This window comes from Eptesicus fuscus, chromosome 10 (assembly GCF_027574615.1).
Source record: "Eptesicus fuscus isolate TK198812 chromosome 10, DD_ASM_mEF_20220401, whole genome shotgun sequence".
Classification (NCBI taxonomy): domain Eukaryota; kingdom Metazoa; phylum Chordata; class Mammalia; order Chiroptera; family Vespertilionidae; genus Eptesicus; species Eptesicus fuscus.
In genome coordinates, this window is record NC_072482.1 from 20,601,815 (window position 1) to 20,663,343 (window position 61,529).

The window sequence follows — 61,529 nt, forward strand, 5'->3', positions numbered from 1 at the left end:
GGACAAAAAAACACAAAAGAAAGATTGAAAGGAACCTGTAAACCCATTGTCACTTAAATAGGGAATATAGTCAGTAGTGTTGTAATGATGGTATGATGCCAGGTGGGTACTAGAAATATCGGGGAACACTTTGTAAAGTATATGATTGTCTAACCACTATTCTGTAACTAATATAAAACCTGAAACCAATACAAAATAATGTTGAATGTAAAGAAATGAAAATTGGAGTGAAATTTTTATGAATTTCAAAGATTAAATAAAAGCTGTAAAGGAAGGAAGGGGAGAATAAAAAGTGTTTTTCATTTTGCCACTTCATTAAAAAGACAGTTGTCTTTATGTGGTGCTTTTATGCTTTTCTAAGTCATTATCTCATTTTAATTTCCGGGCAACTTAAATACAAGATAAGTATTCCCTCCACTATTTAAAGAAAGGAAATCTTGGTGTCTGGTCCTAATGATTCAATCGTCAAGCCCTTATTGTAAAGCAGGGTTAGTAAAATTTTCGGTGCAGGGTCATATCTATACTAGTAAAAGCCTTGGGGGTGATCAGGCCAGCAGGGGAGGGTATTTGGGGGCAATAGGCCTGCAGAGGAGCAGTTAGGGGTAATCAGGCCAGCAAGGAAGCAGTAGGGGGCAATCAGGCAGGTAGGTGAGCGGTGAGGAGCCAGCAGTCCCGGATTGTGAGAAGAATGTCCAACTGCAGGATTAGGCCCGATTCCACGAATCGGGCCTAATCCTGCAGTTGGACATCCCCCGAGGGGTCACATATTAGAGAGGGTGCAAGCTGGGCTGAGGGACACCCTCCCCAGTGCACGAATTTCGTGCACCGGGCCTCTAGTTTGAAAATAATAATAAATAATTGAGATTATAAATGACTTGCTTTTAGTAAACTAAAACAGGTACATTTTTGTACCTTCATATAATAGAGCTCTGAGCCACTTGCTTTTAAAATGTTATTTTGGAATCATCACCAGAGCTGCAGGAATAGCATGCATAACTTGCATCCCTGCTTATCTTTGTTCCTGCTGTTAGAGATGCACCTGACATAACCTCTCATACCAGTGGAGATTGAAATATTGTGTTCACTTATAGTTTTGTATTTATTTCCACTTTCTTTATTTTTTCTAATGATTACATTTTTATTTTAAAAAGGAGAGAAAATATAAATGAATAAAACATGCATAGAGCATCAATATCGTTAAATGGATACTTATACACACATCTACACTAATAAAAGAGAAAGATGCAAATTGACCGTACCTTTGCGACACCCACCAGCCAATCAGGAGTGAGTATGCAAATTAACCCAACAAAGATGGTGGGTTAATTTGCATACACAGGCGCTGAGCAGCTGGGGGCAGGATGGACACTTGCATTGGACCGCCCCAGCTGTTCAGGGCCTCTGGGAAGCTTGGGAAGGCAGGGCCAGAGCAGAAAGAGTGGAAAGGCGGTGCCGGCAGCCAGGGAAAGGAAGGCCCATTCTTGCACGAATCTTTGTGCATCAGGCTTCTAGTTTATAATATGCTTTTATGAGTATAATGGTCCTTCCCAAGTAGTCTGTGGTCTATCTGCTCTACTTTCCAGCTCAGTTTGCATTAGAATGTAGATAAACTCGAGGGAGTAGGTAATGTATGTGAAAGTCATTGGTTATGATATACTGCAACATGAAAAAAGTTTTTTAATCCAGGCAATGCTGGGGTAGTGAAAAGAACACACATTTTGCTGACAGATCTGAGTTCAAATCCCAATTCTGTTAGTCAGCAGACATGTAACATAGGGCAAGATATATCACCTCTCTAAATCAGTTCCCTCTGTGTAAAATGGAGCTAATAATTATTCCCTTGCAGGATTGCTGTGATAAGAGAAAGAACGTGTATTTAGTGCTGGTATAGGTGTTTAAAAATGGGTGGTCAGTAGTAGAACAGTTACCGAGAAGGGGATGTGGACGTGGACTCTGAAGCTGGGTTGCTGACCAAGACGAGATGTAGAAGACAGTTCAGGAGACCTAAACTAAGGCATGTGCAAAGAGGAGAAAGAATAACTTTTAGAAATATTCAAAACTTGATTATCACATTAAGGTAGGCTCACTACTGGAACTACAACAAATCTCTATGGTGTAATATATTAAACATATATTTCTCCCCCTGTGTTAGTTGAGTCTTTTGAAAAGCAGATACCAGGATGAGATTAGACATGCAAGAGCTTTATTGGGGGAAATACCTGTGGAAGACAAGTAGGAGGATGCTAAGGGAGGTGAGGAGAGCTTTCAGACCACAGGACAGGTCTGACTCCTGTGAAGGTGAGGAACAGGGAAGGAGGATTGGGTAGAAAGAGTCCTGGTCTTCACTGTAATTCCCAGAAAAGTTCAGCCACACCATTGGAGAACCCATGAGTCAAAGTCACCTGCTGGCAGCATCCAGTGTCTTGCAGGAATGGGTTCGAATTTGTATGCCCTGCATGCTCTGTCATTGGGAGCAGCCCCTGGGAAGTATAGCCAATTGATATATCCAACGGGGCAGTGACTGGGGCACTAGTACATCGTGTTCCCTCCAGTAGGAGATCTGAAGGGCAACTTTTGTGACCCCCACACCCTCACTTCACAGTACAATGCAGATCAATTCTGAGAGCTGCAGGCTCCATAGAGTCACTCAGGGAACCAGGCTCCTGCCATCTATGGCTCTGCCCTCCTCTAGGTCCCTGAAGTGCTCTCCCTTCAGTTGGTAGATGGGGAAAGAGTGCGGATAATGTGTGCAAGGTTACTACTTCCATGGGTTTCACCCGAACTTGCTCATGTTACCTATGTTCAAATTACATTGACCAGGAGGTATTCGGATGCCCCCAGCTAATTGCAAAAGGACTGGGAAATATAGACCAACTGTATACCACAACCATTTATATGAGCATACGGGAGACAGAGCACTGTCCCCAGTTTCTGACTTGAGTTACTAGATAGATGGTGGTGCCATTCACTGATACAAAAAAATACAGGAGGATGCTGACTTCAGAGGAAGTAGAGCTACCTAGCAGCCAGCTAGACATTCAGGTCTAGGGTTCAAGGTTAGAGGTAACCCACATAGTGACTGAAGCCACGAGGTTGATAGTCTTAGTGCCAGGAAAGAAAAAGAGCTGAGAACATAACTCTGAAGAGCACCAAAATTTCAAGGGACTGTGTGACTCAGTATCTATTTCAATCACCTTTTAGTAAGACTTCCCATACTTCAAAGCTTAAAAGGACATCTCCCAGATTCCTTGTAGCTAGGGTTTCTGAGGGTGTGACTTAGGTTCTGTGCATTAGACCCACTCACATGAGACTCCAACCTCAGAGCTGAGGAAGGGGAGAAAGGTGGGGGGGGGGGGGCAGGCCTAGCAGGCGGCAGCCACTGAGCTGGTGTGGAGGGCAGCAATGCTAGATCTCAGGATGGCAGCTGTAGCGCCGTTTCCCAGTGCAGCAAGCACTTCACAATCATGGCAGAAGCAGCAACTCCCCTGGCAGTTCACTCCTGAGAGTGGCTTGGTTCCTGGTAACTCCGCCCAGGGTCTGCTTCTTCAGGAATCCCCTGGATACTATAACCCAATCAATACCTGTAATTATGCCTTTCTGCTTACCCTCGCCAGGCTGGATTCTGCCTTTTGCATGACTGATATAGTCAGAGAAGCCCGAGCCTTTGAAAGAGGCTGAGAAGGAAAGGCCAAAGAAATAGCACCAGGACAAGGACAGGCTGCTGCCTCGAAGTCAAGGGAAGGAGGGTTTCAAAAAGTGGTCAGCAATTAAATGCTGCTGCAGAGGGGCCAAGACAGGTGCAAATGTAAAGTAAAATAGCTCAGCCAGGTATGACCTCGACAGGAACAATTTCAGTGCAATGGAAGGGGAGGAAACCAGGCTGCAGGGGGTTAGGACATTCTTCCATTTCATTTGGACTCAACTAATGAAGTAAGAGTCAGCTGTTAGAGTCGGGTACAGGAATCCCCCGCTTTTCAAAAACTTGTGTTTCGCCACTTGGCTTCCACAAAAGACTAACATTTTTTTTAAAAAAAGACCTGTTTTTGCCAATCAAAAGAAATCTGAAGAGGATTTTCACTGTTATGAAAAAAAGGTGCAAACCCAAAAATAGCTGTTAGAGAGGCAGCAGGCACCCGAGCAGCGGGAGTGGCTGTTCCAGGCTCCTTCCTGGGAACCACACACGGCATCCCAGCATCAAGCCACCAGCGCTTTGCTCTGTGTCTGTGAGCATCTGTGTGTGTCTCAGTTCGCTTTGTGCATCTGTTAGCAAGATGTGTCCGGAGGCAGCAGAGGAGACTAAGAGAGCTCATAGGGGTGTTATGCTTAGTGTAAAACTGGACAAAATTAGCATGTTTGGTATGATTTGGTAGGTTACTCTTTGGGTCTGGGAATGCTCAAAAATTTTTCCATATAAATTAATAGTAGTTGCTTCTTCACTTTAGGCCATTTCAGCTTACTAAAGGTTTCATAAGACCATTTGCTTTAGGATAGCAAAACCTGTGTTATTATGCGGTTTGAGAGGTACAAAGGAGATTGTTACATGCTTATTACTATGCCTAAAACTGCGGCCTGGCGGTTCAGTCCCTCCAGATGCAGGAATTTGTCTTCTGGCATCATTTATTCCATGGGCCTTTAGCCTTAACTCTGTTAGTTCTATAAAATACTTCTCTGAACTGCCCTTTTTAAAACAGGAAAAGCCCGTTAGAGAATGGCACACAGGTGTAGCCTGCCTTTGGCACAGGCAGAAGGGTGAAGGAGGTAAAGCCCAGGGCTTAATCCTGGCTTGCCACTTGGCTGAATGGCCTTTGTAAAGTTATTGAGACCTAGCTCCTCCTCTGTAAGATGGGGATGATACACCCAAACCTCAGGAGCGGTTATCATGATTAATTGAGGTATGTAAGGCATTGCCATGCACAGCGGCCGGCATGTAAAATACTCAGTAAATGATAGTTCATTTTATAAGTGCTCAAAAATATCTTTTGGGAAATATGACTATCACTGCTTTCCTCACAGGGTTGCTGGCCAAAGGAGATGATGTACAGGAAATCAAAATATAAGGCCTATTATTAGAATAAAAATACACCAGGAGAAGGTCATCCCTTCATCCAGAAATTGATGGATTTCCTTGACAACTAGATTGTGCTATGGAGTTGGTGGAGGTGGGAACAAGAGAAAGGAGCTGGAGATTCATTTCAGTTGTTGCGTAGTTTTTCCAGGGCTGGCCCTTGTTGCTGTGATAGACACTCCACTGTAAAGGGGCAGTTGGAAAGCATATATCTCTTGGTAAAGATGGAAACTCTGTGCCTGTAGAGCTGGGTGAGTGGAAGGAGTAAAGAGAGCAGATCTATTTGCTTGAAATTAGGTAAAAGATTCATATATCCAGAGCTTCATTCTGGCTGGCTCCAATGCCCAACTTCCCTCCCCTCCCTTTTGGGTCTCGGCAGAAAGCACACACCAACTCCGTGCAAAGTAAGAATCCAACATAGCTTACACAGAGATAAACCACCTGCGTGTACAAATAGGAAGACCAGAAATCCCTGGAGGTAAGCAGTGAGCTCTGCTTCCCTGCCTAACCCGGCCTGCCCTTGGCCCTGCACTACCACAAAGAGGGAATTAAACTCCTTTCTCTCCAGTGCCCTTCCTTTGTTCCTCCTCAGCGGAACACACCCAAAGAGGGGCCTGCTGATGCCACCACCTCACCCCACCACTTACTTTATCCTTATTCCTGTTAGACAGACAAGGGAGGGAGCTTTTCACTGTGGATTATTTTATTTCTTCAGTTCACCTTTGTTCTAATTAGTAGCCATCCATCTTCCCTGTTACCTCATTCTAGGAGGTGAATAATTTAAAGTCAGGTTAGAGTTCAAGGTTGGGCTACCTTCTGCAGCTGGAGGCACTCCATGCAGCCCTAGGATTTACTCTTCTGGCTACTGTCGGGGACCTGTAGGGAGTAGGCATGTGGTCCGGGTGGTGCAATCAGTTTTGCTACCTGCTGAGCTGGGTCAATGCTGGCTGAGTCAGGCCCACTGAGGGAGAGCCCAGGCCCTGACCCACAGGCACCTTAGTAAATCACTATTGATTGCTAATCTCTGAGACCTCACAGTCTAACATTTCCCAAGACAGACCTGTGATTACCATCGCTCAACCTAATAATCACCACCCAAGCCCAGGTGTTCTGAAGGAGTGGGGTGTCAGCCTATATTAGAAAAGTAAACGATAAGGAGCTATTTGCTCAGCAAAGATTCTGTAGAGCAGATCACAAGTACACATTGTTCTGCCCTCCTCCATCTTCTCACAGCACCCTACAAGCCCAAATTAGAATTATATTATAGCAGTCCTTTCTGCAGGCTGTGCTCTGATTTTTATAAAAGACTAGAGGCCTGATGCACGAAATTCATGCAAGGGTAGGCCTTCGCAGCCCCAAGCTGTCTCACGGCCCCATGGCCCCATCCCCTGCCTACTGGTTGTTCCGGAAGGTCATTCTGCCATCTGGTCTAATTAGCATATTAGCTCTTTATTATATAGGATAATTTAATTTTATTCTACTCAACCCATTGAGTTTATACAATTATCTTAGCATCTATTCTGTCTTGGGACTATGGGGGTGAGAAGGCATGGATGAAATATTGGACCTGCCTCAAAAGTACATGCAGCTAAGTTAGAGAAATGAGCAACTTTACTATTTCACAGTGACAACTGAGGGCTATAGATAAAAGTGCTCTTGATTTTTTTCCCCTTCACTGCAGATGTTCTAAAGATCACAACCCGTCCTTTCCTCCCTCCCCCTTGCTTTGGGGGAGGAAAAAATTGAAATCTTATCTAAGGCTTATTCCTCCATGGGATTTGAGCCTCACAGGGGACTTTGCTTCATTCATCAACTTTTTCTTTCATTGTCAACCTCTTTGTACGTGCCCTAGAAATATGTTTAAATTAACCTATCTTTACATTTCTTTCTCTGTCTTCCTTTCCTTTTGGGATATAGTTTTTCTTCTTTCATTCATCCAATCCATGATTTACTTATTCATTGAACAAATGCTTAGTGATAGGCATTATGCGCAAGACCTCTCTTAGGCTGGAGGCATAAAAATGGATAAGGTCCTTGCCTTTGAGGAGACCACTTTTTGCCTGGGGAGACACACTGAAGCAGGTATTTATTGCCACCACCTTTCTCATTCTTTTCATTGTCAAGCTTTCTGGGAGCGTAACCACCTGCTCATTGCTTAGTCCCCGAGGCCCTCATAGCATTTCTGAAATAGCCATCATGACAGTCAGCTGGGACCTCCTGTTTCCAAATGGCCAGTCCTCATTTTAGCACTGACTCATCTCAGCACTCTTGCCAGGTTAGACATCTTGCTGAACTCTTGTCACAACACGGTTCTTTGAAGGCAGAAAACTCCTGTTCCAGCTGCACTGCTTACTAGCTGTGTGGCCCGGGGGAGTCACATATCCTCTCTGAGACTCAGTTTACCCTGAGATACTGTCAACTAGGGATTTAAAAAGTCTGTGTATTGGGGCTATTGTGAGGATTAAATAAGATAATGTATGAAAAGTTCCTGTCACATGGTAGATGCTAAACAAATATTAGTATTCTTTCCTGGATGACACTATGCATTTTTTTCTTTTTTTAGTTCTTTGCTTTATCTGTTTTTCTTTGTTTAGTTCTTTGCTTTATCTCATTTAGAATTTTTGCTTGATCTTTGTCCTCCTTATCTCCCTGTTTAGTCATTGCTTAAGGGAAATTTGCTTTTGGGGAGTGCCCTCACCAAAATTCCAGGAAAAGTCCAAGATTTCTGTCTAGAGAGCCTACTCCTTCCCAACCTCCATCTTCATCCTCTGCCCGCATTCTGAGTGGCTTTGATGGAGCAGATCTGGGCATGGCATGTGACCCAAGCCTAACCAATCAGAGTCCTGCATGCTCCTGGGCATACAGTGACTGGTTCAGGAATGGGCAGGGACTCCTCTTAGAATCACTGAGACTCCAAGAGACTTCTACACAGTTTCTAGGAGTGAGGCACTTTTTCCACTGAGAATGAAGTATAAATATGTAAGACCAGGTGCAAATGCAGCCATCCTACTATGATGAGGGAGACCCAGTCCATGAATGAAAGTAAGCTAGAGGAGGCAAAGCCAAAGGAACCTGATGACATCATTTGGAATTTGCATTAAATCACACTCAAAAGTAGCATAACTTCTGGACTTCTTTGCTCACATGAGCCATTAGATCTCCTTTCTGCTTAAGCATTAATTCCTTTTTTGATTGAGTTTTCTAATAGTTGTAAGCAAATAAATTTAAACAAGATAGAAATAGGTTAGCATTCACTCATTCATCCAACAAGTGCTTATTAAGCATCTTCTGTGTGCTGAGGACTATGCTAGGGTCTGGACATCCAATTGTGGGCTAGACCCCTTGCCTACCTTCAAGAAGCTTGTCATCTAGAAGAGACAAGTAACTAGGTAATGACAATATAGTGATATAGAACTACAGAAAGGGTTATACAGCATGCTCTGGAAGCACAAAGAGGGAATACCTAAGTTATTTCATGGAATCATTGGAGTCTTTCCAAAGGGCATAATCTACATGCAGATTCAAAGGATACGTAGCCAGGCAATGATGGGGAGAGAGATGAAGTGTTTCATGCAATGGAAAATGGTCGCAAAGGCTTGGAGAAAACAGAACGCAGGACATTTTGGAGACCTGTAGGGAGTATAATAGAGTTCTAGGGAGGGAGTCTATAAGAGTGTAGAGAGGCCCTGGTCAGTGTGGCTCATTGGTTGAGCATCATCCCATGAACAGAAAGGTTGCCAGTTAGATTCCCGATCAGGGCACATATCCAGGTTACGGGTTCAATCCCTGGTCAGGGTGTGTACCAGAGGCAATTGATCATGTTTCTTTCTCATATCCATGTTTCTCTCCCTGTTCCTTCCTCTCTCTCTAAAATAAAAAAATAAAAATAAAACATTAAAAAAAAAAGAATATAGAGAAGTGAGCAAGAGCTAAACCATGAAGGATCTTGCAGGCTTAAGGAGTATGAGTGGAAATATGAAAGACTTTTAGCAGGAGAATGTGTAACATGGTTTCCTGCTGCTACATATACAAATGTACCATCCATTCCCACACCTGTAAATTTCATCTACTTCTAGGTTGATGCTGTCCAAATCTGTGCCCCAGGCCTCTATCCTTATCTCCAGATCCACAACTCCAGGTGGACATCCCATGGGAACTTGAAATGAATCTCTTCAGATTCCTCCTTTCTCACTCATTCTGTTCGAGTGCCCAGATTTAGTGATAGTGTTGTCCTCTTTCCAGTCACTGGCTCTAAGCCCCGAGTCACCTTTCTCTTCCATTTCCTATACCAACTCAATAGTTGCCAAATTTCAGCAATTCTATTTTCATAATGTCTCTTTCACTTTCATGTGAATTGAAGGAGCTTATATTTTTAATTTCCCAGAAAACTTTGCCATCACCCTTCTTCTGATAAATGAGTTGGGTATATGCAGGCCTGGCTATGTATGGTGTCTGTGGCAGACTGATACTAGGTCTGTGGCCCCTCAGGATCCTCACTTCCTGGTTCATCCATCCCTTCTTAGGATGAGTGGGATCTTTGACCTATGAACTGCTTTTACCCAGTAGACTATGGCAAAGGTAAAGGTTGTCATTCCTGTGTTTATGTAAGACCTGTTTTTGCTAGACTGCTCTAGAGATTCTTCTTGCTGGTTTGATGAAGTTAAGTGTCCATGTTGGGGAAGCTCACTTGGCAAGGAACTGTGGGTGGACTCTAGAAATTGAGGGCAGCCAGCAATAAGTCAGGGATTTCAGTTCTAAAACAGCAAGAGAACAAATTCTACCAAGAAGAATGAGCTTAGAGATAGACTATGTCCCAGTGTAGCCTATAGATGAAAACCTAGAGCTGTCTGACCCCTCAATTGCAGCTTTGCAGAAAACCCTATTATGTTGTGACCAAACTCTTGACCTATAGAAACTGTGATATTAAAAAAAAAAAAAGCTTTTTTTTAAGCCACTAATTTGGCAGTAAGTTTGTGTGCAGCCATAGTCAAAATCTCCTAGCCATTTAATAAGAATAGATTCAAAGTGGCCACAGACCCTCCCTAAAATACAGTTATATTCTCCTTATGAGTGACAATGATCATGGTAAATAGTGCAAGCACTAATTAATATTTCTCCTGCCATTAAATAATGCATCCATATTTGCATGATGAGAGGGTTGTGGACTGAGGCAAGAATGTTGAAGGGGAAAGACACTTGAAGTGAATGCAAGGGGACCACAGTCTCCATATGACACATCTGTGTGATATCAGACCAGTTTCCTTTGCTTTCAGTATCTCCGTTTTCACATCTGTCAGATGATGGAGTGATTTCTAAAGTCTCTTCCAACTCCAGTAAAAAAAATTAAGGTCTCTACTAAAATCATTCTGAGTTAGAACTCTTCGTTATCAATAACAGAATTTCGCTTGAGATAGCAAAGATAAAAGTAATCTATATTAATAATAGAGGGATATGCAAATTGTCTGGGACAACATCACAGTAACAGTAATGACCAAACAGCAGGCTGGCAGACTGCATGAGGCAACAAGGCCAGCAGGGGGGTCAGTGAGGGATGACCAAATGACTGAACAGCAGGCTGCGTGGGGCAACCAGGCTGGCAGGGGGGGCAGTTGGGAGTGACCAGGCTGGCGGGGGGGGGGGGGGCAGTTGGGGACGACCAGGCCAGCAGGGAGGGCAGTTAGGGGTGATCAGGCTGGCAGGCAGAGGCGGTTAGGGGTGATTAGGCTGGCAGGGAGGGCAGTTAGGGGCGATCAGGCAGGCAGGCAGGTGAGCAGTTAAGAACCAGCAGTCCTGGATTGTGAGAGGGATGTCCGACTGCCAGGCCTAACCCGGCAGTCGGATATCACCCAAGGGGTCCTGGATTGGAGAGGGTGCAGGCTGGGCTGGGAGGACTCCCTCCCCCCATGCATGAATTTTGTGCACTGGGACTCTAGTACATAAATAATAAATAAAGTTAACAAATAAAATGTATTTATTAACATTCTAGAGTGCAAGGAATGACACATTAGTAAATGTCCTTCCACTCAAACAAAACCTGATTCTGATCCTACATCCTCTTGTGGTGGCAGGAGTGTGCAGGGAAGGGTATGTGCAGGTGTGGACATGGGGCTTTGAGAAGCAGGGAAGGGTATGTGCAGGTGCAGGCATGGAGCTTTGAGAAGCAAGGATGATATTCACAATATTTAATGACTGCTACAGCATGCTAGCTGAGCACCAGCCTGGGGAAAAGGAGTTGGGAGTTGGTAGGATGGGGGTGACGAGAAAAGAATAAAATATAGTAGCTCTTCTCCTTCCAATCCTTATCCCCCAATAAACAAGACTATTAGTGCCTCAATGAATTAACTCATCTGGTGCTGGTGAGAGGAACTAGTTGGGCAAGAGGAACTTCTGATTATCTCTTCCCCTGAGGATTTTGTGAGTCAGAACATGCCACTGGAGCCCAGAGTAAAAGGACTGTTTTTACTTGGTTTTATGTTCCTTTTGTGTTAATGGTGACTAACAGTAAAACCCTGTGGTTATGAACTGCACCATCTCTCCCTTTCATGTGGAGGACTGTAAGCAGGGGTTGCACCCGTATGTGCCCTACATACTAACCATTGTCATTCCCTGCAGTCATGCTATTGTCTACCTCTGAGCTTCTGAGCCTGCTATTCCCTCAGCCTGGAATGCTTCACTTCCCTCTTGTCTGCTTTTTAGGTCTCATCCTTCATGATTCAGAATGGAACTTTTGCTAGCCTTCCCAACACTAAAATGCCAAGTGACTAGAGAAGGAGTCTTCTGTTTTTCCATAACACCCAGTGTACCTCTCTTACAGCCTCTGTAGCATTCTATTATATGTGTTGTTCCTTGTAATATTGTACATATAATGGTGCATATATAATAAATAGTTTCTGGATAGATGAATGAATAAATAATAGAATACTGCATATCTATCTATATATATATAAAAGCTTAAGTGACTGTCTGGTAGCTATGACAAGCACTGACCACCAGGGGACAGACACCCAATGCAGGAGCTGCAGAGCAACAGCAACTTTGCAGAGTGCCCTCTCTCACTCCAGGAACCCTCAGGGGATGTCGGACTGCCAGTTTCGGCCTGATCCCTGCAGGCCAGTCTGAGGGACCCCACCAGTGCACAAATCTTTGCATCAGTCCTCTAGTATATATATAAAAGGCTAATATGCTAAGTGTTCTTCTGACCAGTAGCTATGACACACACTGACCACCAGGGGACAGATGCTCAATGCAGGAGCTGCCGAGCTGCAGTGACTTGGCAGCAGTGGTTCTCGGGTGATGCACCCCAAAACTATAGAGAAGGGAACCCGATTCCTCCTGGGGCCATGTGATTCCACCTTTGGCCATGGGTTATGTTGTTGCTGGGGCACTGTGGACCCCTAATCTGGTTTACTGCACACTTGTATTTGCGTTCCACACCCTGTACGACAGCAACTTTGCAGAGTGCCCTCTTACACTCAGGGAACCCCTCGAGGGATGTTGGAGAGCCAGTTTTAGCCTGATCCCTGCAGGCCAGGCTGAGGGACCCCAACTGCCAGAGGGACCCCATTGAACCATGGCGTAGACACCCTTTGAGCCATGGCGCAGCTCCAGGTGCAGCCAGCCGAGGAGGGATCAGGAGGTTGGCTCCAGGGCATGTCCAGCCCGTCTCACCCAGTCCCACACCGCCAGCCACCTTCTAATTAATGTGCATGAATCTGTGCACCGGGTCACTAGTTGAATAATAACCACATGTCCATTTGTCCCCAGACTAAATCTAGTTTAGTATCCTCACAACCTCCAGAGAAGGTGTTTTGCTTCTGACCTAAACAATTTGCTGATCCCTTGTCAGAAATGTAGAGGGATCAGGGCTAATTGGGTTTGTCTAAAGAGAAAGAGGAAGAGGGAGATGTAAAGCAGCCAGACCTCATCTTGTTGCAAAGTTTACTGAAATCAATCTCAATAAAATTGGGTCAGTGGCAGTTCTCTTCCAGCCCTGATTTAATAGAGGGGACAAGGGATGGTGAGTGCACCATTAAAGAGGAGTATGGGAGGAAGGGAGACTGCTCAGCTCCGAAGCAGCCAGTCATGCCCATTAGTGGCTGTTGGGAGAAGGGGCACATTGCCTATGACACTCAGTCCTCCCCAAGAAGCCCAGGTTCCTGGACTTTGAGCATGCTGAGTCTGACCTCTTTGCCACCTCCTCCCATGGTACCACTGATAATGGAGTGACCCTGACCCCGTTATGGTTGCTTTGAGCAGGTTACCTCTTTTAACATATATTTTAAAAAGAGAATAAAGATTCTTCTTTGTTATTAGCTCAGAAGCACAGGGTGTTCATAAAGCACCACACACATCACAATTGCTACAGTTTACTGCATGATATTTTCATCTGTAATAATGTTCAGTTAATTATAGTTCATGGGAATTATATATAGACTAGAGGCCCGGTGCACGAAATTTGTGCACGGGGGTGTGTGTCCCTCAGCCCAGCCTGCACCCTCTCCAATCTGGGACCCCCCAAGGGATGTCCAACTGCCCGTTTAGGCCCAATCCAGGTAGGATCGGGCCTAAACGGGCAGTCAGACATTCCTCTCACAATCCAGGACTGCTGGCTCCCAACTGCTCGCCTTCCTGCCTTCCTGATTGCCCCTAACCACTTCTGCCTGCCAGCCTGATTGATGCCTAACTGCTCCCCTGCCAGCCTGTTTGCCCCTAACTGCCCTCCCCTTCAGGCCTCGTCACCCCTAACTGCCCTCCCCTGCAGGCCTGGTCGTCCCCAACTGTTCTCTCCTGCAGGCTTAGGTTCCCCCTCAACTGGCCTTCCCTGCAGGCCCGGTTGCCCCCAGCTTCCCTCCTCTGCCAGCCTGGTCACCCCTAACTGCCCTCCCCTGTAGGCTTGATCACCCCCAACTGCCCTCCCTTGCAGGCCTGGTCCCTCCCAACTGCCCTCCCCTGCTGGCCATCTTGTGTCCACATGGGGCAGTCATCTTTGACCACATGGGGGCAGCCATCTTGTGTGTTGGAGTGACGGTCAATTTGCATATTATTATTTGATTAGATAGGATAGAGGCCTGGTGCATGGGTGGTTGCCAGCTGGTTTGCCCTGAAGGGTGTCCCGGATCAGGGTGGGGGTTCCCTTGGGGCATGGGGTGGCCTGGGTGAGGGGCCTGTGGTGGTTTGCAGGTCGGCCATGCCCCCCAGCAACCCAAGCGGAGGCCCTGGTATCTGGGATTTATTTATCTTCTACAATTGAAACTTTGTAGCCTTTAGCAGAGCCAAGCCTCCTGCTCGCTCTGTGGCTGCAGCCATTTTTATTGGGATTTATTTATCTTCTATAATTGAAACTTTGTAGCCTTGAGTGGAGTTCCGGGCCGGCCAGGGCAGGCGGAAAGCTTGGCTTCCTCCATTGCTGGGGAAACCCAAGCCTTCTGCTTGCTGCAGCTCTATGGCCGCAGCCATCTTGGTTGGGTTAATTTACATACTCGCTCCTGATTGCCTGGTGGGCGTGGCTTGTGGGTGTAGCGGAGGTATGGTCAATTTGAATATTATTCTTTTGTTAGATAGGATCAGTGAATAGCAGCCATTCATATTGTGTATTTTATTAAGGATATTTTTAAAACATAGAAAATTATTTTAAAAAAGAAAAGTAAGCTCTTCTGGAATATCAACATCTAGGGCATATATTTAATTTGGATCACACTGCATGTTTCTTTATGCCATATGGTCTCTGTAATTTTTAAAGGCTGTACATTATTCCATCTCGTGCATGGACCCTCGCTAATTTGGTCAGGCCTCAGTCATCATATCTTACCCCGGGGACTATTGCCTGGTAAGCTTCCTGCTGGAATTTCCAGTTGGCACTGCCAGGAGTCTAAGGCTCAGGTCAAAACTCCCAGGCTGTTAGGGAATTCTTGGAGGCTCTCAGGAACACTTGGGGAGAAAGATCCAATGAAGTTGGGTATCCACACCCAAGATAGTTTCCAGAATCTTCCCTTAGTGTCCTCAGAGCTGAAGGATCTCTCTGGTGGGAAGGGTAATCAGAGATTTTCAATTTCATTGGGAGAGGGAATGAAGGGGAAGAAGCATTTTAGTGGAGTTTGAACTCTTCAGTATGCCCCTTCAGTAGGCCGAATTCCTGCAACTCAATTTGCTTCAGTTCAATTCACTTGGACACTTAAAAAAAATGGAGTGGTCTATTTCTGTAGCACATCCTGCTGGGAACCCAGAATTACCCCTGTTCTTTCTTTTTCCTTCTCTCTCCCCTCTCCCAGGTGGAAAAATGTGCTTCTCCTCAGTTGCTTTGTCTTATCCTCATTATTTCCACCCCTAGCATATTCTCTTCTAGTGCATTTCTAGATTATGCTAGCATTGTCTAAGGATACTGGAGTAAATTATCATGCACTCCTAGAGTAACTGAATTCCAAATAGGCTAAGCATTCACAGTACTAGGTCCATGCAGTCAACAATATTCTTAAAGCGCATACTATGTACTAGGTCATATGGGGTTGGTAATGAATAGCATGTACACCAACTTTGCTCTCCAGGTACATACAGTCTACCGAAGAAGTAAATAGGGAATTACAAAACAATGAAATGATGTAAGAGAGGTCAGCTCAAGATGTGATGTCTCATAGGAGCAGAGGTCACCCTTGACAAACTTAAAACCTGGCCCAATATCTGTGTCCCTGAACTCACTCAGAGAGGTAGACATAGGAACTGGAGAAGACTCCAATTTATCTCCCCAAGTCCTGAGGTAGGGGCTGGGGTGTAGCCCAGGTCTCATCTATTCTGAGAGGCCTTCCAGATGGCCACATAGAAAGCCAGTTCTGGCCCCCTAGATCACCCTAGGCAGCAAAAACAGTCAGCAAACATGGACTGAATTAAACTGGTCAATTGTTACATTAAAACCCTGAAACCAAGCCAGAATCAAGCATGAATAATGCAGTTGTTATCATGTTGTCCAAGATTGCCATTTTCATATTTGCATCCTAGTTAAAAGACCTGAGAACCACGATAAGTCTCCTCCAGACAGACATCAACTAAAAAGCTACAGACAGAACACTTGGCCACTACTGGGGATTCTGACCCAAGCTGTTCAACAGAGGAAGTCTGTGGATGTACTCCTTAGCATAATGTAGATGATAGATGGTAGATTGGAATGAGGAGCTGTAAGGGATTGTGTCCTTCCCTTAGCAACACACCAGCAGGGTTGTGGCAAAGTCCAGACGTTCAAGCCTCAGGTTTCCACTGAGGGAGAATAGAGTTTGCCACCCCAAAATATGTCCTTTAGGGATATTATTTTAAGCAGATTATTGGTAAGAAACAAAAGACTAAGCCTGGACCGGTGTGCTCAGTAGTTAGAGAGTCGGCCCATGCACCGAAGGGCCTCAGGTTCAATTCCAGGTCAAAAGCACATACCGGGGTGCAGGTTCAATACTTGGCCTTGGTCAAGGCATGCGTGGGTGACAACCGATTGATGTGTCTCTCTCACATTGATGCCTCCCCCCAACCCCTCTCTCTCTTTCTCAAATCAATAAACATATCCTCAGAGAGCAGGAGAGCAGGTGCAAGGCGGGGCAGCCTCACAGGTGTCCAGGTTTGCTGAAGGCCCAAGAACAATTTCTGCATTGCATCTCTCTTGTCTACACAGGTTAATTGGTTTGCTCCCTGACTTTTCAATTAATTATTAATATTAAGAAATAAAATGGAAAACATTAAAAAGGAATGAACCACTCCAGATGGAATTAGCCTTTAATGAATGAACCCTTACCATTTCACCATTAAATGAGATCACATAGATATGCAGCACAGGAAAACCATTCTTCTGATTTTTATTTTTAACCCGATTCAACCATAGCTCATTAGCTTCCTGTGGGTGAAATTAGTGTCATGGGTGCTTTTCAAATTAGCCAGCTGGCAGAGGGTCTAAATAGATAAACTAAGTATCGATGGCTATTTGTTATGAAACGTTAAGGAATGGAGAGATTTGGTTTAAGTGTTAGAAAAACAAATCTTCAAGATTCTCCGAATTGCCCCCAGGCAGCCTGCAGGGATAGTACATCTTTTCTTCCAGTAGAAAAACATTGGAGCAAGGTTCCTATAAACTACCACTTACATGAAGCCAGTACCTTTTCACCCACATTTATCAAGCCCTCATTATGTGATAGGTGCAGTGTTGAGTGCTTAATGTGTATTATTTTATTTAATCCTAGAAATAACTATATGCAGTGGGTATGATTATTATTTCCACTTTACAGATAAGGAGCCTGAAGCCCAGATAAGTAAAAATTACCAAAGCTCTAAGTGGTGGTACTGGGACTCAGACTCAGGAAGATCTGAATTCCAAGTTCACAGTGCAAAGTCCTCTCCAAGATGGTGAAGGATAGCCCCCAGTCTTTCCATAAGATGTAGAAAGAAAACAAATAGTTAGGGCTTTTAAACAATTGTTTCTTGCATGAGTTTTCACAAGTAGGTCTTCTTTTAGGATATACCCATGGATAAACCTGTATACCAAGATATTTCAGGAAAATGTTTTAACTACCTCACACTGCCATTTCTCCATGTTACAGTCAGGCCAATAGTTCCTATCCTATTCCTTCTTCGCATAAAATGTATGAAGTTCAGTGATACGCTATCATCACATGTACTTTGAGCTTCTTGAAAAAGGGATGCTATGTAGACACTCAGCAGAGCCCTGGCTAGGTGGCTCAGTTAGTTGGAGCATTGTCCCATACACCAAAAAGTTGTGGTTTCAATCCCCAGTCAGGGCCTATACAGGAGGCAACTGGGTGATGTTTCTCTCTCTCTCTCTCTCTCTCTCTCTCTCTCTCTCTCTCTCTCTCTCTCTCTCTCTCTCTGTCTCTCTCTCTGTATCTCTCCCTCCCTCCCTCCCACCCTCCCTCCCTCAAATCAATAACCATATGCTTGAATGAGGATAAAAAAAACCATGCAGCAGAAGTGATAGAAAACAGTGGCAGTGTGGTATGTATACAACATAAAATAGATCAGATTATTTTGTTAGAGTTTTGAGACAAAAATAGCTCCTTAATCTTACATGTCTATTTTTTAATCATGCTGTATATTGCCCCGTGTCTGTGGCTTTCAAGGGCATTCTGAAAGAGAAACACATCTACTAGAATGTTGATTGAATTAGCAGTTTAGCATTCTCCTCTGAGAGGGAATATTGCAGTATCCAACATCTTGCCTATTTCCAGCTTTTGGAAGAACCACAGGTCAAAATTGTGTTGCCAGATGAGCGTGTTTCATAGCGGGAAGTTGACTGTGAATTTCCATATACTAAAGGCACTCCTAACTGTCCTCTATGAAAGATCCAAGAGCTTTTTATTATGATTCAAAAATATTATGGTCACTTTAGGATTCTTGTTTCCAGAGTCACCAAAATATCATTTGTACTGCCCAAACTGGGCCATCATTTCAGAGTAGAATATGGAAGAAACTAGTGTAAGATCCAAGTAGTTTTTTTAAAATCTTCATTGTTGAAAGTATTACACAAGTCCCCTTTTTCCCCCCATTGGCCCCCTCCAGCTAGCCCCCACCCCCAGCCCCAGACCTTCACCACCCTATTCTCTGTGTCCATGCGTTATGCATCTTTGGTTGATTCCCTCCCTCCCCTTCCCTCTGAGATTCCACACTCTATTCCATGCTTCCATGTTCCTGGATCCGTTTGTTAGTTTATTTTGTTAATTAGATTCCACATATGAGTGAGATGTGATATTTGTTTTTCTCTGACTGACTTATTTCACTTTGCATGGTACTGTCCAGGTCCCTCCATGCTGTGAGATACCAGTAGTTTTAAAAGGCATGAGGGATGTGAATGTACTTAACACTACTGAACTGTACATTAAAAAATGGTTAAAGAGGTAAGTTTTATATTCTGCATGTTTACCACAATTAAAAATATGTTTAAAGTTAAGATGGTAAAATTTATGTTATATGTATTTTACCACACTTTAAAAAACAACAACAACAAAAAAGCATGAAGCATGAGAAACTGCTGCTCTTATCTAGGTGGCTCTGGACAGCACCCCTCCCCGACAGGTAAAAATGTCTAACACCCATTAAACTTTCATACCTGCCCCCTAAGAGGAAGATTCGGTGGAAAGGAACATTTACCATATTCTTTTTTAATATTTTAATTTTATTTTATTGTTTAAAGTATTACACATAGTAGTTCATATATCTTCTTTTTTCCCCCCCATTGACCTTCCCCCAGCCTCCCCTATCCCCTGTCGCATGCCCTCATCCCCCCTTCCCCCAGTGTCTTGTGTCCATTGGTTGTGCTTATATGCATGCATACAAGTCCTTCGGTTGATCCCCAACACTCCCGAGCCTTCCCGCTGGATCTATCTTTTTGTTCATCAGGTTATAATGTTCTTTATTTTCCATAAATGAGTGAGATCATGTGGTATTTTTCTTTCATTGCCTGGCTTATTTCACTCATTCACCATTTTCTTACTGTGACATTGAAAAGGCATTATAAGACTTGTTAATCTTCTTTTAAAACAAGAGAACCTCCTCCACACTTGAGCCAGAGGAACTCTCTGGGAGAAAAACAAAACAAAACAAAACAAAACAAAACTAAGAGTAATCAACATGTATTTCACAGATGTATCAGCTCACACCCAACAGCTCACTTCAGTTGTACTGAGCCTGTGGTTGGAACCTCCTTTTTCATGACCTGCAATTGTGTTTCGAGAGTGGCAGAGAAAGGAAGAAAAGGGCCTTTTCACTTCCTCTCAATCAGCTCTTTTGTACAGTTATGACCTCTGGCTGGAAATAAATGCTTGATAATAGTGGAGGCTCCAGATTTTGTGAATACGGGAGAATTCATTGATATCTTGGGATGGAGAGGGCAAGTCTTCCAAGGCCTACTGGGACATTTCCACCAGTACCTATGTGTGCTGGGCTCGTGGTTCTGTGGGAAGAACAGAGGCCCTGAAGGCCAGGCGCTTGACTCTTTCCTAGTAAAATCACCCCAACGGGATAACCTACTACCTTTGCTCCATGATGTTTTGCTGAAGATAAAGGAAATAATGGATTTTCAAGTGTTTTGAAATGTGAAGACACTATACACACGTGAGGCGTTGTTAGACAGGTCACTGAAGCAGAGTGGTGTAATGGGAAAGTGCCAGGCATCAACAGACCAGGAAATAGGCCTGATTGTCTGGAAATGTAATGAAATGAATTACTAGTAAATGATCCCCTCAGGGCAGCACTGACGTTGGCCATCTTTCCAGGATCTGGTCAGTTTCTCTTTTTCCAGATAATGAAGACCGCTTCTTCAGCCCCAAAGACCATTTGATTTGTTAATGGATGCTCCTGCAGCTTAAGTGTATTTTTCTCATGGTAAAATACAGACTGTGGGTCAGGAGCAAGTCTGGGGCCAGATGTGGAATTTCCTCTGCCTCCCTGCTGCTGGTGCGTGTGGGCCGTTGCTATATAAGGACGGGCTAGAGAGCTGAGGAAGGGGAATGAAGTGGTATAGAAATGGATTCCCGGCATGGCAGTGTAAGAGGTATGTTTGTGTGTAAGTCATGGGAGAGTCCTTCACCCATGTATCTCAGGGTGCGAAAGCGTGTGTGTTTGCAAGGGCCCTCCCGGGAGTGCTATAACCTGACCTCGCAGGCAGAATGACCCTGCGTGTGCAGACACCAGTGGAGAGAAGACGAGGCTGTGAATCAGTCTTGAGATCAAAGGTGAAGTTTGCTGTTGTTTGTCCCCCCCCTCCTGAAATACTTGGGAGAGCCCCCCAGGGTGGGGTCTTGGAAAGAACTGGACAGCGATGCACTTGATGCCCGTGATCTCTTTCCCAACCCCTCGGGCCTTCAAACAGCTGAAAGGGGGCTGCGTGGATCGGAGCCCCGGGTGGAAGGAAGAGGCGTCAGCCAACTTCCTCCGCGGCGGCAGCACGGGAGGCAGCGGGGGTGGAGGGCGGGGGGCGGGGGGGCTGCCCGGGTCTGCGAATCCCGCGGCTAGAGGCGGAGCCCGGCGGTGCCCGCCCCCGGCCGTCCCCTTTTCCTGGCCGCTCCCCAGTGCAGCGCGGGCCGGGGTCACAGCCGCCTGCGGGAAGCTGGGAGCCAGGGACCCAGCGGACCCAAAGCTGCCCTGACGGTGAGTCCTGACGCGCACCGACCCAGCGCCACCCCTGTGTCCCATCACTGGAGGCGCGGAGCGGGTCGGGCCGGGGGGTCAGGACTGCGTTCTTGGGGAGCCCGGGGCGCGAGCACGCGGGGCGGGGATGTCAGGATCGCGACTTAGGGGCGCACCAGAACCCGAGCCCGGAGGGGCGTTCGGGGTCGCGATGTTGAGGAACCCGAGCCCGGGGCGGAGTGTCAATGCCCCCATGTTGGGGACTCTCTGAACCCCAACCCCGAGGGCGAGAGGGCGGATCGGGATCGCGACGGTGGGGAGTCTCGGAGCCCGAACCTGGAGAGCTGAGGGGTCAGGACCGCGCGCGACCTAGAGGACCTCTGGTGCGGGAACGGGGGTTGGAGGGGGGGCGGGGGTTGGGACCGGGGGTGCTCTGTCTGCATTCTTGGGGCGCCCCCCGCTGGGCGGAGAACAGAACCCGGGAGGGGAATGCAGAGGAGAGGAAACCCGAGGCGGGTGGGCGGGAGGGGGAGCCCGAGGGAGGGGAACCCCAGAAAGGATCGGGTGGGGCGAGGCTGTGGCGTCTCCGGGGAAAGATGGAAGGGGCCTCTCGGAGAGGATGGACGGGGGAGGCGGAGTGGTGCGGGGAGCCTGGGGCGGCTGGGTCCCGTGTGGAGAACAGGGGCCTGGAAGTATGGGACCCGGCTGGGGATCCGAGGTGGCCGGGTGGGTGGTGGGGCAGAGATTCGGACCGTCTCGGCCGAGGGCGCAGCCCACTGACACCTCGAGAGGGCAGTCACTCGAGAGAGCAAGACCGGCCCCCCCCGGGCGGCGCAGGTGGGGACTCGGAGCTAGCTACTGGACTCGGCAACTTGGGTGGGGGAGGCGGGGTGGGGCGGTGCACCTCGCACACCCGGCGCGGGGACCTGAAGGCGGCTGTGGTCCCTCAACCACCGACCGACCGACGAGGGGGAGACCCAGAAGGGCTCTTTGTTGCACCCTGTATTGCTGAACTGGGTTAGAAGTGATTTTGGTCAGGGAGTTAAGAGGATACGTATGGAGTGAGATTTCAAATACACAGTAAGATCTACCAAGGGGTGTGTAATTTTTTTTCATCTACATGAGCTATTTGCTCCCCACTCTCCTGTTCTCTGTGAGAGGCTGTTTCTGAGTGAAAATCAGCAATGTGCGGGCACACACACACACACACACACACACACACACACACACACACCCCGCCCACAAACGCGCTGCATTCTTCAGCCAAGTAAACACCAGGAGTGTTGTACAGTTTATGGATCGTTTGTGCTCAGTAGGGCTCCCTTACCGAAGGGAATAGGATGTTATCTACTGGGAAGGTGGACTGCCTTTGCCCTCCTAAGACGTCCACAGGCTGTGCCCACCCCTAAGGTGCCCAGGTCACCTGGCAGGAAGCCAGGCTGCTTAGGACCTCAGCGGATGGCTATCCAAGTGTGTCTGAAGATAAACACATGACCGGTGCAGTGTCTGTTTGGTCTCAGTTGTTTGTCTTTGGCGCCAGCTCCCTTTCTGTATGGTAATTAGTTTATTTGTTACAACAGCTAATTCAGGGCCAGGGATTCTATTATGTAGAGTTTTCTATTGGAAGGTTTCTAGGCTTTGGGGGTCCAGGGGAGGAGAGATGCCCCCCACTCCTCTGTCCTGGATATAGATCCATCTTCTAGCACACGCTGAGATTTGAGCTTCCTGGGAGAATCCAGGACTATGTTGGCAACTAACACTTGTTTGGGCCCAGGTTTTTTTTTTTTTTTTTGTGTGTGTGTGTTTCTTTTTTTCATGAAAAGGAAATCTCTTCAATAATTATGCAAGTTGACGGGAAAGTGATTTATGCTTTTTACAAGTATCATTTCAGGACAAGCTATTTTTCATTAAGGGGGTGGTCAGAACCTTACCCAAAATCTGCATTATCATTATTGCATCAGAATATTTATTCACTTGGACTTAAAAGCTAGCCGATTCTTCCAATTCTTTACCCGAATGTTAAAAGAAATATGCCAACACTTATACATTCAAGCGAGTATTCCTCCCCTTCAAAAGCCCTGTCTTGGCAAGCTGTGCACTAATTCCGGGGATGCTGTCATTGCTGAGAATAATTTGGGAGCTCGTGCTTTGGCACTGCCTGCAGAGTTTGCAACACATTTAACTGAATTGCCTCCTGATGCCAAACCTTCCTCACTTGGGAAAGAGCCAGACACCATGTGGGGCCAACTGTGGCCTCTGAGGTGGGGAGTCGAGGTTGTCATAGAAAGTATGCCCATTAAAGTAATGAGAGACCTCCTTGAGGGACTGGTGGTTCCAAGACAGGCATCCAGTAAAGGTGTGTGTAGTATGTGCTTAGGATTGAAAGTAATGGAAGTACAACCGTCCTTTGGGTGTATATGTTCTGGTATGTGTGTGCAAAAATTGGTCCTTTGGCTTTGTTGGTGTGCTTTACGGCCTAGTAAGCCGGAGAATGTAAGTCTTTCTTTTCCCGTGTGGGCACTCTTCAGCAGGCCCTTTTCATCACTGTGCATTTTTACAGAAAACAAAACAAAAAAAATGTGTTTTTCTCACTAAGAAAAAAAAAAAGTACCCAGAAAGTTACTTAACCCCATGTGTATAGTTAATGCCCAGTACTTGAGATTTTATGTGAAAGGATCTATATACTAGTAGAAGCAAGGGGAAGAGAATGGTTTCTGAAATCCCAAAATTTCAGTCTTGGGATTCTAAGGCACACACTGTGAAAAGCTGACATAACATCTCCCTTTTCTTCCATTGTTTTTCTAATTTCCCAGTGGTTGTTGTTTTCAGATTCTATAACCTAAAGCTTTATACAGCCATCGCTTGACTCTTGATCTGGCAGTGATCGTGGGCAAGTTATTACATGTCTTTTGGCCTCAGTTTTCTTACCTTAAAAAGAAGATGCTAATGAGTATGTGCCACATGGGCTGGAATGAAGATTTAGTAAGATTTATGCATGTAGAACACGAGTTCAGTGCCTGGCATAAAAATGCTCCATAGAGTCCAGCTATTTTTGTTATTAATATTGATTATTGATAGTTATATTAAAATTTCTTTGAAGCCATGTATGGATTTATCATTTTCCGGGTAATGCTGTTCTCTTCAGCTGGGCAAATGGATATGTGAATGAGAACATTGGTTTCTACTCTCCTGGCCTCCTAGGAGTTCTTAAAGAGCGACCTTAAAAGCAGCTGTAGTTAGCTACTTTATTTTTGATTCAGATGTTTTCAAAAACAAGCATTCCTGTTTTGATTGTTAGGTATAATAGTTTAGTGAAGATCTGAAGGAAAAAATGTAAAAGCTTCTCCTGGAATTTTTTTTCTGTGATCCAATAAAATACTACTCGAATGAAACAGCTACAGTTCCCTTGGCCTCTATTGACAGGGATGATTCTAGTGAACATTTGTTCCATTTAAACTTGAGTTTTGCTCTGTGTTTTTTTTCAATGATAACCTAGCACTGATCTCTCTCAGCTCTTCCGTCAATGTTGCCATTAATTTTTTTTTTCAGAATATGAATTTTATTAAAACATATGTAAACTAGGAAGATACAAACTGTGGGAATATAATTTTAATTTACTGAAATGGTTAAGCGTTGCTATGAGGTAGATGTTCCATGAAATGTTCGACATTTAGTGAGAATTCTCTGTGTTCTTTGTGCAGAAGATAGAGAGATGTATAAGAACAGACTTCGTCCTCCAGAAAGTCACATAATGTGCTCTCGAAGGATTATATGCATTAGCAAAAGTGTTTTTCTCCCAGTGGCTTGTGGGCCAAAGATTAAATGGACTTCACTCATGTTCTTTTCTCTCAATTTCTTGGAGAAGGCTAAATATATAGATCTCTTTATAGTGGTCATAATTTTTAGGGGTATTAACTCTTTCAGGATTAAGTCCTAGCATGTGCTCAAATTGCACATAAGGAGATAATGCTATAAAAGTACTTGGTGAGCCCTAACTGGTTTGGCTCAGTGGATAGAGCGTCGGCCTGCGGACTGAAAGGTCTCAGGTTCGATTCTGGTCAAGGGCATGTACCTTAGTTGTGGGCACATCCCGAGCAGGAGGCAGCTGATCGATGTTTCTCTCCCATTGATGTTTCTAACTCTCTATACCTCTCCCTTCCTCTCTGTAAAAAAACAATAAAATATATATTTTAAAAAAGTACTTGGTGATTTGTAAAATGATATATAACTGTAGATAGGGTGATATTGTTGTTGTACTTACAAAGTACCAGGAAACAATACAGTTGTTCTTAAAGTAGAGGAGGAGTGATTTTGACACACACACACCCCCCCGCAATCACCAGAGGACATTTGGCAATGTCTGAGACATTTTTGATGGTCATAACTTACATCTAATGGGTAGATGCCAGAAATGCTGCTAAGCATCTTCTAATGCATAGGACAAACCTTCACAACAAAGAATTATCCAATCCCAATGTCAGTAGTGCTGAGAAACCCTGGTCTAGAGCATGGGATCTAGAGTGAGGGATCAACCTGCATTAGCATCCTAGCACCACCAGTTATTAAATGCACAACCCTGGGTGAGTACCTGAAACCTGAGAATCTATAAAATGCATGTCTGAAGAGACATCATGGAATTAAGTGAGATAGTACACGGAAGGCACCCAGTAAATGGTCACTCTTAGTATTATTATGTTGGGTTATATGCCTCAAACAGACACGGCTTTGAGGTGCATTTTTTTATTATTATGTTTTTATTGATTTCAGAGAAGAAGGGAGAGGGGGAGAGAGATAGAAACATCAATGTTGAGAGAGAATCATTGATCTGCTGTGTCCTCCACGCCCCACACTGGGGATCAAGCCTGCAACCTGGGCTTATGTCCTGACTAGGAATTGAACCATGACCTCCTGGTTCATAGGTCAACACTCAACCATTGAGCCATGCTGGCTGGGCCATTTGTGTGTGTGTGTGTGTGTGTGTGTGTGTGTGTGTGTGTGTGTGTAACCAATTGTGTACAGAACCAGTACAGGTTTCTTAGTCCCATCCGTGTGTCCAAGAAAAGGGCAGGGACACAGACTCACGGCCTCTACCATTCCTGGTACCTTCTGCATTCTGGCCCAGGTTCTGCCTGGTTCTGCTAGGCAGCTCAGTGTAGGCTGCAGATCACTCCAACCAAGTGAACAGGACAGTCCCCAGACCTCTCTTCTGTACAGCAATGATGAACTGAGGATGGAGAGCTTTCTGTTTCACCTGGGCTACACCTAGAAGGAGACAGCCAGGCCATGAAGACCCTTCAACTGAGCTTATCTCCACGCTCTACTGAAACCCCTGTCTCTGCGAGGTCAGAGCAGGCAAGGAGGCCAGCAGTTTCCCTTTACTTTTCCTTAGCTCCTCCTACTCAAGCAAAAAGTTCTTATAAGGGGTCCCTTCACTATTAGCAATATCCTCCTAATCCATTCCAGATTTTGCTCTGCATGGAGTCACCCAGCCATCTGGGAGGAGAAAGGAGGCCTCCCGTAAAGCCAGGCTCCACTTTGACCTTGATTCCTTTCTGGGTTTCCTGGAGCACACTGAAGCCACAGGAGTAAGTGATCCACTCACTGGCACCAGCAGACCTTCAGCAGGGTGGGGGTGGGGTGACATCCTGGTGCTGAGTGTTAGCAGACAGGGATGTAAATAATTCACCCAGTGGTGTTTTAGCTGGGAGCTAGATTGAAGCCATTAGTTCTGTGGTGCTCAGTCCTGACTGCACAATAATAGAACCACCTGGGGCTGTCTAAGAATTGCTCAGTCCCCACTCCAAACCATTGATTCTGAATCTTGGCAGGTAGGGCCTAGGGAATCAGATTTTTAAAATGCTCCTCAGATGACTCTGATGCCCAGTAAGAGTTGAGGGTCAGGACTATGCCTTGTGAAATAAATGACCTGCTTTAAAAAAAAAAAAAAAAGGGAACAGAACCAAATTAAAAATATCAAAGTAACAGTAACATTTTGTTAAGCTTTCATTTTAGTGATCAATGTATGCCTGTTTGCAATGTAAAATATATTTCTTAAAATGGGTTCCAGTAAAAAAAAAAAAAAGTTGGAAAACCAATGTTTTAGAGCCTTAGAGATATTTAATGAATATTGACAAATTTACCTCTTGCAATATTTCCGTGCAAGGATCTGCAATACGTCTTTTGCAACTAACCTAGGAGGCATAGAGAGGAGATACCATTATACTGATTTTTTATTTTTTTTTTACAGATGAAGGGAACTTGGAGTTGGAGAGGGTATAAAATGTGTCAAAGTCATAATGAGAAAATGGCAAAAACAAAGACTCAAACCCAGGGCTTCAGATTACTGCCACCAGGCTCTGTCGATGACATCTTTCTCTCCTCATTTAGCAGAGCCTGTGTAAAGGAACTGTGATAGAGCATGAGTCTGGCCTCAGCATTGTACAAATAATTACTGATGGACCACTTACTAGTGTCAGGAAATCCTATATAATACAAGGGTAATATGCAAATTGACCCTAACGTCTGAACGACCCAACCGGTCGCTATGATATACACTGACCACCAGGGGGCAGACGCTCAATGCAGGAGCTGCCCCCTGGTGGTCAGTGCGCTTCCATGGGGAGCTCCGCTCAGCCACAAGCTGGGCTGATGGCTGCCAGCACAGCGGGGGTTGGCGGGAGCCTCTCCTGCCTCCTCAGCGCTAAGGGCAGGGTCAATGGCCACCTTCTTGCTGTGTCTTCATGTGGCAGTGAGAGAGACAGAGAGACAGACAGCGAGCACTGGGTAAATGCCCTAGAGAGCAAGAGTTAGCTCAGTCCCTTTTACTCCCATCCCGAACCCCATCCTAATGACCTCATCGAAACCTAATTACTTCCCAAAGGCCCCAGATTCAAATACCATCACATTGGGGATTATAGCTTCAACATAACATTAGAGATGGTAGAGGTGCAAACATTCAGTTCATAACACCCTAGTACCTATAGCTTCCACTCACCTTTCCTTGTGTGTGTGGCTAGAAATCCCCACCCAAACCACCCAGTGATTAAGGCAGGAAAGCCCTCTCTGTTGCGTAGAACTACTTTATGGAAATTTACTCAGGCTATTTGTGATACTTAATGGCATGAATTACTGAAATTCATTGTGTGGCTTAGGTAGCCCTGGCTGAGGAGGAACCTGAACACTAAACCTTGTGGAGTGAGATTTTGATCAGTGGTCTGGGAACCAAAGGATATCTTGTTCATTCGATCATTTATTTATTTATTTATTTATTTATTCATTCATTCATTCATTCATTCATTCATTCATTCATTCATCCATTCATCCATTCATCCATTCATCAGTTATTAAGGGCCAGGGTCTATGCTATACACTGGGGATAGAATGATGGGCAAAAATGCAGTCCCTAACCTTATGAAGGTTATAGTTTATAGGTAAGTTTTAGATGTGACCTTCCAATACAAAGATAGGTAGAGAAAGTATTTCTCATGGCTTTTAAATTCTTGTGCACAGGGCCAAAGTCAAGCTCTGGCCACATGTCAATAGGAGGACACTGGTTGGTTCCCTACTCAGAAAGTTAGAGAGAAAGAGTTAGACTTCACATTATCACACATGGTGTTTAGAAACCACAATTCCCCACGGGTGGGGGAACTGCTCTCTGCTGTAGTAAGTCACCTGGGTTGGATGATCAGGTTTTAGGAAGACTTTTCTTCTTTGTCTGGGAGGATTCAAACTTCCTAGCTGTCTAGATAACTAATAACTGTCCCTATTTTCTTATGTGAGGAAGATTCAATACTATATAAGAGTGCAACTTGTCAAGTGAGTGAATTAATAATAATTATGATTATAATAATTATTAATGTTGGTATACTAGTATAATAGAGGTAATGAGGAACGCCAAGATTTCGAGATGAGTACACTCAGAGAAGAACCAAGGCAAGCTCTCCTCCTTTTCCAGGCTGAACCGGTTCCTGACTGTAACCAGTCCCCAGTTCCTAGGACTGTAAGAATTTGAAGATCAGAGGTAGGGTTATTGGTTTAAGAGATTGATAGCATTAAGGGCAATGACATTTATCCTTCTAGGGCAGTGTGACCCACAGGTTGAGAACCGCTAGCAGGGTCGCCTAAGACCATCGGAAAACACAGATATTTACATTGCGATTCATAACAGTAGCAAAATTAAAGTTATGAAGTAGCAATGAAAATAATTTTATGGTTGGGGGTCACCACAACATGAGGAACTGTATTAAAGGGTCGCGGCATTAGAAAGGTTGAGAACCACTGTTCTAGGGTGATATAGGCCAAGATTAAGAAGAACCAAAGAACTTATATGCATATATGCATAGCCCATGGATACAGACAATAGTGCGGTGAAGGCCGGGGTGTGGCGGGAGCCAGGAGGAGGGCAAAGGGGGGGAAATGGGAGACATCTGTAATACTCTCAGCAATAAAAATAAATTTAAAAAGGTAAAAAATAAATAAGAAAGAAGAAAAAATAAAGAATTTGTTGCTTTTCATTAGTAGCTTGAAACTGTATTTGCCCTATGGTAGCACCTGCTCTTTGGAGTCTTAAGAGAATTCCCAAGGTTCAGTGTAAGTCCACAGTGAGGAAACTGGAAGACAGCTACACTTACCCACACCAGTTCAATCAAGGTGGAATAAAAATACACTTGCTCTGTGGAATCTTGCCTGTAGAACATACTTACATGAGAAATAAAACTTTTTGCTGGTGAAAACTATTATCTCATTTTCATTTTAGGTTTATTCTAAAGAGAATTGGTAAAGTTGTATAAAATATGGAAGGAAAGGGAAGATGGTGTAAAGTCAGAATTGGAGTGTAATGGCTCTTGAATTAGAAAATTTATATTCTCCGTGGTATATTTAACTCTGGTCCACAGAATTCATTCCAGGAGCCCCATCTTAGCTTTTCTATTTCTGCACTTAAGCAAGATAAAAGGCGTTGATATTATTCTCTTGGGTTGCCAGGAATCCTGAGCACTTTAGAAAGTGGAATTAGTTAGTTTCATGCCTGCCTAATGCTGAGGTTAGAATTGGCTGCAGTACTCGAATGTCACCCAGACAAACAGATTCAGGTAAAGCTCCAAAAATGACATTGGTGAGATGAGATTATTTTTTAAAAATCATGTGTTGAATAATAAAATGTTTTCTATAGATTTGAAAAATATATGTCTATTTATACAATGCCAACAAAAGTGATTTTGTTATGTAAAAAAATACAATACAATAAAATGAAAACCCTCCCAAATGACAACCTAAAAAAAAAAATGACATTGAAACTGGACAGCATTTCAGGCAGTTGGAAACTGATTCATCAAATCTCAGTTTTTTGCAGAGGTTCAAGTTAGTTCATAAAGTGCTATAGATATTTCTTGGATCACATGGACTTCTCTCTCTTTAAAACATCCTGCATGATGACTAAAGTCTTTGCTAATGGAGTTCCGGCTTTATTATTTACACCTGTCTCATCCATTGATCCTCTCAACAATATATGATGCACACTGTGGACATGCAGCAAGTGTTGCACAATAGAAGTAAGAATGGCCTTCCGGCTGGTGTGGCTCAGTCATTGAGTCGTTGACCCAAGAACCGAGAGGTCACTGATTCCATTCCTTGTCACGGCACATGCCTGGGTTTCTGGCTCCATCCCCAGCATACAGGAGGCAGCCCATTGATGATGTTTCTCTCTCATCGATGTTTCTATCTTGCTATCCCTCCCCCTTCCACTCTCTCTAAAAAATCAATAAAAACACATTTTTTTTTAAAAAGAATGGCCTGGCTACAATTGAATTTGGTCATATTTTTCTCATGACTTTTTAAAAAATAATTTTTAAAATTATAAAAGATACTATAACAAGACATTTATGGAAGGAGAAGAGGGAACCACATAGGAGAGTATATGTAGGTATTGATCACAATAACATTGTTATCTATCAGCTCTGTGAAGAAGATTGAATACATGTGCATTAAAATTTTTTCGCATAAAAGAAAGAAGAAAATCTTAAACTGTGTATAATTATGTGTTTGTGATATGTCTCATAACCTGGAGAACCAGTGGTGTCTAGATATATAACTAAATTAACAAAGGAGGTAATGATAATACATCCATTTGTACATGAAGGCATATAGAGACGTAACATTGCTACTAAGTATTTAGTAATTACTATGTGCCAGGCATTGTGCAATGCCTTCTATTTACATTCTCTCTAAGTCCTAAAACAACCATAGGAGGGAGATATTCCAGTTTACCCAGGGGAAAACAAAGATGAAGTGGCTAGCCCAAGGCCATTGCAGTTAGTGTCACAGCTGGGATTGGAGATTCCTTGTCTGTGAGAGGGCAGATGAGTTTGGGTTTAATTCTCTTAGAGTGCATATCTAGCCTGAAGTTGGTCCAGCCTGGCATTTCCTATCCCTCCATCGCATCAGCTTGTGTAAGCGATTCCAGAAGCTGGGAGTTTCTGGTACTGACTCTGGATTTATATATGTGGCTGCCTGAACCTATTGGAGGCATAGACTCAGGTGGCAGGGGGCAGGGTTGGGGGAGGTATTGAGCTATTTTTTCATTATTTCATACGCCTACAAAACCGCATATATGCGGGTCAAATAGTTGCACAGGCCATTAAAACTCAGTAGTGCTTTCTTTTGGCTGGGGCAATAAAAGATCAATTTAGACCTCATCTAAACTCTGACTCAAAATTCTGACTTGTGCTTATGTGTATCTGACTAAAAAGTATGGGATAATGACTACTTAATGGCTGTGGTTCATTTAGAAAACTTTCAAAATATAGAGAACTAATAATCTAAAACAGGTTTGATGGTGAAAGGATTGGACAATAGTGGATGACCTTAGTGCAGTGGTTCTCAACCTTTCTAATGCCACAACCCTTTAGTACAGTTCCTCATGTTGTGGTGACCCCCAACCATAAAATTATTTTCATTGCTACTTCATAACTGTAATTTTGCTACTGTTATGAATCGTAATGTAAATATCTGTGTTTTCCGATGGTCTTAGGCGATCCTGTGGGTCACGACCCACAGGTTGAGACCCGCTGCTGTAGAGCCAGGTGATTTTGAAGTAAACTGCAGACATCATTATTTGTGAGCATTTCAGAATGTATTTTGAAAGATAAGGACTCTTTTTTAAATATATTTTTATTGATTTCAGAGAATAAGGGAGAGGGATAGAGAGATAGAAATATCAATGATGAGAGGGAACCATTGATCAGCTGCCTGCTGCATGCCCCACACTGGGGTTGAGCCTGAAACCTGGGCATGTGCTCTGACCAGGAATCAAACCCATGACCTCCTGGTTCATAGGTCGACGCTCAATCACTGAGCCACACCAGCTGAGCAGATAAAGACTCTTTTATGATAATTTTTTAAACTTCACAGCAACCCTGTCAGTCAGATACCATTATATCCTTATTTTATAGATGCAAATAATGAGACACAAGGAGGTTAAAATATGCGCCCAAGATCCCCAACTTGTCAGTGGCAGAGTCAGGATTCAAACCCAAGTTGCCTATATCCTGAGCCCATCCTGTTAACTACTAGGTGGTTGCAACCAACCCCTCTGCTGTTGCCGATCCTCCAGGGTGGAATCAGACCTTGGCGTTAGAAGTGCACACTACCAGAAACACGACTTCATTTCTGTGAAAACACGAATTCATTTCTGTGAATTCAACCACCGGACCATTGTAGCGAATTGGTCCATTTAGGTACATAGGGGCAGAATGGCTGTGAAAGGCTTGGGATTGTCATCTCCAAGAATGAAAGTCTGGAATATTAATGGATCCTCATTGGACAGCAAAACTGATAAAGTAACACGATTCTGAGAGGGTTTGAAATGTTGGAGAAGCCCGCAAGGAAAAGGACTCAACAGAAAATATGACAGTCACTGGGCTTGGCTGCCAAGGGACCCAGTAAAAGGCTTTTTTAAAAATGAATTTTCCTTTGGTTTTCTCTCTTGGCAGAAGGAATCAAAGTCGTCCCACTGAGTCTTTTCAGTTTGTTTTAAGCGCAGCTAATTGTGTTTATTTGTCTCCGGAGTCACATGTCTGCCGCCTCTCCCTTGCCTTTTCTGAGCTCTCTTGTCCGTGTGGATACTGTGGCTGCCAAAGGCATTCTCCTCACCTGGGAGCCAGTTGGCTGACAACACAGAGTAGATGTTGAGAGGCCAACTCTGTCTTTCCCAGAGGTCTGACCTGGCCTCTGGTGTCCTGCCCACTCAGGGGAGCGGGAGAGAGGTTATATAAGCTGGCTGTGAAAGGGACCATGCCGTTTGCCCTGTATGTGCCCACGTGGTGTTAAGAACAAAGCAGAAAGCAAGTGAATACTATTGGTTGATCCAGAGAGCTCTGCTAGTTCAAGTTAAAGAAATTGAGTCTCCCTTTTGCCTATTGAAACAAACATCGCATTGACTTGTCTGATTAGCACTTTCCTTTGTCTTTGGGATCGCTAACATTTGCTTGCTTCTCAGCTCTTGGTCTCTTTTCTCCCCCTCCCCCAGGCAGTCCCATCACAGAAGCTGTATAGCTCCTGGAGAACTGCCCAGCTCCTTCTTAGCCTCTAGCCCATGGAACACTGAAAGGTGGTGCTTGTTGAGATGCCATTCTAAGCTCTTACTTTTCAGAAAGAGCTTAGAAATTCCACCGTTGGCTCTCTCTGGGACATGCCAGTGAGGACCTCAGCCCTTGTCCTTTTTCCGGGATTGTTTTTTTTTTTAATACATTTATTGTAAATGTTTCAAAATAGTGTTGTTGTTGTTGTTGTTTTTATGATTGATGTGACTTCCACTCTTTTAAGAAGTCTGGGGGAGGGGAGGGGAACAGCGGGTTGCAAGTTGCTCAGCTCTCCACAATAGAGTCTGCTCAGGGATGGCGCATACCTGGCTCCGTGCCCAGCTCTCTCCTGAGCCTGGTGCCCCTGAGAGCCTGTGGTAGACATGGTGCATCCGTCACAGCACCTCCTCCTCTGAGCTCAGCCCAGGCCTGGAATACCTCTCAGTATGGGACTCCAGGAAGCCCTTACCAACCAGGTTGGCACGAGGGTTGAAATCCATTTGCTGTTTCCTAAGTAAGTGGTCTGGAAAGCTCTTCTGCACTGAAATCCTATGAGCCTTTCTTGTGCTCACATTAGGTCGCTAACAGCTAGGGACCAGCTCTCTCCTCTTTCACCAAAATCAGATCAGAGGGAGGGAAAATGCTGAACCCTTCTGGAGAGCAGATGACAGGGGGAAATATTTTAAATGTTGATGGTTCTTGGAGGTCGTGACTCTCCCTTTTCAACCCACAGTAGGTCTGTAGATTGGTTGGTTTAGTCAGTAACGAACTTTCATGGGAGAAATGGAATGCTTAGTGCTTAAGAGGAATATAAGAGAAATGGAAGCCCAGAGCCTAGAGCTCCTAATCTGGCATAGCAGTTGTATGAAGCTGAGTTAAAATTCAGTGTCGTTGAATGAGATGCGAAAGCAAGAAACTTACTTAACTCTCAGGTGATTAGCAATTCTCTTTACTTTTGAAGAAACTTGGAGGGTATTAAGAAAATGAATATGAAGCAACAGGATTTCCTTGACAGAAGATGTGTTAACTGTTCATGACCACATTATAGATAGTGCACTGGGCTGTAGGAACGGCTGGGGCTAGTCTGTAGTCACCAGGAATCATTACCTCCTGGTAAATTGTGGGGGAAGAAGCTGTGTGGGCTGCTCCAGGCCTGGCTGCCCCTGGAAGATTGACAGAGGATGCCAGGCTGCTGTCTGGGTGGTTAGGATCAGGCTGTGTGAGTACAAGTGTGGTTTTCTCTTGTTTTAATCAACAGAACATTCTTTTGGCAAAAGAAAAAAAAAAAGTTAAATCAAGGCTCATTCTGGGATGCTCTGACTTACCAGGAAGGACTGGCAGAGGTCCTTTTCCATGCCAGAAGTCTCAACTGGAGGGAGAAAGATGGGGGGAGCCATCCAGGTCACACAAGCATTAGACTGGCCAGGTATTTTAAAGGTATATATGTAAAGAATCAGGTTAAATTTAGAGCTCCCCCCACCCCCCCTTAAGTGTGTACTTTTATCTAGCATTGCTTATCTAAAAATCACAGAAATCACTTCTGGCTTACTATTATTCTTTAATTTCTCCATCTTTTTGGATATAATATGAAAAGAAATCAACAACAATAACAAAACACAAAACTTCATTTGCTGTTGCTATTTTGGAATAACAAATAGTCCGAAGTAGTCAGATTCTCTGAATGGGAAGAATGGCTGGTGAGGCTGAAACAGAGTTGGGGAATAATTGCAACTGTCAGTAGATACTACAATCCTTTGTCCAAGGGAGCTGCTGGGGTGTTGGAAATGAAACTGTAAATACTGATCTTGAATTTTCTGGTAACAATAAGTGCTTGTCTCTTCCCAAGACCATATGATCTAGAATAGCTTCTGGCTGGTACTGTACCTTTTGTATTCTAAAGACACAGGAACTTTAAAATACACTCATTGGGGTTAAAATCCTCTTATTGAAAAGCATTTTATTTCAATGTTAATTTCGTGGTGGACTTATGTAATGTTGGCTTTTACATACTGAATAAGCTTACAGCTGGGAAGTGATACTTTCTGGACCTGCAGTCATCTTGTCTTAGGCATGTAATTACATTCTTTTTCTTTTTTTTCAACTTTAATTCAGAAATCTTAAGTCATTGGCCTTTATTATTTTCAGTTTACAGATGGTGCTACTGGTGCCAGAAGGATTGTGGTTTATTTTTAAGTATGTGATTCATTTAATTTGATGAGAGCAGGATTTGGGCCTTATGCCTTCCAACTCGCCTTGCCTCCAAGATCAATATAACCTCAAAGAAGGAAAAGTTCTTCCATTTCTAAATGGACTGTATAATGGATGTGTCTTATTGATATTAATTTCAGTGTATCTACTACAATATAACTTTGATTAACCAAAGTCTTCAATTAAGCTAATTTTTACTGACATCATCCACTTTGAAAAAAAAAAAACAAACACACAGAAATCACAGGGAAATAAAGTCCTACTAGAACTTTCATTTAAGATCAACTTCCCAGTTGGGCTCTAGGCTCACCAGAGACACAATCTAGTCTTCTCAACCACTGGTAGGTCCATCATCCGAGCTGCATAAGGATCACTGAGATAGAGAAGGAGATGAAGTACTCGGATAGTTCTGAATTACCCAAATTATTTTCACTTACACATTTAGTAAAGTAAACAAACACATTTTAGAATGATTTTCAATAAATAAAGCAGAAATAGCATTTCCTGAGTAGCATAGAAGTTCAGGAATTACCTCTGGAGCAAGACTTCCTGTGTGCGGATTCTGGCTCCACCACTTCCTGGCTGGGTGACTTTGGGCAAGGGACTTAACCTGTTTCCTCATCTGTGCTCTGTGGGGAAGGAAGAAATCTTCCTCTGCCAGGGGTTTCTCGGCATCTAGAAGGGTTCAGGAATCTGGAGAAGGGGCTGCGTGTAAATTAATAGAGAGACTAGATATGAAATATAAATTTGGAAGGCATCTTGGGGAGCCAGAGGAAACCTAGCTTCAGTAACCAAGTTCTCTGAATCTCTGGACCCCTAGCTTTTTATTAACACAAATTGCCCTAAGGCAAAGCAGATATACATATCAAAGGCAATGTTTGGTATACAGTAGGCATTGTCAGGTTGGAGGAACTGCCTTCAGCTGTTCCAGTAGCAGGCGGTAATATATGCACATCTTTAGGTTTGGGGAAATGCTTTCGGCCATTCCAGCAGGCAATAATATGATTCATCCCTGCTGAATATAGAAGCCCATCAACCTTTTGAGGACTTCTTGCATTTATTATGACATGCTGGAATTAGCTTCCAGCATTCCTCTACTCTGCTAGCTTTTTTCAGCTGGTCTAATAATTAAATCAACCTGAGACAGATTAGCAAGAGAAAATAACCAAATTTAATCACATAGGTATGTATGGAAACCCCATATACATAAAAACTTCTGCAGTGTTATTACAATAGCCAAGATATGGAAGCAACCCATCAATAGACAAGTGGATAAAAAAGCTGTGGTAGCCCTAGCTGGTTTGGCTCAGTGGATAGAGTGTTGGCCTGAGGACTGAAGGGTCCTAGGTTCCATTCTGGTCAAGGGCACATGCCTACGTTGTGGGCTCGATCCCCAGTAGGGGACGTGCAGGAGGCAGCTGATCAGTGATTCTCATCATTGATGTTTCTATCTCTCTCTCCCTCTCTGAAATCAATTAAAAAAATATATTTTTTAAAAAGCTGTGTTTCATTACTCAGCCATAAAAAAGAATTAAATCTTATCATTTGCGACAACATGGATGGACCTAGAGAGTGTTATGCTAAGTGAATTAAGTCAATCAGAGAAAGACAAATACCATGTGATTCCACTTATATGTGGAATCTAAAGAAAAATATAAACGAACAAACAAAACAAACAGACTAATGGATACAAAGACTAATGGTTGCCAGAGGAGAGTGGGTTTGGAGGCTGGATGAAAAATGTGAAAGGATTGAGAAGTACACACAGTCATAGAGATGTAAAGTCAGCATAGGAAATACAGCCAATGATATTGTAATAACTATGTATGGTGCCGGGTGGTTACTGGAAATATCAGGAGGGATACTTTGTAAAGTATATGATTGTCTAACTATAATGCTGTACACCTGAAACTAATACAAAATAATACTGAATGTAAACAGTAATTGAAAAAGTTAATTTTTAAAAAGTTGCAACTCCAATGATATATATATATGAAGTTTCTTGTCCCTTGTTCACTGTACCTGGCCCTGTCCCCTGTAAAAAAAAAAAAAAAAAAAAAAAAAAAGTTTAGAGCAGAATGGTAAGGTAAAAATGAGGTATGTGTAACATACTGAGAATGAGGTAAAGTGCCCTGGGCTTCAGAGGGGTGGAGGGTAATTCCAGGACAATAAGAAGAGCAGATGTTCAGTAATTAGTTGTTTGCCTTGCCATATGATAGATCATAAAAAGTTATCTCTGGTAATAACTCTGATGATGGACAATGCCCCTAATTTAAATTCTTCAAGGGAGAGATAAAAGTTTCTCCTGAGCCTCCAGGGTCTTGGTTCCCTTAAGCTCAAAACATCCACATGCAAAGTAGCGTGTCTTGGGGAGGCCTGTTCTGAACCCCTTCAACTCCATTTCACAGCGTCGTGAGGAATAAATGATTTAATAACACGCAAAGAACTTAGAACTGTGCCTAGCAGAGAGTGAGTGTTCAACATATGTGAGTCGTCATACTAAGATTAGAGAGTAGATAAAGAGGAGTACCAGGTTAAGATGAAAGAAAAATGCATCTCTGGCTTCTGGCTTGAGCACCTGAATGCTATCATTTACTACATAGACAGGAACAAGGAGAACGGGACAGAGGCAGGGTCAGTGGGGGACACCCAGTTCTCTTTTGGTTGTGGTCATTTTGAGGTATCTTTGTTATGAATTAGCTATCAAATGAGTATATACCCCATGCCAGAGAATAAGTGTTCTGTGTACTACAGATTCTCCCCTTTGTTTTCTTGTAAGCTCTACAAAAAAACTAAATTCCATGTGCTACAGAATTCCCATCTGGACATTGAAAATAATAATGGCACATAGTAGGCACTCAGCAACTATTTGTTAAAGGGATAATTGCTTTCATAAGGTCCTAAGTAGTTTGGTTGAAGATACCGTATACTAGTACACATGCAGGCATAAACACACACACAAATATTAGTTCAAAGTCAGATTGACATTTTGACATACAAACAAGGAAAGTAAAAGCCAGTATATTTTCAGTGTGTCTTTCACCGATTTATTTATTCACTAGAGGCCCGATGCGCGAAATTTGTGCAAGAGTAGGCCTTCCTTCCCCCGGCTGCCGGCACCAGCTTCCCTCCGGCACCTGGGACCCGGGACCCAGGCTTCCCTCGCAGCCCCGCCTTGTCCAGAAGGATGTTCTGTCTAATTAGCATATTACGCTTTTATTATTATAGATTCTTACAATGAATATTTACTGAACATTTACTGTAGGTATGCCAAGTACTGTTCTAGGTGCAGGGGACATATCAATGAACAGATTAGACAAAGATTCCTGTGCTAATGGGGCTTATATTTTGGACCAGCAGCAGTATTAGAGAGGACAGATAATAAGCATAATAAATAAAAATGATATATTAACATCACACCCATTAGGATGGCTACAGTGAAAAACAAACAGAAAATACGTGCTGACAAGGATGCAGAGAAATTAGAACTCCTATACACTGTTGATAAGAATGTAAAACGGTGCAGCCACTATGGAAAACAGTATGGCAGGTGCTCAAAAAATTAAAAAATAGAATTGCCAATGAGCCAGAAATTCCACTTGAGTATATACCCATAAGAATTGAAAGCAGGGTCTTAAAGAGATACTTGAACACCTATGTGTATAAGCAGCAGCATTCACAATGGCCAAGAGGTGGAAAACAACTCAAGTGTCCATCAACAGATGAGTGGATGAACAAAATCTAGTGTATACTTACAAGGTGATATTATTCAGTTTTTAAAAGTAAGGAAATTCTGACACATGCTACAACATGGATGAACCTGGTGGACATTATGCTGAGTGAAATAAGCCAGTCGCAAAAAGACAAATGCTGCATGATTGATTCCACAATATGAGGTATCTAGAGAAGTCAACTCCATAGAAACAGCAAGTAGAGGGTGTCTGCCAGGGGTTGGAGGAAGGGAGAATGGAGAGTTATCTAATAGTTCTGCCAGGTGAGAGTTCTGGAAACTAGTTGCACAGCAGTATGGATATACTTAACACTCCTGAACCTTACACGTAAAGGAGGTAAAGATGGGGGGAAATTTTGTTAGGTACATTGTACCACAATTTTTTAAAAGCATGAGAACATAATAAATCACAAGGTAAAAAGTGATACAGAAAAAGAGTAGAGTAAGGGGGTTCTAGGGTGCTGGGGAGGGTGCAGCTGTTGAGGAGGTGGTATTTGAGCAAGCACTGGAAGGAGTTGTTTTCCTCCGGGCTGCTGTTGTAATCAGTGTCTGAACCTTCCAGGGCCCACAGGTGGTGTGTGGCGGTGCTGAGGCCATGAGCAAGTGGTGTATGTCTTTAAAGCTTATGCTGGTGGGCAGCTGATGCAGAAGTCATGGCTGTGGGCATTTCAACTCGATTGGAAAAACAATCCGGGCCCTCAGGTAGCACTTGCACAGATTATAATCACATGTCACCTGAGACTTGAGGTTATGTTACAGTAAAGAGAAATGGCTGCTTTTATACTTGGCCCTTTCTAAACTGAAGCTGTATAACCTAGAAATGACAATCAGGAGTTTGACTTTTCAGTTAGTCCTGAGTTTGCATATTGTTGCTTAAGCCACTCCCAATATAAGTTTTAAACTCCTTCTCAAGAAGAGGATTTTCAAGACTTCAGCTGACCTTTCTGTCAACCCATAAACTAGGGAGGGCAGCTCAAGGGTACTTATTTGAGTTATTCTCCATCTGGCAGGTAATAGGGCTTCTCGTTGTAAATCCTGCGACCTGAGCATGTTGTATTACTAATTTATGAGGCTAGGATAAACAGACATCAACTCTCCATCATTTAAGCCAATACTTTGTATTCATGAAGAAGTTGAGAGACGTTGTGGTACAGGATTCTTTTTTTTTCTTATTAAATTTTATTGGGGTGACATTAGTCAACATAAACATATAGGTTTCATGTGTGGATTTCTAAGTTACAAGATCTGTATATATAGCACCATGTGCCCACCACCCAAAGTCAAATCTCCTGTCACCTCATATTAGGACCCCCCTTCTTCCCTCCCATCCCCTCCCCTCTGGCCACCACCACACTGCTGTTTGTGTTCACGAATTTCAGTTTTATATCCCACTTATGAGTGAAATCATATGGTTCTTAGCTTTTTCTGTCTGACTTATTTCACGTAGCATAATGTTCTCAAGGTCTCTCCATGTTGTGGCAAATGGTGCTATTTCATCCTTTTTTATGGCGGTATTGGATTCTTGAATTGACTTTCCCACATCTCCCTTTTTAACCACTTCCATATCTAATAAAAAAGAAGTATAACGAGTCTGAATCTCTACTTTGGAATCAGGAAGAAGTCTCTAGCCATGCTCCCACCCCCACCCCACTGGCCTCGGAGGAGCTGTGGACACCTGTGGGTAGACAGCCACCTTTGCCACTCCACAAGCCTGTCCCTGGCCAAGGATTCTGGAACTACTCCACAGCCATTCAGCACACACGTGGCTATTCGTGACTCTGTCCCCAGGCTAATGTTGTATAATAATTGCTAAGGTCACAGGATGAGGTGGGAGGAGGAGAAACAGATTTCCTCTTTAAATCCTGTCTATACTGATGACAATTAACACTGGTTGACCAAAATAAGCACAGCACCAATCTTGAAAATGCCCCTCCCACCTCCAATTTTTAGTAACATTCTTATCTGACCAGTATTTGATTTTTAGTTCTGAACAAAATTCTTATACCTTTTTTTTTTTTAGCATAAATGTAATATTTTGGGTACTTTGACAATAAAGAGAGGAGGGAGAATGTTTTCCTTACCTTTACTCATAAGTGACTGCTTATCGTCATTTAGCTGGGAGTGTCCCAGGCAGTCATCTGGCTGGGAGTGTCCCCCCAGACCTCCAGTTTCTCCCAACATAGAGTGTGGATGATAGAGACAGGCTTCTCCTGACCCCGTGGTGAAATGATAGTACATGGGAATGTCGCAGCCATTATGTGTGTGTGTGTGTGTGTGTGTGTGTGTGTGTGTGTGTGTGTGTGTATATATATACATATATATATATATATATATATATATATATATATATATATATATATATATATATATATATTGTCATCATGGGAGGTATGTCCTTAGATGGTGATAGCAGTACTTAGTAGCAAAAGAAGGAAAGCTCAGTGGATTCAACGGATATTCATCAAAGGTCCACTCTGGGCAAATATACACTGAGTGGCCAGATTATTATGATCTCTGAACACATAATAATCTGGCTACTCAGTGTGTGTGTGTGTGTGTGTGTGTGTGTGTGTGTGTACACATATATATATATATATATTAGGCCCAGTGCATGAATTCGTGCATGGGTGGGGTCCGGCCAGCCTGGCCAGGGGGAGGGGACATGGGCGGTTGGCCGGCCTGCCTGCTGGTCGAACTCCTGGTCAAGGGGACAATTTGCATATTAGCCTTTTATTATATAGGACATACACTGAGTGGCCAGATGATTATGCGTTCAGAGATCATAATAATCTGGCCACTCAGTGTATGTGCCAGGCTCTAAGTGGGGAGGAGAGGGAATGTAATTCCAAGTACCCAAATATCTACTGGACAGATTGTATGTAATGGCATCATTTAAGTGATGCAAACTGAAGTTTGCAGGAGAACGGACGGAGACTGTAGCTCTGACTGGGTGAGTTAGCTACATGGGAGACTCGGCATCTGAGAGGTGCCATCAGGGAAGGGTAAGGAGGGATCAGTCTCCTGGGCAGAGACCTGCAGAGGAAGCCCCTTCTAGGCATGTGCCAAGAAGGCATGTACGAACTACACCACAGCCTTACTTGTCATGGAAAATAACTGGAAACAGCCTGCATGTCCATCCACAAGAGGATGGACAGATAAATTGTGGCATTCAGGAAATATTCAGCAGGGAAAATGAATCAATTAGAGAATCATGTCATAATTAATGTGGAAAAAAACAAAGCATGTATTAAATGAAAGAAAGAAGGCTGCAGAATGTTAGGTACAAAATTTACATAAAGGTTAAAAATATATAAAACAATATGTTTATGGATACTGTATTTAATTTCATGATTTTATTATAGCCTCTCTCTATATAAAACCCTAATATGCAAACAAACTGGTCAATATGACGTGTGCTGGCCACCAGGGGGCGCACATGGAACATGGCGGGCGTAGGCCACAACAGGATGGTGGAGCAGGTGAGCGGGGGCGCTAGACCAAGGCCGGGCACTGGTTGCTGTCATTAGGGCGAGCCTCTGGTGGTTACTGAAAATTCTTTGCTCCCACGTGCTGCATCCCGCCTGGTGCTCATACCTGCTGCCAGCGCCTGGCGCCGGCCCCAATCGCTTGTCATTGGGAGAAGCTGCGGGGGGGCTCGAAGGATGGGCTGAGACTCACCCCTGTGCCCACTGCAGCCTCACGGCCCACAGTTCCTTTCAAGGTGTACGAATTCGTGCACTGGGCCCCTAGTTACATAATAATTATACAGTAGTTATGTAATTTCAAGTGTCATAACGTTTTCATGTGAAAACATTCATGGGAATGAAAAACAAATTCTGTGTATAGTGGCTGCTGCTGGGGAACAAGGGAATAGGAGGCTAGCTCTCAGTTGTATCTGTTTTATATATATATATATATATATATATATATATATATATATACACACACACACAAATATATATACATATATATGTACATATATACATACACATGCATACACTCATGTATATATATACATATATTTTTAAATCTGACATAAATATGACATATTAAGAGTTGACAAACCACTGTATTATCCTCTATACTTTTCTGTGTGCTAGAAGTCTTTCATAATTTTTAAATGAAAGAGAAAATCACAGGGCATGTTGAGGAATACTAGATGGGGTAGGTCAGTCGTTTTCAAAATTTAACATGAACCTTGCTAAGAAATATATTTTTATTTCAGGAACCAGGAGATTCGTGATAGTACTTTAATATGCATAATGCACCCTAACATGCTCTGTTCTATTTCCTCTGTTTTGTTCTGCATGAAATCAAGCTGTGGGTCCATTAGGGCCAGGGCATGGAAGGCTCAGCCGCGAGCCTCAGAAATGTGAGCTTTAGTTGGCAAAGAGGAGAGAGCTCCTGGCGGCTTTGGGACGTCGCATCATCAGGCCTGAACTTCAGCCCAGTCAGTCAGATGGAACTGGGGCCAGAGCCTGGAGGATGCAAGGTCAGGTAGGAAGAAGGTTACCACCATCGTGCAGCTGGGACAGGACACAGGCCTACAGGAGAAGTGAAAAGAAGGAATAGGTTTGGGATAAGCTGCACTTTTTTTAAAAAAAAGGGATTTGATGTCTGGGATTTGTGAGGAGGAGAAAGAAAAGGAGAAATTTTACTTTGCTTTCAAGGCTTGGTGACTGGGAGGTTGGTCCCACCAATAACTAGAACTAGGGACCGCAGGAGAAAGTTTGTTTTATTCACACAGTGCTTAAAGTGCTGATGGGACATCCAGATGAGTAAGGTGACCTCTCAGTTGAGGATTAAAGGCATGGATTCGTAGTGGTCTCAGAATGTTTTATGACTTTCCATATTTGTACACAGAACCTTGTGAGGAAGAAAGAGAAGTCAGATGTAAGCAAGGCGGGTCAGGCAGGTGGACCCAGCGAAGGGTGGGGGTGAGGAGTCTGGCTTGGGGGGATGAGAAGTGGCTGGCTCGGGGCCCAGTTTGTGTTGAGATGGCAGCGGGGCCAGAGGAGGCAGGTGGACTGAGAGAGAAGTAAGGCCGGAGGACTGGAGGGTGAGGAGCCCAGAGTGTGTTCGCAGACGTGCGGGAATGGTACCCGTGGGAGTCAGGAGTGTTCTGATCAGGAAGGGGGAACTTCACATCTGAGATCTTGGAGTGAAAGTAATCCCGACGCAATCACACGGAGGTAGGACCTGTGGGCTGGGGGGGGCACTTGTCACATAATGGAGGTGGGAGTGGAGCTGTGTGACAGTTCACAGCCATTGATCTGAACTGAGTAGGTAGACCTTTCAAACAAAGCTCCTCTGTACAATAACGAATGGTTGTCTGCCAGATCAGCTACTGATTATGAACTATTACTTCACACTGTAGGAGAGGCCACGCTGGGAAGTGGAGTGAGGTCAGGGGTGCCCTTAGGAGAAGGAGCCCTTATGGAAGGTTTTGGGATAGGTGTCCTGGGTAATACACCGAGGATGTTAGAGAGCCGGGATTCCTAGTCTGTCGTCAGCTCAGAGGCAGACGGGCACTCACTTTTCAGCTATCTCTTCCTTTTCTGTTCATGTTTGATGGACTTTCTTTCCTGAGGCACAGGTGGCTGGGCTTTTGGGACACAGAAATCAGAAGCAGAGAGGTCTGCCCACCTTAGGGCTGATTTGGGGTTGGGGCTTTGAGTAGGTCGCTTACATTCTCCGTGCTTCAGTTATCCTCACAATCAAGTAACACAAACTAAAAACCCTTTTTAATGTTTTATTTTTTTTTATTCAATATATTGTGGTGACATTGGTTGATAAAGTTATATAGGTTTCAGGTGTACAATTCTATAATACATCATCTGTATATTGTATTGTGTGTTCACTACCCCAAGTCTAAAAACATTTTTTGTAAAGTTTTATAAAGGAAGAAGCAAGTACATCCACTTACAACATAACGCTGGGGAGTGCATTGGATGTGCTTAATGTAACAGGATGTGTTTCATTCTGCTTGAGGCTGTTGCTGAATCTCACAGGAGATTACATCTCAGCCTGAGTGTGAGAGAGCAGGCTTTGCCAGGCAGAGGGGCACAATTAGCATTGGCAATGTGATGTGTGTGGCTTGTTCAGGGAACCAGGACAGTCTATTCTGCCTTCTGAGCAACAAGAATAAAAAACTAGGTCTCCTGACTCCTGCTCCAATGTTATCTTGCCTTTTTTTTTTTTCTCTGCCTGGCCTCTCTATTTCCTGCATCTCTGCTTAGGCATTATTGGGCACAAAAGTACTACCAATGGTAAGGGGAGATAGGCCCAATGAGAGCGGATGATTGGAAATCAGTTAACAATTTAAATACGCATAAGGATACTCACCACGTTGATGATTCACACACAGGTAAACAAGAGCCAACTCAAATGTTGTTTCCTTTTGAAAAAATGCTTCCCATTTTCATTATCTCACCTCTCACCAGTTTTACCTTTAGAAGCAAAGAGGGCCACAGGAGAGTCTTATTTCACTTTGTGTTTGAACAATTTTCTATTGACACATTCTGGGGCACCTTTCCTCTGAGAGTGGCTGATAGGAGAACTAGAGAATGTGTAAGTCAGTGTTCCTGTCCCAAGGAGCTTGCAACCCAATACACAGGAGAGACGAGGCTCTCCACACACAGCAGCCGGGCAGCACGCGAGTCCCGATGCTCTGATACCAAACGTGGGGAATGGGTAGGTAGGTGTTCAGGGAGCAAAGAAATCAAGATGACTTGGAGAAGACTTCTTTTTAAAGCTTCTTTAGAAATATGATTTTATTGATTTTTAGAGAGAGAGAGAAGAAGGGAGAGGGATGGAGAGAAACATCATCCATCAGCTGTCTCCCACACTCCCCCTACTGAGGATCGAGCCCGCAACCCGGGCCGGTGCCCTGACTGGGAATCAAATTAGTGACCTCTTGGTTCCTGGGTCAACGCTCAGTCACTGAGCCACACTGGCCGGGCTGGAGAAGACCTCTTCATGGCCAATGTGGAATAGAACCAAGGCCTTGAGGATATCTAAAAGAAACTGAGAATGAAGCGACTTGCTTGTTTCTTAGCAGCAAATAAAAAGCCCTCCCCTTGGGACCACCCAGGGAGTGCACTGTCTCAGCTGCAAAAGGGTTAACTTCTCACAGCTAGGAGACCGCATTCCTCACATAGTGCTCCAACCCAGACTTAATTTGCTAGCGGATTCCTCTGCTATGGAAAGTATGGTTCCAAGATGGATTTCCTGCCAGTGGAAATCTGCAGCTCGATTCAGGGTTCACCTGGGCTGGCCCAGGTCCCAGCAGGTTTGCAGATAGATGGGCGACGGAAAGGCTAGATCAAGCCGAGAGGCTGTGCTGCTGAAGCCAAGCCACACTAACGAAGCTGCTAGTTACACTCTTAGGGAAAGTCCTGGGAGACTCCTGTCCCTCGGCTTTCATTAACGGGTGTTTCAGGTAGCAGAGCTCACCTTTACCCAAACAGGACGTCTCTCAGGAAAAATGATCCCCTCCAGCTAACTGTTGGTTGACCTTAGACTGCTTCGGTGTGTTCCAAATTCCCCAGCTCCTCCGAATTCTTCCACCACAATTAAACACGGGTACTGTTTATTGCACGTGGAAGGTGTGTGCTGTGCTATTTGGATAACCGTACCTGCTGAAGTGGGAAGATGAGCTGAGACGTGGAAAGTATAGAAGTAGAAATAAAGACAATTCAGATTTGGCAGTCATGCTCCTTGGTATTTGCCTAAATGAGTTGAAAACATAGGTTCACAGAAAAACCTGCACATGGATGTTTAGGGCAGATTTCTTCATAATTTCCAACTGAGCCACACTGGCCAGGGTGGGACACATACTTTTAATTTGCTTCGTTTCTTGTAATAATATCTTTCATTCCTTTATGTATTCAGCAAATCTTTGTTGAACATCTACTATGTGCTGGTCAATCTAATGCAGGGGACACTACAGTGAAAAAAAAATGGAGCACGTGTATTTCATGTGCACCTTTCTGTAACAATAAAGGTAAATGTATCTACATACATATTTGAATATGTGCATAGTATCCCATTTTATAGATTTATCATAATTTATTAAATCAGACCTCCCAATTGGGGATATCAAGATACTATTTGTGTTTGTCAGGTTTTCTTTTTTAAAAAAATATATTTTTATTGATTTCAGAGAGGAAGGGAAAGGGAGAGAAAGATAGCAACATCAATGATGAGAGAATCATTGATTGGCTGCCTCCTGCACGCCCCACACTGGGGATCAAGCCCACAACTTCGGCATGTGCCCTTGACCAGAATTGAACCTAGGACCAGTCAGTCCGTAGGTTGACGCTCTATCCACTGAGCCAAACCGGCTAGGGTAGGTTTGCTTGAGTATAGAGAGGATATGTGTTGACCATGGGTGAATCTGAGTTCATGTTAAAATTATCTCTGCTAATAATAGGATTCTGCCAGGGGTGCCATTCTTTAAAAAGTGACTTTGTAAACAGTGATATACTTGGCAGCTGTGGCTGCAAAGGTTGGTGTGGGCCCAGCCGCCTCTCACTTGATGGACGACTGTGGAGATCCTAGTGGCGTCTGAGGCTATTTGCAACGCCACCTCTGTCTCTTGGTTGGACCAAAGGCTGCCCCAAGCATGGCTCCAGTTCTTAACAAACGGACACCATGTTGGCACTTTGGCTGCTGTTCCTTCTCGGCCATTTATAGTTATGCAGTGGTGTGGGAGCTGGGTTTCTGTGGATTCTGGAAGCGTTTCTTCTGCCCTCTTTGATGGAAATGGCTGCTCTTTTGTCCTCTGTCCAATGAGCAGCAGGCCGCCTCCCTGCCATCTGTGCGAGCCCACACACAGAGACGTGGGGTGATGACACAGGAGCTCTTTGTTGGTGGTTTTAGCACACTGCTTGATCCTCCATACAAAGCAAAACACAGCCCAGATGAATTACGGACTTTTACAGTATTAGAGTCTGTAGAGATTGTACTCCTATTTTATAGACTAGAGGACTGAGACAGGGAGAGGTTGAGTGATCTGCCTACAGTGCCATCATTAGCGGTAGAGCTAGACCTAGAAGTGGAAACTTTTTATTCCTCGTCCAGTGCTTTTCCAGGAAATCCGCTAATCCAAACCTGCGATCCGTTCCAGTAAGGTCCTTATAATAGACCAAAGAACACCAGTGTTTTGGAGCGCTTCTCTTTGGCCTTCAGATAAAAATGTCACCAGATGGCACCAAACTATGTGCATTTCCCAAACATGGAGCTTTTTATTTCATTCTCTACTTTGTTACCCGGGGAAAGGTTTTAGAGAGCATGCTGTGGGTGCCGCGGAATCAGTGACTGTTCTCAGGACTGTGTGCTTTCCTCCAGCAGGCCGGATCAGCAACCTTATCTTTAGGTTTATCACTGGAATGTCTTACCACACCAGTCTGCAAGCCAGCCGCTAGGACGCAGGTCTCTTTAAGATGAAGAGGCCCGCAGGGTGTGTGATCACTTTTTTTCTGGGTTGCACACCCACTTGGATTGTCTGGTAGATGCCACTCAGATTATGTGGCAGTCCCATTTTCTTCTCTTGGAGACTACTGGACTCTGATTTACAAATAAACTCAGTGGCAGAGAACTGAGAAGCTTTGAAATACTGATTGCTTTTGTAGGGCCAACTGCCAATTACCGTATTTTCCGGCGTATAAGATGACTTTTTGACCCAGGAAAATCTTCTATATGCCCAGTCATCTTATACGCCGGAAAATACGGTATCTTTGTTAATGGAGCAAAGCGGTGTTGCAGTAGCATATCCGGAGTTGCATATCGCTGAAAAATATTTGGGTTTAATCGTAGAGTACATTTTTTGAGGACATAGTGGTTAATAGCTCAGTCACTAGGGCTGGCTGCTTCATGTTACTTCCTGACACTGCAATTTACTGAGTAGCCTTGGGCAAGTTAATGAATCTCTCTGTGCTTCTGTTTCCTCATCTGTAAAATGAGATTGATGATAAGAAATAGTACCACCCTGGTCAGATGGCTCACTTGGTTGGATTGTCCTCCCATATACCAAAAGGTTGAGAGTTCAATTACTGGTCAGGCCACATATGTAGGTTGTGGGTTTGATCCCCAATTGGAGCACATACAGGAGGCAACCCATCAATGTTTCTCTCTCATCTCTCTCTCCCTGCCCCCCCATCCTCTGTCTTAAAAATCAATAAAAACATATCATCAGGTGAGAATTTTAAAAAAGAAAAAGAAATAGTATCAATGCCAGATAGTTGTTGGGAAGTTTAATGAGTTAATCTACAATAATAAAAGGGTAATATGCTAATTAGACCAAACGTCTTCCGGATGTCATTCCAGACGTCCTTCCTGACAAAGCTGGGGCTAGGGCCAAGCCAGCCAGGGGCCCAGGGGCCTGCAGCCAGCTCAGGGCAAGCTGGCCAGGGTCCTGGGTGCCTGTGGCTGGCCAGAGGGAAGGAAGCCTGGGTCCCAGGTGCCAGAGGAAAGCCAGTGCCGGCAGCCTGGGGGAAGGAAGGCCTACGCTTGCACAAATTTTCTTTTCTTTTTTTTTTTTTAAATATATTTTATTGATTTTTTACAGAGAGGAAGAGTGAGGAATAGAGAGTTAGAAACATCGATGAGAGAGAAACATCGATCAGCTGCCTCTTGTACACCCCCTACTGGGGATGTGCCCGCAACCAAGGTACATGCCCTTGACCGGAATCAAACCCGGGACCCTTGAGTCCGCAGGCCGACACTCTATCCACTGAGCCAAACCGGTTTCGGCCGCTTGCACAAATTTTCGTGCATCGGGCCTCTGGTCTATATAATAAAAGCCTAAGTGACCGTTACAGTGGAATGACCAGAACGACCGGTTGCTATGATGCACACTGACCACCAGGGGGCAGACGCTCAATGCAGGAGCTTCTTCCTGGTGGTCAGTGCACTACAACAAGGGTGTGCTGCTCAGCCAGAAGCCGGGCTCACAGCTGGCGAGCGTAGCGGTGATGGCGGGAGCCTCTCCTGCCTCCATGGCAGCACTAAGGAGCAGCGAGCCGAGCGGTAAGGAGCAGTGAGCAGGCAGGCGGTAAGGAGTGAGGGGTCCCGGACTGTGAGAGGGATGTCCAACTGCCAGCTTAGGCCTGATCCCCCAGGGGGTCAGGCCTAAGCCGGCAGGCGGACATCCCCCAAGGGGTCCCAGACTGTGAGAGGGTGCAGGCCGGGCTGAAGGACTCTCCCCAGCAGAGCATGAATTTCGTGCACTGGGCCTCTAGTATTTGTGAAGAGCCTAGAATACTGTGGGGTATATGATAAACACCATATAAGTGTTTGTCATTGTCATTACTTTGACATTTTCATTCCATTCATTCATTTAATCAACAACAATTTATTGGAACATCCCCCATGTGCTAGACACAGTGATAGGTGATAAAAGATTCTCAGCCCTCAAAGGATCTTTACAGTGTAATGGGCAGAGAGACAGGTAATATAAAGTGGGACATTGGAGCTGTACGGTAGGGTGAGTGCTGTAAGGGAGCAGCAATTTTTCAACCCATGTGCCGCGGCACACGGGTGTGCTGCAAGAATTTATAAAACATGCAATACCTGACTAGTCAGGAGCACTTATCTCTTTTCCCTAGATTGTCAAATTTTTAAAAATGACAACCAACACAATAGCCGTCTAGTGTGTATAAATCAAAGTTATACCTATTTTTTGTCAGATTGGCAAAAAATATAGTTTTTGGTGTGCTGCAGGATTTTAATAATTAGCTTATGTGTACCATGAGATGAAAAGGTTGCAAGTTGCTGTAATGGAGGACTGCAGGTGCAGTGGGCAGGAAAGTAGGACCTGAGGGGAAGGTTTCACAGGGGAAACCTGAGCTGGGTCGTGAAGGATAAATAGGAGTTGGCCAGGAACAGCCCGACCTCCCAACATCCAAGCTGTTATTTCTTTTATTCCTCAGTCTTGCCCAAAAGAAGGAAATTGGTGCCATGTGTCTGGGCCTAAAGGATTTATCCATTCAGTAAATGATTATTGAGTGTATGATTATTTAATTTTTTTTTTAATTTTTAAATCGATTTTAAAAAGAGAGGAAGGGAGAGAGATTGAAACATTGATGAGAGAGAAACATCAATTTGCTGCGTCCTGCATGCCCCCCACCAGAGATTGAGCCCACAACCCGGGCATGTGCCCTGACCTGGAATCGAACCGGTGACCTCTTGGTGCATGGATCGACGCTCAGCCACTGAGCCACACTGGCTGGGCAAGGTGTGTGATTATTTTAGACAGGGGAAGTTGTGCACCACACAGTCCCTGCCCCTGAAGGAGCTTGGGAAGCGAGCAGAGTGAACCCGTGATCGGGAGCCCAGGAGAGAAGTACCTATGCTGGGGCCTCTTCAGGAAGATCTACATCTCAGCTGCCTCAGCAGAGGAGTTGGTGTGCACCCTGTGCAAGGAGACCATTCTAAGGGAGCATCTTAGTTGACTGATGACTACATGAGCTTGGCGAGGTTGCATGGGGACAGAGGCCAGGAATGAGGGAGGCAATGGGAAGGCTGAGAAGTGTGTTTCTGCACCAACATCATGATGCCAATATGTGCTTCCTCCAAAACGGGCTCCCAAACTTTACAGCTGGCCCTTTGAAGCCTATCTGAAAGTAAGGCCTGCCTAGGGAGGTGGTCGGACCCCACTGGACAGCAGCTTCTGAAGTTAATGATGATAAAGAATTGTAACTTATCACTGTGGCAGTGGTGGCTGCTCTCACACAAAGGGAGAATTTTATGGCTGTGGAAGTGGTAATTGCTAAGCAAAGGATCAAAAATTAATTCCCACTATTTCCAATCATCAGTTTAGAATTTTTTATGAACTTGGACTTCCAAAGGGAAATTGAGGTCCTTGTCACCCACAGATAGAGGACCTAGATCTTTTTATCACCTCATTGCTGAGGGAGATAAGACATGGTGTCCTGAGTTGGAGGCCGTGGAGGTCAGGTCCCTGGAATGTGCGGTGAGTGTTGGGTTACACACTCCAGAGGGTGGAGTTAAGGAGCCCCTGAGACTGGTATGGCTGCATTCTAAGGGTCCTTGAGAAAGGAGGCCTCTGTGCACCCTTTCCTTTGAAGTTAAAGTGAACATCCTTTTGGTCTTACACTTCTCTGTTTCTTAGTTCTATAAACCTCTTCCTAATTCAGTTTCAGTAAGTGAGAGAGAAGTAGCAATGATTTCATGATAAGGACTTGTCAATATAAAGCCATGAGGCTAGGTTGGTGAGATGAGGGCTGGAGGAACTCGGGGTCAGACGGGGTTTTCTGGAAATTGCCAATAAAGCAGCATCATAATCTCTCTTTTCTTCCTCAGAACAAACAGATGCCAGTTGGCTCCCAGGTCTGAACTGGACTTAGTTCCAACCAATAGACAACCGAGACCCAAGGTTTTAATCTTTAGAAATTCAGCTGTGTTATCAGTTTATAAAAACCTGCTATTGTGCCAGGCATCCTATTTTCGAGGATGCAAAGATGAGCAGAAATGGTGCAGTCATGTATTATTCAACTCTGGGAGCAGAATGGCCTGCGATTGCTTTGGGTGCCCAGAGATGATGGAAACTCTCTTGATCAATGGAGGTGGGCGCGTGCTGAGGAGCATCTTCAGTGAGTCCTACAGCTCATATCCCAGCCACAAAATTAAACCAATATTTTCATCTGATTTCCCTCCATGTTTGTATTTAAAGAGTAGAGCTCTTTAATTCCTCAGAGCTCCAACAAGCCCAGTGCCCCCCAGATTACATGCTTATCAGTCACCAGCATCAGGACAGTTTGAAATGTCGTCCCATGTCCCGGGCCCAACCCCACAGTGTACCCGACCTGTTCCACCTTCTGGTGTCCCCCTCCCTTACCCCTGCTGTGCTCTGTCACCAACTGCCACCCAGGTCAGTTGGAATCTCCATCTATTAACCACCACGTTCTCAATCCCTCTGCTCACTGGCGGCAAAAGCACTGCTTAGCTTTTTCTTGTTTTGCTCGTTTTGAATGAATTAAGGTATTCTGATGACAATTTTCTCTCTCCCACCCTTATCTGTCTTTCTGGCTGACACTCTGATTCTTAATAAGGTTCTCTAATTTTTATATTGAGCACTAGTTGATGGACCGGTCCTGGTGGGGACCCACTGGCCAGTACCAGCTAAAGAAATGACTTAGTCCCAGGTTACAGGGCCACCGTACAAGTAGGTACAAGGCACGGAGGGGGCATTAGGTCATCCACTCATGAACTGCCCCCGCTTCTCCCACTGAAGATAGTCGTGATAATGGCAGATGTTTTTGTGGACTTGGAACCAAGCACTCTGTTAAACACTTTACAGGCATTACGTCATAATAGTCTTTACATTAGCCTGTGAGGCAGCTTCTCTTTATCAGTCACTCGACTTCTCAGATGACAGAGCCCAGGCTGGAGCTCACGGCTTGTCCTGGTGGAGGGTGCGGCTCAGGTCTCTGGTGCCGATGTCCTACTTCAGACCACACACGCGTCACCTCCTCGGGTGCTCCAGGCTGCACAGGTCCTTATTTTGGCATAAGTGCTTTGACCTTGCTCTCTGCCTACAGCTCTCTTTCCCCCTCATCTTCTCTTGGGAATTCTGATTTTCCTTCAAGACTCAGTTCAGGGGTCACCTTGTAGAGGCTTGCACACCCCTCCCTGGCCTACTGTCTATTTTGCTTATGTTTGTTGAGACACGGTGAAGCAGTGCTCGCCGCCGTGGATCATGCATCCATGTTTTGGTCATAACATCCCTACTCGTCTGCCTCAGTAGACTCTGACCTTGAAAAGCAGGCAGCATCTCTTTTTAGTATTTGTGTCCCTAGCACAAAGCCCAGCTCATGGTGATACAAATAACAGCAGTACTTAGCATTTACTGAGCACTCATGTTGGGCCAGGCAGGGTGCTACGCACTTGATGTGTTAAATTCTCTCGTTTAGCCATCCCAACCATCCATATGATACGTAGAATTACTACTCCCACTTTGCAGATGAGGAAACTGAAGTTTAGTGAGCTCTATAACTTGCCAAGGTTACCCAGTAAGTGGCCAAAAAGCCAGGGGGCTTGACCCCAGGTCTCCCTGAACTTCTTTCACATTTTATTCATTTCCATGTCCTACATTTTAGACCATTTCGATATTTTTTTCTTTTTCAATGTTGAGTAAGGTGTGTGAGTAGGAAGATGACATTTTCTTCACTACAGTTAGTAGTGCCCTGAGGAGCACCTGCTGTGTCTTTCCCAGCGGAGGGTTCTGAAGGAAGGTTTTGCGCTTTTCTGAGAAAAAAGCGTTTGGGAAATATGAATTACACAAGGTAACTGTAGACATGCTAAAAATCCATTTCTTGACTCAGTAACTTCACTTGGAACTTTGCAGCTATTTTATGAAATAATTGCCGTGCTTAGCTGGCTCACCTGTCAACAAAAATTTCAAATGTACGTTCAGCAGTTGGGGGACCTAAAATTCATTGAGCAGAGATTTAAGCATCCAGGAGAGACAAACCCAAAACTAGCTCCTTTCCAGAGCATAACTTAAAAACAAAAAACAATCTCTGCAATTAGAGTGTATGTTAAATTTAGGCCACGCGTTAAATTTGTTAAACTCGTCAAATATTTCCCAGAATATACATGGGTTTTTACCAACCTAATTGATGATTCATGTGTTTGTCTTTACTTGGAGTTCAAGTTACTATTGCTTATCTCAGATTTTCAAGTGACCAGTGAAATCAGTGGATATTTTAAGATTAGGTGCTCAAGAAATGTAGGCTATCATTAGTAATGTCAATATTTGTAATTCTTACATTTTAATATAATGTTTCATGCTAGTCTGATGATTACATTTTAATAGCATCTAGAAAACTCCGAAGCCTTTAAAGTGACCCTTACTTTCTAAATATCATTAAAACAGGGTGGCTAACATTCCCATTTTATAAGCTATGACTTGGCCTTACACTGTGTGGTGGGTAGTAGAGGTAAAATTAGAATGTTGGGGGAGTAAGGGAGCTTGGTCCAACTCTGTCAAGAAGAATAAGGGCCCTGGCCAGTTTGCTCAGAGGATAGATTCTCAGCCTGCGGAGGAAGGGTCTGGTCAAGGGCATGTACCTCGGGTTGCAGGCTCCTCCCCGGCCCAGGCTGTGCAGGAGGCAACCAATCAATGTGTTTCTCTCACATTGGTATTTTTTTATTTTTTTAAAGCAATCTTCAGATGATTTCTCTTTTATTTTATTTTTTTAAATATATTTTATTGATTTTTTACAGAGAGGAAGAGAGAGGGATAGAGAGTTAGAAACATCAATGAGAGAAAACATCGATCAGCTGCCTCCTGCACACCCCCCACTGGGGATGTGCCCGCAACCAAGGTACATGTCCTTGACCGGAATCGAACCTGGGACCTTTCAGTCCGCAGGCCGGCGCTCTATCCACTGAGCCAAACCGGTTTTGGCACACATTGGTATTTTTCTCTCTCTTCCACTAAAATCAATGAAAAAATATCCTCGGGTGAGGATTAAAAAATAAATAATTTAAATTTTAAAAGAGAAGAAGAAAGGCTCAAAGAGCTGCCTGCAGCTTTCTGCCTCCGAATTGCACTAGAAAGCTGCGATTCATTAGGAACACCCATAGTTGCTTTGCTCCCTTAGCTCCGTCCCTCTCTCGCTGCATTTTTGCTGATGTTCCTTTCTTGTCTTTAGGCTGCATCCCCCGCCCTGCCGTGCCAGGCAGCCATGACGACGGCCATCCTGGAGCACCTGAGCACCCTGTCGGTCAGTGGGCAGCAGCTGCGCCGCCTGCCCAAGATCCTGGAGAATGGGCTTCCCAAGATGCCTTGCACCGTCCCCGAGACAGATGTGCCCCAGCTGTTCCGGGAACCTTACATCCACACCGGCTACCGCCCCACGGGCCACAGGTGGCGCTACTACTTCCTCAGCCTCTTCCAGAAACACAACGAGGTGGTCAACGTCTGGACCCACTTGTTGGCGGCCCTGGCCGTCCTCTTGCGATTCTGGGCCTTTGCCGAGGCCGAGGCCTTGCCCTGGGCCTCTGCCAGCACCCTGCCCCTGCTCCTCTACGTCCTGTCCTCCATCACGTACCTCCTGTTCAGCGTGCTGGCCCACCTGCTGCAGTCCCAGTCGGAGCTCTCCCACTACACGTTCTACTTCGTGGACTACGTCGGGGTGAGCATTTACCAGTACGGCAGCGCCCTGGTCCACTTCTTCTACACCTCCGACCAGGCCTGGTACGAGCACTTCTGGCTCTTCTTCCTGCCGGCAGCTGCCTTCTGCGGCTGGTTGTCTTGCGCCGGCTGTTGTTATGCCAAGTATCGTTATCAGAAGCCTTACCCAATCATGAAGAAGGTATGTCAGGTGGTGCCCTCAGGGCTGGCCTTCATTCTGGACATCAGCCCCGTGGCCCACCGAGTAGCCCTGTGCCACCTGGCTGGCTGCCAGGAGCAGGCCGCCTGGTACCACACCCTCCAGATCCTCTTCTTCCTGGTCAGCGCCTACTTCTTCTCTTGCCCGGTTCCTGAGAAGTACTTCCCCGGTTCCTGTGACATTGTGGGCCACGGGCATCAGCTCTTCCACGTGTTTCTGTCCATTTGCACGCTTTCCCAGCTGGAGGCCATCCTCCTGGACTACCAGGGGCGGCAGGAGATCTTCCTGCAGCGCCACAGCCCCCTGTCTGTCTACGTGGCCTGTCTGTCCTTCTTCTTGTTGACCGCCTGCAGCACCACCACTGCAGCCCTCCTGAGGCGCAAAGTCAAGGCCAGACTGATGAAGAAAGAGTCCTGAGGCTGGCAGGGTGGGCAGGCTGTGGAGGCACCCCATTGCGATTTGGGGGAAATGTGATACAAAAACAGGAGCTGACTTTTTGTTTTTAAGAGTCTTAATGTGTATTAATGGCTTTGACATTAATACATATATCCAAGGATATGCTGTGGCCATGGCTTTGGGAAGCCAAAGGATTCAAGAGTTATGTTGTTATAGTTGTTAATAAAAGGAGTGTTCCTTTTCCGTCTAGGTCATACATAGCCTTTCAAGACACAGGAAAGGAAGGGACCTTGGCTAAGAATTTATGGGGCACTGAATTAAGGACCTTCTTCATACCTGAAAATTCAGTAAAATTCTGAGTAAGGCCTCCAGGGGCAAGTCCTGGAGCTGGAGGGATGATAAACTTGAACTGGAAAACAAGGAGGTGGCTGGTCCACACCATACTGGACCGACCATCCTACTATGCTGGTCTTTGGTAATTGAATAAATTGACCCAAGGACCCATATTCCTTTGGGTTTCAGATTGTCCAAGGTGGAGAATTCAGACTCTTCAAGATTCAGTGAAACCTTCAGACAGTGAATTATTTAGTTCATCTGATTTCTGATCGCTCCTCTCTCACCAAACTCTAACTCTGACCCTTTTCTCAGGATGACATCTCTCTGGCTATTTCCTATAAAGTGCTGTTCACTCCCTTCAGATCTTGGTAATATACAGGACTGTGAAGTAGTTGCGTGGATCCATGTGATATCCAGGAAGCTTATTCTCATATAATACTAATGCAAACGGTACTAGAAAGTACAGTGCCAAGAGCCACCAGGAGGCCCAGCCAATAAGCTTGGATACTGTTTGGTATCATAGGGCCCACTGTTCTATACCTGTGGACTGGAGGATTACTTGAGGTCTGTTACAGCTGCCTGACAGGCCAGAAGATTTGGGGCTTGCTCCAGGGAGTCTTCTCCAGATGTTGGCCAGCGTGTTAGAATGAATTGGTTCTAAGCCCCTGGTAGAATGAATTGGTTCTAATTATTTCAAGAGGAACCCAAGGCCCAGCCTTTTAAGTACATGCCACACCACAAAGGACCCACATAACTAGCCCAGTTCAGGGTCCTCAGACAGGCACTTAGCCTCAGCTGAGAGCTGAACCCTTAAAATAGTCAAGCCCCAGGACAGGAAGTGTGTGTGCGCACTGTGGGTTGGTCACCGGGGACTCCTTTGAGTATGAATGAATGGTGAGTTGGGAACCCTGTAGCTAGAATGTCCTATTTCGGACATCACTGCCCAGCAACTTCTACGGGATAAGTGGTACTTGCCATTGATGTGTTCTGGCCATGCAGCCTCCTGAGGACCAACTTCGCTCTAGTCCAGTGAGAGAGGCTGCGTTGACAGAGGAGCCGCGGGAGGCTGCGTTTCCTATCAGTATAAGGTTCCTATTTACCGAAAAGGGAAGTGGTTTGTTTTCACTCCACTTTGACAAACATCTTGTATTACTAGATATCTCGTTGTCTTCAAATCTTTGTTTTCTTTCTTTCTCTGAGAGATGTGTGGGTTTGTGCCTTATAAATGGAAATGTATGAACACTCCTTAATATATGGCCATGTGAAATTTGCAGTTTGGGGTTACTGGGATAAGAAAAAAAGAATTTGTTGCTTTTCAACCAGTGGATGAAGGATTGTTCATCAATCAAAAGACTCTTTCAACCTGCTTATTTTGGCAAAAAAAAAAAAAAAGAAGAAGAAGAAGAAGAAGACGGGGAGGAGGAGAAAGAAAAATATTCAACTGAAGCTTTCCTATAATCTTTATGTCAAGAAAATGTATGTCTTGTCAGCTATGTAGATTTCCTAGCTGGGTGCCTCTTTTAATCCCCAAATAATACGTGAACTTCTGTGCTACCCAAGTGTCTTACACGAGCTTTCTGGTGTCTAGGCCAAATCCACCACAAATAAAGTTAGCAAACTGAATGGGGTTGGACTAAGCAAGGGCATGGGGGAGTTGTGCAAACACATTACAAGTAGAGGGTCAGTTTAAAATGGGGAATAGAAAGTGCTTGAAATGTTCATTAGTATGGATTCAAAGACCATGTTCTTTTAAAAGTTGGAAGGAAGATGTAAGTCAAGCTCTTGGATGTAACTGGTGGTCATGGTGGGCCGAGATCTTGAGGCCAAATGCAGGTCTTCTTTAAAAAAGAGAAAACAGAAAGTAGGGCAGTGATTTTGAAATGTAGACCAATGCCAGCCTGCACACTGTAAATGGTCTGTAACAAGATAAGTACAAGATAGACCAAACTTGTAGATATTGCCATCCAATTCTTAGTTTAATTTACACAAGTGTTGGTCTCTCAAGTGATTGAAATTTTTTTAAAGTTTTCACCACAGATATTTGAGAAGCCTTGAGGTAGGGGATAGTAATATGTAAACACAGGAAATGCAGATGTTTGTTCGTTAATACTCAGACTTTTAAGGGATTAAATACTCTTTTAAAACATCTTCATTAACACGAGTGTATGGTAAGGAACCAACTTGGTTTGTTTAAAAGAAATAATTATTGATAAAGGAGATAAGTGCTTGCCTTTCTCCACCAGACCCTCTCAAATAATTGGCATCTGCTGGAAATTCTGCTCATTATCTCTCTCTCTTTTTTAAACAAATACTTTCAACCTATTAAAATGTAAATGCCTCTGAAAAAAACTAATCTATCAGTCATTTTACATATTATGAATAAAAATTCTAATGGATTTATATCGGACCCTAGTCAGAGTAGGATGAGGGGATGGTAGGACGTACCAGACTGGGGACATATTTGCCCATTTCTCCCTTGCCAAGTCCTTCCTGACCTATATATTTAATTAGCAAGCTGATGTTGATACTCTTTCAATGGTAGGGTTTCATTTCGCACGTCGGCTGAAAGTACCTCATTCTGCAACATTTTCAATCCTCTACTGGAAGCTTGAAAAACAGCAGGAGCTCAGGCCACGCAATGAAGGTCCTACATTCCTGCTTATGTTGCCCACCTTTTACAAATTGTACCTTAAGGTCTGACGATTGCTGCACTGTAGTTTCAAGTAGACCCTCCAGATGGCACTCACGTCTTACTCAGAGAGGGCCCAGCCATTGCCTCAAGGTCTCAGTCTGCAGGTAGTGTTGGATACAGTGTTTTGCTTGATTGCTTGGCAAGGAAACATTGGAACTATTTTCTGTTTATTTAAATCTACTTACAGAAATGACCATTAAACTGATTTTGTATATGAATTGTTGTACTGTCAACATCTCTTTGCCACAACCCTTGACCAGGGCTACTTTGACGAGGCCCATCTTAAAGAAAGGTTTTATCTAGACAGTCATTGCCAGGAGAAGGTCATGATACTTGATATGCCCCTAGAAGTAGGAAAGTATAAAATAATTAAAAATCTCCAACCCCCCACAAACCACACATACTGGTATACCCCAAATCCTCACTTGTAAGCAGATCAAATATTCCCTCTCACCCCCAAAAGCTATGGAGTGGATTTCTCTGAGGATTTCAATCTAATTGAATAAATATTCCTAGTTTCATGGATAACAGTGTTAAATATTTCAAAATTTTGATTTGATGGACTACATTTTTTAGATTTAAAAACTACAAATTTTAATTATACTATCACAGATACTATAGTGTACATGTTGTGAAATATGGCACCCATCAACCAAAGGATTTTGTGGCCTGACTATTAGATTTAAATAGCTGTAGAAAAAAACAAGTGATTCTCTAGCCTTCGGTAGCTTCAGGGACAGTACTATCCCAATAACAGTAAGAAAATGTTGTTTCTCTGGCTTGAGGCTCCTCTGGTAGAATTATGGATGTCCCTCTTGTTGAAACAAACCTATTTTATCACCAGCAAGGGTGCTGGGCAGCTTGCAAATGCTCCTGTTGTCACTTAATAGTTCAACCACTCCGGTTATTGATTCATCATTGATGAGCACCTATAGGTGTCATGTTGGCTCAGGCATGCTGCCCACGGAGAGTTTACAGTCTGTTGAATGCGGATCAGCATCTTCCCACCTTGGGCCATAACAGGGTTCTCCTCTCCGGGCCTTGGCCCCAATCACAG

At 44.3% G+C, this 61,529-nt stretch overlaps 1 protein-coding gene across 2 annotated transcripts; it reads left to right on the forward strand.

Moving 5' to 3' along the window:
• The first annotated feature begins 21,108 nt into the window (after positions 1-21,108).
• Positions 21,109-60,690, forward strand: PAQR8 (progestin and adipoQ receptor family member 8). 2 transcript variants are annotated; one of them, XR_008557227.1, is made up of 3 exons: positions 21,129-21,193; positions 26,636-26,757; positions 27,420-27,691. XR_008557227.1 is itself a non-coding variant. In XM_028133934.2 (2 exons), the coding sequence occupies exon 2, from the start codon at positions 56,401-56,403 to the stop codon at positions 57,463-57,465; it is 1,065 nt and encodes a 354-aa protein (XP_027989735.2). In that variant the 5' UTR covers positions 21,109-21,193; positions 56,368-56,400; the 3' UTR covers positions 57,466-60,690. The 2 variants fall into 2 exon arrangements, 1 of the variants encoding a protein (XP_027989735.2); XM_028133934.2 differs by lacking the exons at positions 26,636-26,757; positions 27,420-27,691 and adding an exon at positions 56,368-60,690 and having other exon boundaries at positions 21,109-21,193.
• Positions 60,691-61,529: the final 839 nt, after the last annotated feature.

What these genes read in the sequence shown, in the direction of transcription:
- PAQR8 (XM_028133934.2), top strand. Translation starts at nt 56,401, where the DNA reads ATGACGACGGCCATCCTGGAGCACCTGAGCACCCTGTCGGTCAGTGGG.